This window comes from Arvicanthis niloticus, chromosome 6 (assembly GCF_011762505.2).
Source record: "Arvicanthis niloticus isolate mArvNil1 chromosome 6, mArvNil1.pat.X, whole genome shotgun sequence".
NCBI classification, from domain to species: domain Eukaryota; kingdom Metazoa; phylum Chordata; class Mammalia; order Rodentia; family Muridae; genus Arvicanthis; species Arvicanthis niloticus.
Window position 1 is genome coordinate 32,977,379 of NC_047663.1, and position 72,089 is coordinate 33,049,467.

At 46.9% G+C, this 72,089-nt stretch overlaps 1 protein-coding gene, 1 long non-coding RNA gene and 1 pseudogene across 2 annotated transcripts in view; all 3 read right to left on the minus strand.

The window, feature by feature from the left end:
- Window positions 1-4,693: 4,693 nt before the first annotated feature.
- Window positions 4,694-6,635, minus strand: LOC117710916 (heat shock factor protein 1 pseudogene; annotated as a pseudogene).
- A 30,327-nt stretch (window positions 6,636-36,962) lies between these two features.
- Window positions 36,963-39,471, minus strand: LOC143442521 (uncharacterized). Its single transcript, XR_013110757.1, has 3 exons — window positions 39,307-39,471; window positions 38,753-38,885; window positions 36,963-37,063 (listed from the first exon to the last, which is right to left on the minus strand). It is a non-coding gene; the product is annotated as an uncharacterized LOC143442521 (long non-coding RNA).
- Window positions 39,472-53,511: 14,040 nt separating this feature from the next.
- Window positions 53,512-72,089, minus strand: part of C6H17orf67 (chromosome 6 C17orf67 homolog) — a 21,372-nt gene continuing 2,794 nt past the window's right edge. Inside the window, exons 3-4 of the mRNA XM_034506914.2 lie at window positions 57,059-57,194; window positions 53,512-53,932 (exon numbers count right to left, since the gene is read on the minus strand). Of these exons, the coding sequence (XP_034362805.1) occupies window positions 57,078-57,194 (117 nt within the window). The 3' untranslated portion in view covers window positions 53,512-53,932; window positions 57,059-57,077. The remainder of the gene's footprint in view (window positions 53,933-57,058; window positions 57,195-72,089) is intronic.

Genomic DNA, 72,089 nt, shown 5'->3' on the forward strand with positions numbered 1-72,089 from the left:
AACCTCAAGCCTGCACAAAGGGTTCGACTCCAGCCTCCCTGTCTGATAATGATAACAGAATCATAGCGTGGTGTTTCTGTATCCAGTATCCCATCCGAGGCTTGAGTCGCCCACGTTGCACACAGTGACCTGAGGCTGGAAGAAAGTCAGTCGGTCGTTCAAGGTTAAAAGAGGACAAGGTTAGCATCGTTTGGTGGGAGCGCCCCACAGTTAGCATGTGGCACATGCCTTTAGTTCCAGCACCTGAGAGGCAGAGGCACTAGGATCTCTGTGAGTTCAAGGTTTGTCTGGTCTACATAGTGAGTTTCAATAAATGACAGATGTCTCCAAGCCTGCATAAGTTCTCTTTACAAAGTTCTTTTCCAAGAAAGTAGAGTAAAGGCCATCAGGAAGACCTGATTAAAAGATACACCTGGGGGATATTCAGACACCCTGAGAGGGAACCAGGCTCAGTGCCCTAAGGGATCTGATACAGAAGCTCTTTTTAAAGACAATCCAAACTTCCTCCTGAGAACCTTCAAGATGTCATGACGCCCAGCCTTTCCTTACCAACATTGTCCAGCCAGTCCTGGAGTAGGGTGCCCCCAAGCGCCTTGGGAAGAGGAGACGGAGAAGCACTTTCAATGGCTTCTCTTATGATTGGACTGTGGTCCCCTGGCTCAGCTCCCACAGGGGCCCCTAATGGAGCCTGCCCAATGCCTGTCTCCAATTTAGCCACTAATATATATGTGTGTGACCCTTTCCCTCCTCCCTTCCTTATCTCCCTACCCTCTTTCTTCTCTCTGTCCCTTCTTCCCATGCCCTGTTTTCTACTATTCTAAAGGATTCTTTCTTGAGTTGAACCATGATCAGCCTCCCTGTAATTTCTGGTCATTTGTTCTGCTTCTGACTGTACCAAATACCTACCTGCTTCAGCGATGAGGACAGTGAGCATGGGGTTTCACTGGTGCTAAATGCCTCTTGTGCGGTATGTTATTTATCCTTCTAGCAAACCACCAATCCCCCCAGAAGAATCACAGCCTTTGTGGTGATGCAGTCACTACCGCATCTTTTGCAGCCAACAGGTGGCAAAATGAAAGTCTTGGGCACCAGCCATCTAAGGCAAGAGCTAGTTCCTAGAACCACTGAGAAGAGCCAGCTCCCCTCTGCCTTTCATCTGCAAATCTCTAAATACTAAAGCCAGAGCCCACAAAATGCTTCAACAAGTGAAGTACCTACCTCCGAGCCTTGATGATATGAGTTGGATTTCCAGGATTCACACGGTAGGGAGAGAAAGTCAGCTCTCACAAGTTGTCTGCAGATCTCCATGACACATGTGCACCCAAACACAAACACACGTAGATAGACAGACAGACGACAGACAGGTAGGTAGGTAGGTAGGTAGGTAGGTAGATAGATAGATAGATAGATAGATAGATACATACATACATACATACATGAATGATAGATAGATAGATACATACATACATACATGATAGATAGATAGATAGATAGATAGATAGATAGATAGATAGATAGAAAGACAGATAGATAAATAGCTATCATTTGCACTCTCTCCATCTAATTGGGCCAAAATACATTAGCTTCCTAATCATGTGCCTGTCACATCACTGGTCACCCCATCAAGCTCCCCAAACTGCAGTCAAACCACATCTCCCCTGTCCTATCCCCCTGACAGGACTTTGCAAAGCTGTGTACAAACCTTTCTCCCACTTCCGATCTACCAATCTTCACAAAAATGTCATTCCATCCAGCCCACAGCCTGAATGAGCAGTGAGACACAAGAGCCCCAGGAAGATCCCCTTAGACTCTTTCAGTCACAAGAGAATGAATCCACTGCAAGGAGCATGCCCCGCCCCCCTGCCTAGTTCCATCCACTAGGAAGGTCAACCTTTGGAGAGCTCCTCTAAATCAACTTCCAACCCTCTTACTGCTTCTCATTCCCTGCCCGTGGGTCCTCACTGAGTCCTGGTGTCTGTGGCTTCCATGCCTCCGGCCATCATAAACCCTACTGAAACGTAAATCCATTGTCATCCCAGTAAACAGCCTGGACCCGAAGACCGCCTCCCTCCCTTCCCAGCAGATTAATAAATCAGTTGCAGACGCCCATTGTTCTGGACGCAGTCAGAGTCAATTGCAGGATTTTAAATCTCTCAGCACAGAGCAGCTGGCTGGCTATGAGAGGCCCCACTCTGTCTCTGGGAAAGCCATCTAGAGATGGAAATCAGAAAGGAAAAAAAGGGGGGGGAGATCAAATAACCAATAGTCACCCCCGAGCTCTGGGTGGTATCCCCTAGATCCCACAGGAAGCAGATCGCTAACCCCATGATTCTCATACTGTTAGGACATCAGGGAAGGGATGGAAGGTGTGGTAGTCCTGGGGTTGACCCTCAGGTGGGTGTGGCCCCTCCACACCTTATCCTCTCACCTCACCGAGGGCTAATTTCATCTGCAAATGTTTGACCGTTTCTAGGAGAGCCTTCCCTGTCCCAAGCCACTAAGGTGAATTCCGGTATGTTATCCCAGAATTCCCAAGAAGAATTCATAGAAATCCCTGGATCGTAGACTAATTATCACTCCCTGGACACCCCCTACCCCCACCCCTTGGGCTTTGGTTTTGGGCTGTTGTTTTGCTGTTTCAATCCCTCACTCTCTTGGGAGACGTGGTGTGTCTGCTGCTGCCGCCTGAGTGGCTGCTCGAGTTTTTTCCCCCCTCCCTGTATATGTGGAAAATCATAAAAATATTTGGTGACCAAAAAAAGAATGAGGAAATGCTTTGGTGGTCTGATGCAATAGAAATGCTTTTATGGAGGGGGGCAGGGAAAATGGATGTCTTGTTCTAATCCCCAAACATGCACAAACACAGCATCGATTGGAAAACGCTAGGTGGAAGGCATTTCCCCCACCCCTGGAGACCTGGCCCACCCCACCCCCTCCCTCCAAGCAGACAAAAGCACTGTTGGCATCTGGCAGAGGGTAACTCACTTAGAACCAGACCACAGAGTTTGAGAAGAGCTGAAAGCTGAAATTTTTGTGGGCTATGTTCGAGGCCCCTGCCCTGGTGGCCTAATTCCCTTGACTGAAAGAAGAGGCAGGGATGTTACTGTGGATACTTGTTGATGGTGTTAATAGACAGAGGGCAGGGACAGGGATGAAGAGAGGAGGAGGACCAAAAATAGAATGTCCCCCATAGGCTCATGTATTTGAGCACATGGTCCCCAGTTGGTGGCACTGTTTGTGGAGGATCTGGAACTTTAAGAAGCAGAGCCTTGCTAAGAGAAGGGTTCACCGCTCAGGGTGGGGCTTTGAGAGTTTATAGCCTCACCTCTTCCAGCTTGCTCTCTGCGTCTTGTGTGATCTGTTTCCTGTTCTCCCCACGCCTTATCCCTGCATCCTGGGCATCAAGCCTTCTGGAACTGGAAACTAAAATGAACTTCCTTTCTGAAGCTGTTTCTGGTCATGGGATTGTATCACAGAAAAGTAACTGACACAGGAGGGGAGGAGAAAGAAGGGAAAGGGAAGCCTGCTGCTTAGATTTATGTCAATTGGACACAAAAAGAGCCATTTTGAAAGAAGAAATCTCAGTTGAGAAAATGCCGCCACTGGATTGGCCTGTGGGAAAGCCTGTGGTACATTTTCTTGGTTGATAATTAATGAGAAAAGGCCCAGCTCACTGTGCGTGGTCCCACTCCTGGGCTGGTGGTCCTGGGGGGCTTATAAGAAAGCAAACTGAGCAAGCCAGGAGGAGCAAGCCAGGAAGCAGCGTTCCTCCACAATCTCCCTGTCACCTCCTGCCTCAGGGTTCCTGCCCTGTTTGAGTTCCTGCCCTGACTTCCCTCAGCAATGAAGTATGACCTGAGAGTTGTAAGATAAAATAAACTCTTTGTTCTTCAAGTTGTCTATCATCATGATGCTTTATCTCAGCGACAGGAACCCTAAGACCTGAGGGAAGGAGAAAGAAGAGAGGAAGAGAGGGCATGGAATGAGAGGGAGAGTAATAGAGGGGAGGGGAGAAGGGAGGGGAGGGAAGGGGAGAGGAGGGGAGAGGAGAGAGGTGGTGGGGAAGGGAGGGAAAATAGAGGGGGGTAAGAAAAAACAAGGAAGAGAGGAGAGATGGAGAGAAGATCATAAAAGAGGATAAGATAAAGAAGAAGAGAAAAGAGACCGGAAGGGGAGGGGAGGGGAGGGGAGGGGAGGGGAGGGGAGGGGAGGGGAGGGGAGGGGAGGGGAGGGGAGGGGAGGGGAGGGGAGGGAAGAGGGAGGGAAGAGGGAGGGAAGAGGGAGGGAAGAGGGAGGGAAGAGGGAGGGGAGGGGAGAAGGGGGTTTTCTGCTGTGTTTTGGAGATGAGAAGTCCATCTACATGATCATCTCCTTTGATGACTCTGCTGACTCCCAGGGGCGGGGCAGACGCCGGGAACACATCATACAAATCTCACTAAATCAGAAAAATCAGCCCAGAGACCAAAGGCACCGGTTATCAGTGACAAAGCTACGTGTCAGCTTCATACCGCGTGCCCTGGATACTTTCCGACAGGAAGATACTACAAGTCATGGGCATCCTTTAAATTGTTCTAGTAACCACAGACATTTTACACTGAGAAATTTTATTTCTTCCCCAACGTAATGTTATTTATTTATTTATTTATTTATTTATGAAGGGTTAAAGGGGACTCTCATGTAAAAATCCAAAATACAATTTTATGAACAACCTGCAGGGTCAGTCCAAGTGGCTGTGAAGCTCTGATCAGAGAGTAGACCTGGGGCGGGGGTGAAGGCAGCAGGTATGCATCCCTCAGGACCTTCCTCTTGCTTCAAGGTACTGCCCAGGCCTGAGTTCCATCTGTGCTCCACTGGGGTTGTTGTGGCTTGACCTAGGATCCCCTGGACTGCCCAACTGTTTTGTCTCCCCAGGACTAGCCATGTCCTAGGGATAGGTTGGGGGCCAGGCATTAGCCAGCCTGACAACTCCTGAGACCTCTAGGAGACAGTGGGGTCCTTGGCTTTGTGGGGTTCAGTGCCCATCAGAAGAGAGATGGTAGGATCATCTGTGTAGTCATCTCCCTCAGAAAAGTAGGAGTTCTCCCCCAGCTCAAAGAGCACAGGCAGTTCACTGCTCCCTGTGTCCACAGCATCAGGGTCCAGCAGGAACAGAGGCTGAGCCGTGTAGTGCACCAGCTGCTTTCCTGAGTCGGGGTTACTGTTCTCTGCCTCAATAGGCCTGGGAGGCTCTTGTGGAGAGAGAAGCTCCTGAATGCTGGCCAGGCTGCTGGCCAGGTCAGGCAGGCTCATGTCGACATGGTCACCGAGGGGTTGAACAGCTCCAGCAGGGCGCTGGTGTCCACACTGAAGCCGTGGCTGGTCAGCATGGTCTGTAGGTTGTCCAGGTTGGAGTCCATGGCACCCAGGTGATCACTTAGCTCATTCTTGTCTAGGCAGGCTACTACGCTGAGGCACTTTTCAGGGGTGGAGGGGGTTGGGAGTGCAGGGGCTTGGGCTCCAGCTGTGTCCATAGGGGCTGTGTTTGAGGCAGCAGGGGTAGGCTCGCTCTCTCGGAAGGATGGAGTCAATGAAGGCAGTTGGGGACAAAGGAGTATCCATGGAGGATGGGCGCCCGGGGCTCGTCTCTAGTAGTACCCGAGGGCTGTGAGGTGGGCTGGGGGGCTCTTCCTTGACACGAATCAGGGTGCTGCTGGACAGAGGCCTCTTATCTATGCTCCTGCCTGGGGAGGCCAAAGGGCTGCTGGGGGCCAGCTCAGTGATATCGGAGATTATGGGTCCAGAGCTGGTGACAGCATCAGGGTAAAGGCTAGAGCTGCTGTAGGCTGGAGATTGAGCTGAGTATGGGCCGGGACCATGGACATGCTCCAGGGAGTACTTGGGCACAGAGTGTGCTGAGCTGCTGTCACTCAACATCAGAGGGATCTTTCTCTTCACCCCCAGGATCCGGTTCGACTGACAGTGAGCTCAGGAACTGAATGAGCTTGTTGACAACTTTTTGCTGGTGGGCATGCTTCTGTCGAAGGCTGGCTACCTCCCACCACAGGGCCTCGTTTTCCTGCTTCATGGCCAGGAGCTTGGAGTCCATACACTCCTGTTTCCCCTTCATCAGCTGCACATCTGTCAACAGCCTGGTGACACTGTCCTGGCGTATTTTTATGTCCTCACTCTTCAGGGTGGACACGCTGGTCACTTTCCTCTTGATGTTCTCAAGGAGCTGTTCCTGGCCACGTAGGAAACAAGGATGCTGGAACTCGGTGTCATCTCTCTCAGGCTTGACCAGGCCACCCTGCTCAATGTGGACTACTTTTTGGAAGCCATACATGTTGAGCTGCCGAACGAAGCTTGCCATGTTGTTGTGCTTGAAGTACTTGGGCAGCACCTCCTTGGCAAACTGGCCCTGGTCAAACACGTGGAAGCTGTTCCCACTCGGGCTCCAGCAGATGAGCGCGTCTGTGTCCGGGTCGCTCACGAGGGTCCACAGCTTGGTTAGGAAGGCCGGGACGTTGCTGGGCCCCGCTGCACCGGGGACCACGGCCAGATCCATCTCGGACGAAGCAGGCAGAGGCTGGAGTGGCGTTCTAGAAGATTGGCTGAAGGCTGAGCTAGTGTCATCGCTGCCCCTTCTGTCCGGGCCGCTCCGCACACAGCAAGGCCTCCCATGGCCGCAGCCATCTTGCGATCCGTGCGCTCTCACTAGGGCCGGACCTGTCGTAATATTTTTTTATTAAAGTTAAAATTTTGGAAATTGAATTTGATACTATAAGACACAGTGCAAAATATCCAAACTATTACCTATATTGTATTGAGTTTGGAGATGTAGCATGGTATCAAATGTATGATGGGAAGGGGCCATTTCACGAGATGAATGACATATAGGAGGTTAGCACTGTCAACTTGGAAGGAACTGGAATCACTGTGGAGACAAGCTTCTAGGTACACCTGTGAGGGATTCTTTAACGTTGTTTGACATGTGTGGGATTATTTATTGGGTTAGTTGAGGTTGGAATGGAGCCAAAAATTGGGTGGCACCATTCCCTAAGCTGGAGTCCTGAACTACATAGAAAAGGCCTGAGCACAGGCATCCTTCACTCTCTGCTTCTTCATTGTGGTGCAATTTCATTTGGCCAGCTGCTTCAAGCTCCTGACACTTTGGCTTCTACACCATGACGACTAAACCCTCCAACCATGAACTCCAAAAAGCCCCCTTTCCCTTGAGTCACTTTTAATTTTTTTCTTTCTTTATCTATTAAATTGTTTATTTATTTATTTATTTATTTATTTGTGAATGTATGTATTTTTATGTATATGGGTATTTTGACTGCATGTATGTCTGTGCATCATGTGAATGCCGTGCCCTTAGAGGCCAGAAGAAGCTGCATTTGCAAATGGTTGTGAGCCAAACTATGGTTGGTAGGTATTGAACCCTGGTCCCCTAGAAGAGCAGCTACTGCTCTTAACTGCTGAGCCATCTCTCCAGCCCCTGGAGTTGTTTTGGTTGTGGCATTTTATCACAGCACAGCAGCAGGAAAGTAAACCAGGATGCCATCATAATGAAGCAAAGGACCATTATAGGTCTCTTAGGCAGCCAGGTCAGTCCTGGAAACTTCTAGGCTCTGTGACTGCATCAGCCTCTGGCCACCACAACGCTCGACTTGCCTTCCTATGCCTGTCTCATCTGCTTCAGTCTCAACATGTAATCAATGCAAACAATACTAATAAAAATAATTTGCATTCTTTGTTTTTACACTAACTTGAGACATAGGTTGTGTGTGTGTGTGTGTGTGTGTGTGTGTGTGTGTGTGTGTGAAGCTAGTAGCTATACTACTGGTCAGCACCTGTCTAGAAGAACATAACAGCTTTCATGGTGAGGATGGGGCTGAGAGAGCCTCAGACAGGAGGAGCAAGGTCCTTGCCTGATGTAGAAGAAATCAGCTCAGTGTGAGCTCCCTAGAGTCATGTGGTCCATCAGTGTGAGCTCCCTAGAGTCATGTGGTTCATCAGTGTGAGCTCCCTATAGTCATGTGGTCCATCAGTGTGAGCTCCCTATAGTCATGTGGTCCATCAGTGTGAGCTCCCTATAGTCATGTGGTCCATCAGTGTGAGCTCCCTAGAGTCATGTGGTCCATCAGTGTGCGCTCCCTATAGTCATGTGGTCCATCAGTGTGAGCTCCCTAGAGTCATGTGGTCCATCAGTGTGAGCTCCCTATAGTCATGTGGTCCATCAGTGTGCGCTCCCTATAGTCATGTAATCCATCAGTGTGAGCTCCCTAGAGTCATGTGGTCCATCAGTGTGAGCTCCCTATAGTCATTTGGTCCATCAGTGTGAGCTCCCTATAGTCATGTGGTCCATGCACAAATACCATGTCCACTCCTGAGCTGCATCCCCGCTCCTCCTCTTCCTGTCTTCACCTCTTTCTCCTCCTTCTTAACATGGAATGTCTCATCTGGGCGTTAGTACTGAGTGCAGATCTACAGGAAGCAATTTGCTCCTGCCTGCTGGAGCCTCTCAGACATGCTCTCACATGGTGCTCTGTGAGCCACAGTGCAAAAACTATGATCCCTCCAGTAACCCTGACATTGGAAAGAAGGGAGATTTAAAAAAAATAAATAAAGACCAGATGGGCTGGAGAGGTGACTCTCGGTGGTTAAGAGCATTGTCTGCTTTTCCAAAGGACCCCAATTCCCAGCACCCACATGGCAGCTCACAACTGTGTGTAACTCCAGTTCCAAGGGATCTGATACCCTTCCACCAATGAACATAAAGTCAAGTTAAATAAGTTGTCTAAAAATACAAAATAAAACTAAAGACCAGCAGAACAGAGAGGGGGGGGGAGATAAGAAAAAGTGCTGGTTTGCAGAGCACACCTCCCTCGAGGCTAGTTCTCCCAGAACATCTGAATGTGACATTAGTTAGAAGTAGAGTTTTGAACATCTGATGAGTTAGGACAAGGTCACACTGGGGTTAAGATAAGCCTTGAATGAATGACTGGTGTTCTTGGAAGACAAAGATTGAGATGCAGACACAGAGACACAGAAGTCACAGATGAGAGTACCTTGTGATACTGGAGGCAGAGCTGGAGATGTAGCTCCATTGGTAGAGTGCTTGCCTAGCATCCATGAAGTCCTGGGTTCAATCCCCAATACCCCATAAAAAGGTGGCCCATGCCTGTAATCCCAGCACTTTGAAGGGAAATGCAGAAAGATCAGAAGTTGAACGTCATCCTCGGCTACATACGGAGTTTGAGAGCAGTATGGACTACCTAAGACACTGTCTTAAAACGGTAGAGGGGTGGTGGAGCTGGAGAGATGACTCAGTGGTTAAGAGAAGGTGCTACTCTTATAAAGGACCAAGTTGGGTTCCTAGCACCTCATATCAGCGGAGCTCATTACCTGCAACTCTAAATTCAAAGAATCTGTCTCCCTCTTCTGGCCTCTGAGGGGAACTGCACTCATGTGCACATGCTCTGCTGGACCATTCTCTGGCACCAAGCCAGAGAATGCCAGTACTGCCTGGTAACCTCCAAAAGCAAAGAACTGTGATTATTTTTTAGGTTCATTTATTTATTATTGTATATATATGAGTGTGTTGCCTACATGTCTATAAGTATACCACGTACATGCCTGCTGCCCCCATGGAGACCCAAAGAGGGTGTCGGATCCCTGGAATTGAAGTTACAGATGACCAGTCAGTACTCTCAACTGCTGAGCCATCTCTCCAGCTCCAATGATTAATCTTGATTGTCAACTTGATTGCACAGAGAGATGCACAGGAGATTAATAAAATATACTTCTGGATGTGATCTGAGGATGTCTTCAGAGACAATTAACTAAGTAGGGCAAGCCTAGCCCTAAAGGGGACAGCACCATCCCAGAGCCTTGGAGATCCTGGCAGAATCAGAGAAGGAGAGAGCCCACCAGCACAAGCATGCTCTCTGCTTCCTGGCCAATGTGAGATGTAAACAGCTTGTTCTAACAGTGATTCTCAACCTGTGGGTTGTGATCCCTTTGGGGAGGGGGGGGTCACATATCAGATATTACATTATAATTCCTAACACTAGCAAATTTACAGTTATGACCTAGCAACAAAATAAATTTAAGGTTGTGGGTCACCACAACATGAATAACCGTCATAAAAGGGTCATGGCGTTAAGACAGTTGAGAACCACTGCTCTAACACGTGCTCCAGCCACCATGATGCTCTCCCTTGCCTCAGGACCACAGTGGAGCAAGCTGACCCCAGACACTAGCTACCAAATTAAATCTTTCCTCCTTTGAGCTGCTTTTCTCCCAGCGTGTTATCAAAGCACTGTAAAGTCCAGACTCACAGAAGCATGGAATACATGCTGTATCAGAGCTTCAGGAAGTAACAGCACCTAGAATTTGGACCTCTGCTTCTGCAAGGATCTTAACTCATACCCCCTTCCTACAGCAGTTTCTTAGAGCAGCCCCAAGAAACTACTAGACAATGAAAGCCAGCCAATCCACCTCTCTTATGAAAACCAGACAGATGACTGATCAGACAGAGCTTGCGGCTGACAAGGTGAGGAGCTTGCTGCTGGTTATGCTGGCTGCAGTCCCCACCCCATGCCCCAGCTGCTTGTGAGCTCAGACCCACATCCTTCACCTGCTCCTTCTAATTTGGTAATTACACGTGAGCCTTGTGAAAAAGCTAAACCTTAGAGTGAAGGGTTGGACGTTTCACACAGTGCCCTATGGATGGAAGGGCAATCTGGCTGCAACCTCGGTTACCTCATTCATCACCAGGATTGATCCTGTTTCCTTCCTCCCTCACAGCCCCAAGTACATTCAAACCAAAGGTCAAAAGGGACAACATTCCCCCAAAGAGAGGAGGATTAACATTCAATCAAAGTATAGAGTAGCTGAAACCTCCAAACAAGCCCTCCAGATTGCACTAAGTGTCCTACAAAAGAGACAAGCACTTAGCCTGAGAAGGGCCTGTGAGGGCAAGAGGAAGACCAGAATCAAAGGGAGAGGAGAGTAAACCTCAGTTCCTCAAGTCATCTGGAGGAGTGGCTTGTTTGTTGAGAGAGATCTTGTATAACCCAAGCTAACTTCAAACCATTGATCCTTCTACCTCAACTTCCCTAGCGATGGGATCACAGGTGTGTGCCATCATGTCTGCTCTACTGACAGAATTTTGTTTTGTTTTTAAGAGATCCCAAGTAGCCCAGACTGGCCTTGAACTTGCTATGTGGCCGAGCCTGGCCTTGAACTTCTAATACTCCTGCCTCTACCTCTTGAGTGCTGGGATTGCAGGCATGTGCTGCCCTATCTGGCTTTGATGGAAGTTTTGAAGAAGTAGGTGGCAGATGAGTCACCTCATAGGCTAGTCCCCATGGAAACTGGAGAGATGATGCAATGGATGAAGACACTGGCCATGCAAGCCCAGTGACCTGAGTCTGATCCCCAGAACCCACTTACAGGTGGCAAGAGAAAACCGACTTCACAAAGTTGTTCCCTGACCTCCACACTCACAATCAAACAAAAACCCCACAAACACACATCATGCATACATTCACACACAATGAGTTTTTAAGCTAGAGAGGGGGTTTTATTTTGTGGAGGTGGGGGATGAAGGGGAACTGTGATAGAACAGGCTGAAGGCTGATTCTGAGCAAGAACGTTTTCCCTCTGCAGGTCCATGAGCTGCTGGGCTCACATCCCCCGTGTGGCCCATGCCACACACTATGTCAGCCTGCCCCTGACCTGGATGCTCCAGTTCTCATGTATTTCTAGTAATGTGGATAGTATCAGAGAGATAAGGAGGAGCTGAGAGTAGAGAAAACCATGTATGTTGCATTGATGAGGAAGCAGGGAATACGAGGAGACAGAAAAGCCAAATGGGCAGTGCGGGTGAGAGCAAAGCAGAAAACGGTGTATGTTCTGTGCTTTGGTTATTTCTGCATCCCAAACTCCTTTAAAAGTTAGTGTCTGAAAACAGCAACCGATTCGTCACACGACATACGTTTGCGAGTTAGGAATATGGCAGGGCCCGGCAGACTAGTCCTTCTGTTCAATATGGAACTGGCAGAAGTTGCTCCATGATAGTCTGCTGGCAGGCTGGCTGGTACAGTATCCAGAATGGCTTCCCTTACCACTGGCACCTGGACAGTGGCGGCTGAAAGATACGGCTTAGCTGGGTTGTAAACATAATCTTGCAGGAGTCTATCCGGCATGCCATCTAGGGGAAGCTAGACTCTGTACTTTAATGAGTCAAATCTCTGAAAACGGGGTGTTTCAGTAAACAAGGCAAAAGTTATATGGCCTTGTATGACCTAGCCTGGTAGTGACACAGCATTTTACTGTCATATTATATTGTTCAAAACAGCCACGAGCCAGCTCAGATTCAAGGGGCAGGGATACAGATCTCACGTCTCCATGAGAAGAGGGTCGGTCAATCTATGACCATAGTTTAAAATCACTACTCCTCAGATGCATGAGAGACGGGAAGAATCACTGTCTAGTTCATGATTCTCAAGATAAACACCAGGACTGGGCAGGTAACCCAGTTGTATATTTGACCTTAAGTTTCCCAAAATAAAGGAAGAGAAATACTTTAATTTTTTTTTCCGATATTTTTAAATTTTGTGTATGCGTGTATGTTTGTCCGTATGTGGGTATGAACATATGAGTCCGGGTACAGTGAAAGACAGAAGAGGTCATCTCTTCCTGCTGTTCAAGTTTTGCTTCCCCTGGCCTGCAATCACAACCATCAGATCCTGGGAAGCTAAGGAGGGACAGCTGACTGACTGGAAGAGAGCACAACAAGAAGAGACTCAGGAGGCAGCTTCACTGAAGCAGCTTGTTTAATGGGAGGGTGGGAGTGGGGTGGAGGAAACAAAGGCTGTTTAAACCCTGCGAGGGATTGGTAAGGACTTTCAGGGTGAGTGTACATCATTGGCTGGTGCCAGAGCCCTAGGGATGCCTCATTTGCATAAAGAGGAAGTCCAAGTGCTGTGGAACACGATCTTATAAGGGAAGAGGAAATTTAACCTGGCTATCAGGCTACAGAGCTACTGGAGGGTGTCAGAGATGTGAGGCCATGACACGCAGGCCCCACTCTTGCTCTGGGCCCAGCCCCCATCCCCACATCCCACAGTTCTCTGACTCCACAAAATCCCCTGGAGCTAAAGTTCCAGACAGTTGTGTGCTACCAAAGTGAGTGATAGGAACCAAACTTGGTTCTACAAAAACAGTATACTCTTAACCACGAAGCCTTCTCTCCAGGCCCCCAAAACGAGTTCTTTTGAAATTGCGATGTTTATGGGTATTTTGTTTGCACGTGGATCTGTGCACCATGTACATGGCTGGGACCCATGGAAACCAAAAGAGGCGTCGGATCTCCAGAAGCTGGAGTTACAGACAGCTGTGAGCAGCTGGGTGGGTGCTAGGAATCAAACCTGGGTCCTCTAAGAGAACAGCCAGTGCTCTTAATCTCTAAGCCATCTCACTAGCCCAATTTTTTTTTTTTTAACCTAGATCCTATGTATGGGTTTCTGCTCCCTGTTGTGAGTTGAATTGTGTCTGGAAAAAAAAAATTATGTTGAAGTCCTAATCCTTATGCATTTTTAAATGTGACTATATTTGAAGACAGAATGTTTAAAGGGATAATGAAGTGAAAATGACATCATTAGGTTAGGTTGGGCCCTAATCCAGTATGAACGGTGTTCTTACATGAGGTGAAAATCAGGACAAGGCACAGAGGGGAAAGTGTGTGACAACACAGAGAGGACAAGGAGATGGGCCTCAGGTGAAGCCAGCCAGGTTTGGGCTTCAGGCTCCAAAACTGTGAGAGAGAAAAAAAAAAAAATCTGTTGTTTAAATCTCCCAGTCTAAGAGTGTGGTGGCACAGGCCTTTAGTGCCTGCCCTCTGGTGGCGGACTCGGTAGGGTTTGTGAGTTCAAATCCAGCCTGGTCTCACTGTATTCTCAGTGAGTTCAAAAAAAAAAAAAAAAAAAAAAAAAAAAAAACACCACAAACCTTTAGCGGGGTTTCATGGGGACATAAATAAATAAATAAATAAATAAATAAATAAATCTCCCAGTCTGAGGTAATTTGTGATGACAACCTTAAAACTTACTGCAAGCTCTGGCTAAGCGTCTATGACCAGCAAAGGTGTCCTGGTGTTAATACAAGCTGTGGGCAGTCTGGGCCTGCAGCATGACTACTGGTCAGAGCAGGTGTAGAGTCCAGGTTATTCCAGTGTGCTGCAAAACATTTGGACATCCTTGGCACAAGCTGGCACCTTGTGTACCAGAAGCAGAAGATAGTAAGTGGGTGGCTCATTGCCCCTGCCTCCGCCTCTGGCAATGGGAAGCATTTACCTCAACCTCTGCTAAGACAACCATTGAAGTGGAAACTTAAGGGTTCTTTGAGAAGTCAGTTGTGTTGGAAGGCATTTTGCTGGGACAAATGTGTATGTAAAGGAGTGCTTTCCTGAAGTGGACACAGCTGAAAGACTAAGGCAGACTTGTGAAGGGACATTTAGCCTTTCTACAGGAAGCAGATACAGGAGAAAGGATGTTCTGCTAAAGCAAGCACGTGAAAAGACACATGATGAAGGATTCTCCGATGACACATATGTATTGGTCCACCTTACATTTCATACTTGAGCTGCGTTTGTCAGGACTCCATAGAGAGAAATGAACCAAAAAATTTCTGGTGGTGTGCTGCAGTTTATTGCTGCTACCACAGACTCCAGCTGATTGGCAGAGTGATGTCAGCTGAGACAGATGCAGATGCTGATGTAAGACCCATGGAGGACTTGTGATGTTTGGAGGGAGTATATAAGACTACAGACAGTGGCGGTGGGTGTTAGGCTTGCTTATCGAGCTATCTGTACAACCCTTGTGGGTCTCACGTCTTCACTGATCTTTGCTTTCCTGAGAGAGACACAGACAAGAACTCCTGGCGTCCCTCTGGCTCCCTCCTCCTGACTTGATCTGACGCTGAGGCCTGGCTTTCTCTGCTAGGTCGTGCCACTGCTACTGATTCATGTTTGCTATCCAGACTCTACTGAACTGGACTGCTAGAGTATCCGTGAGGTGTTTGCAAGTGGATTGAGCTGCCGCTGCCTGCTAATCTGTAGACTGAACTGCCAATTTCCAGACAACACAGACAGAAGTCACACCAAAGAACCATTTCTAAACAGATCTACTGCCCCCATATCCTTTCTTTTCCATTTCTTCTGGTGGGTGGTGGGCTACAAGGGAGGTTAAAGCTTTTAAGAACCATCATTAAAAATAGGTGTTTGAAAAAAATTAAAGTTATAGATGATACTTTTTTTCTTTGCAAAGATAAATATTGTCCCGGTCCAAGTTTCTTATAAACAAAGCCCATAAGTGCAAATAAATCCATATATGCACATATGCATACCTGCACATAAATATGATTGCATGAATGCCCTCACAGGCACACATACACACGTATTATTTCTGGATCTCTTCCCAACATACTCTTTTCCTTATTCCATCACCAATATCCACACAACACGCCAGGAATCAGGAAACCTGGACTTGGTCGCAACTCTGCTACTTTTCATTCTTTCTAGCTTTCTATTCATTTAATTTAAAGTCAAAGGGCTACTACCCTGGAGATGAGCTCGAACGTGACTCCTTAGTCCCAGCCCCATGAAGATGCCACAGCCTGGCGGCATGAGGGTGGCATAGCAGTCTGCTGTTCGTCAACCATGAGCAGCTAGCTGGTCTCTTCTAGCCTCTATTTCCTCTCCACTGTGCCATGTACTTTAGCAATCTCCGGGCTTCCGCTCACAATCTAAATTGGAGAACTGTTCTTCATCCTGTCAACCCCCATCCCAACCGTCCTTGATTTTGCCCCTCCCCCTCCACCATCACACCCCCATCATAAAGAATGTCTCCTCCTTGCCCTCCTGGGCCTTCCCTATGTCTTCTCAATGCTTTGCTCTCTCTATTCCCAGCCTCCCCCACATGGCTTTCCTGAGTCCCCCTGTTTACACTTTTCCTGCTCCGTTCCAGGTTATCTATTACCCTGGCCTCAGCCAATGACCGTGACTCGACTCCATTTCCACTCCTGCCATGATCCTAATAGAACCCTGGGTCCTTTCCGCCAGCATCTCCTCCCTAGCCAGGGCAGCCATTGCTCTCACACCCTCTTTGTTTGCTGACTTTTGTCATTTCCTCCCCTGACTCCCACAAGACCTCTCTTCTCTGCTTGCGGACTTCCCCATCTCTCCTGCTGTCCCTACAAACCCCTTGCCTCCCGTCCTTATTTCCACCTAAACTTTCCAACCTTAGGGCTTTGCAATCAACCCGACAAAGTATCTTCTCTCCTGGCAGCTCTGGACACCAGAATTAAACAGAAAGAAGTCCTCTGGCTACACAGACAGGTGCCAAGCCCCATGAAAGAAATTCCCTGGCACAGCTGGCTCTGGACAGAGATCACCTATCCATAACAGTAACAGTGTGTAACAGTGTGACAGCTGTTCTATCCCCCAGGGTCCTTCCCCACCTCACCTCCCCCAACCTCCTGAATACCCCAGCCTGGGAAGCTGCCCATCCCACCCTCACAGGATGGCCTCTGCCTCCTCCTTTGCAGAGAAAATAGAGGCAACCAGGAAAGGACGCCCTCACCTTCCTGCCTCCCCACCTACAGCTCCTGCCCCAGAGAAAGGCGCTCCTCCACCTGCTAGAGCCAACCCCACCTCCTGTGCCAGATTCCTCCCCAACCTCATCTCCCTAAATCCTTGTCCTTTGCCCTTGTGATGGGTACCTTTCTCTTGGCACATGTATATGGAGAAGGAGGACAAGACTTTCAGGCTCTGCACTTTGAAGCAACTTATACCGCATTCCTTTCCTGGCTCAGATCTCAAACCAAGAGCTGGTCTATGATTTCCTTCTCATCTGCCATGTATAGATTTTAAAAGTGAAAATCTTTTAGTATTTCTATTTGTTTGTTTTAGTGTGTGCATATATGAGTGTGTGTGCGCGTGTGCACACACACAAGCATAAGCAGATGTAAAACTTTGGGGGATCAGCTCTTGCCTTCCACCTTGCTGGGCCTTCAGCTCTCATCAATGCTCCTGTGTCAAGAACCCCAGGCTAGCTGTCCCCTGAGCTTCCAACAATCCTCCTGTCGCCACCTCCCATAGGAATGACAGGATTACAGGTGCTTGAACCCAGATCCAGCTTAAGGTAGGTTCCAGGGATCAAATACAGACTGTTGAGGCTTATATGGCCCAAAGCCTTTTCCCGTGAGTTGTGTCTTTAACCCTAAAGTTTCTTTCTTACAGTGAATAAAAGGACACGTGCTCATTGTCAATTCACAATAGACAAACACTACAACATTTGGGGAAAACAACAAAACAAACCAATTTAGCCAGCAGAAGGACTCCGTGGATAAAGCCACCAGCACAAGCCTGACAACTTGAGTTTGACCCAGAGAACCAACGCCAGAAGCTTGTCCTCTGACCTCCACATGCATGTTGTGGCACACATAAATAAATTAAATATATGCAAAAAAATGTAAAGGCAGGTAAGGTGGTGCACACCTTTAACCCCAGCATTCAGGGGGCAGAGGTAGGTGGATCTTAGTGAGTTCACGGCCAGGTTGGTCTACAAAGTGAGTTCCAGGACAGCTGGGGCTGTTACACAGATAAATACTGGAGGAAGGTAAGGAGGATGGGAGGGAGAGAGGGAGGGGAAGAGGGAGAGGGAGAGGGAGAGGGAGAGAGGGGGGGAGGGCAGGGGAGGGGGAATGGGGGGAGAAGAAGAAGAGGAGGAGGAAGAGGAGGAGGAGGAGGAGGAAGAGGAAGATGAGGAGGAGGAGTCAAAATTTCTCCTGCCTCAGAGAGAAGAGGATGCTGCCACACAGGTTTGTGGGCACCTGCCACTCAGAGACTCACATACTCAGTCCTGCTCTGCATAGACAGGCTTGCATACTTGATGAATGGCCTGGAACCTGCTTTTCTCAGCACGCAGCGGGTGTGGTGTCTTTCCGTGGCAACCAGTGTGGATAGGCATCATCAGAGGTGGCTCCCCGCAGACTAGTGTGTGGTCTCCAGAGCAGGGATGTTTAGCCCTGCCCCCATCTTGGCCAGCTGTTCAAGGTGAGGGCTTGGAACTGAGGTATAGAAGGTGCAGTCAAGTCCAAGAGACCAGGACCTGTGAGATGTGTCCCCTGCCCTCGTGGTCTCTTTCCACTTGAATGGCTTCCCAGCTCCACTTTTTCCTGAATTACTACTTCACTCTCCCTTCTCACGGGATCGGCCTCTTGGTCCCTCAGCAGCACATTCAAGTCCACCAGCCCAGCCATCTTTGCTCCCCAAGGAGCACGGTACTCACAGCTGTCTGAGACAGGCTGGCCTCTGTGCAAAGACTCTCCAGTGTCCAGAGCCAGTGGACAGTTAAATCATGTTCTCATGACTTCCCCTCTTCACTGATGCCCATAAGTACGTTGTCTAATGCTCTCCCCCATGTGCTCCTTCCATCTCCTTCCAGGCCACGGTCTTCTACAGGCCCTCAAACCAGCCTCTCCTGTACCTGAAAGTAACCCAGCCACCACCCAGCCCATCCCACCCACAATCCTTCCCAGCATTCCTCTACTCACCTCAGGGCTGCTGTCCTCCCTACCTGATAAAAGATTCTAAGTAAAACCCAGCATTTCCCTTATTGCAGGGTGTGTGTCATAGGCACTTCAGCTCCTGTTCCACCCAGGGAAAGAAGACACAAATACAACACACACACACGGCTACCAGTTCCACAGCATTCTGAGAAACACCCTGACACAAGGTCCTGGACAAAACCAGTATCCATGCTGGGACACACTGGTGTCTACATATGGATACAATATTCATGTAGATCTATAGAGAATGTGACTGTAGCAGCCACTCTATGGCCAACAACCATATGCAGCTGTGCTGAAGACATCAGCCTTGGCATCTAACCAATAATAGGGACTTCCTTGCTCCAAACCTCTGTTCTCTCATCTGAAAAATGGGTATAAAGATACAAAGTCTGTAGAGAAGCAGTAGCCTAGAAGCAGATAGAATGAGGTTGTAGGGAGAAGGGTTGACAGTGTCTATGGGTATCAATGAGAAAGGAAACCATGGAAACAAGGCCTAACAATGGGGTGACTAAAAGATGGTGATACATAAATATGTGTATTACATATATGTATGTATATGTATGTGTATGTATGTATACATGTATATGTATACTAAGTCTTTTACTCTTTTTTCTGTCTTACCTTTCACCCCTGCCAAAGCTTACCAGGGTCAAGTCTCCTTTCTACCATAGTCTTTGGAGTGGGTGTCACCAGTGCCTACAATAGCAGCACCCCAGCTGAGTCACCTGCTCCACATTTGTCAAAGCTTCAATGGCACATCTGCATAGTGGATTGAGGGAACTGTGCCTAATTGTCTCCAAACTGGCTAAAAGCAAGAGGAAGAAGCTGGATGGGGCTTGCAAGGAACAAGAAGGGGAAATCTGTAAGTGAGAGACTACTTGGATATCTTTAGTAGTGCAAGCAATGCACTGGTCTGCCCTCCCTCCCTGCCCCCAGCAATCTTAGAGCTCTATTGGAGAAACGAGCAGATGCTGTGCCCATCCATGCCCAAGTCAGAGTGACAGTGTTATGGTTTGAATGTAAAGTGTCCCCCACCCTCAAAAAAAAAAATGCTACTGCAGTTTTTAGGATCAGAGCCCAGGCCCTGGCAGCCTTAGCAAGCTATGCTCAGCCATGCTTCCTCAATAGATCACTTAAACAAACAAGTAATGGTGACAAGGAGGTTTGTTCACTGTGGTCACACTAAAAAAGAGGAACAAAGAGTCCCAATGATGCTTCCATCATAGCAAGTCCAGATACAGGGTCCTGACATGAAGTTGAGGTTTAAATAGGAGGCAGAGGTATGCATAAGTAAGCAGTCCTGGTCCAAGGTGTGGTCCTACCAATCACTGACACACTGTTGTCCTGACTCTGGTGTCTCCTGCCAAATGATCTCACGAGTTGTCAGAACTGTATGAAATCTCTTGTAGGGACCTGATCCCCCTCCAGCTAGGACCAGGCTTCATTCAGTCATCCTTCTCCCAGCCTGAGATCCCTGGAGAAATGCCAGTCTCCTGGAGTCCGTTGTTTCAGTCTGATGGGGAAGAACACTATCTGTGTATTTAGATATTTGGAATGAAAATACTTAGAATATCTTCACTCCTACTAAGATCATTACAAAAGGGCTTGTAAACAGCAGACTAGGTCTCCAGGGAGATCCAATCATTGAGAGGTGATTGGGTGATGAGGCCTTGGCCTCATCAATTGATGGCTCCACCAATGAATATACCATATGATGACATCACAGTGATGGGTTGTTGAAGTAATTATTTAAAACAGCCGCTGGTAAAGCCGACTATCTAAGCTGCAGCGGCTCTGCCTTGCTCAGCCGCCTTGTTCAGTGGCCAGAGGCCACGTGCAAGCCGCAGCTAGAAATGGCCAGCCAGAAACACTAGCCCTGCCACCCACGAGACACCAGCGTGGGAGATGGCTCTGCCAATCTTCCATGCTGTCTCTGCAAGGCTGTGCCTTGCCCAGACCATACCGCCATCCATGCGGGCCCAGTAAGAAAATGAGACTCTAATGCTTAAAGATTAATCAAAGGCTTTATAAATTTAGTAATGCTCAATAACAATATGCCCATACAAAGAGAGTTGTTTCCCAATTAGCTAACTTAAATAAAAGTTGTTACCCACGACTGCTCTTCATACCTGCATGGCTCTCCATCGCTCTCTAGCTCCTCCTCTTCCTCTCCTTACTCTTCCTCTTTCTCTCCTTACTCCTCCCACCTTAGCTCCTCCTACAATGGGCAATGTGGGAGGTAGGGCCCAGCTGGAGGAAGCAGATCACTGGAGCTGTATCATCTCCCAGGACTCTTTACTTCCTGGCCACCATGAAGCAAACATCCCAGATCTACCACATACTCACCACCATGATGAGTCTGCCTCTCTTGGACCTAAGCAATAGAACCACTGACCTTCTGAAACCGTGAGCCAAAAATCAATCTTCCCCTTTGAACTTGTTCCTCTCAAGTATTTGTCAGAGTAATGAAACACCTAAAATAGACACACTCCACTCCCAACACAGAGGAGAGATAGTCAGTAATCTCAATGCTCCCCAGTATCCCATGCACCCTGAATCTCACTACCTGCTGCCCTGAAGCCAAGCACACAGGAGTTTTCTTGGGAAGCAGAAGGCAGGTTAACCTTTGCAGGTCCAGGTGAAGTCTGTGCCCCTTACCAGACTGGGTAGTGGCAGAGAAGGTGCTTTCTACCCGAATGAGTCTGACAGCCATGCACAGATCTGTTGCTCTGAACTGAGCCTCCTCCTCTGTGACAAAAAAAAAAAAAAAAAAACCCTTGACAAGACCCACCATGGTGTGAAGAAAACACAGAGCACAAGCTGAAAGTAGGTAGGCTTCACAAGAACTCAATGAAGAAGTTTCTTCAAGTAGGGGCAGGGTGAGGCTCCCAGAGATTAGCAACAGTGCCGTGACCAGAGCTGAAGGGCTGGATGAGAGCAGAGGCTGAAAGAGCCCAACACTAAAAGCCGATGGTGCACAGTTTGGGTAAGAAGTGCCCCCATTCCTAGCCAAGCACAGTAGCACATAACTGTAATCATAGAACTTAGAAGATAGATGGAAGAAGCTATGGAATTTGAGGTCCTCATCAACTACCTAGTAAGTTCTAGGCTAGTCTGGCTGGTGAACATAAGACCGTGTCTGAAAAAAAAAAAAAATAGTATCCCAACCTCTCAGCTTGCCCTGTGATGTCCTGCCACACTGTCTCCGCTTGGACAAACTCAACATGAAGGCAAGGGTATGTGGTCCATAGGGACCAGCGTCTGCATGGAAAGAAAGACCAGGCATGGCCTAGGAGGAGGAGAGCATTGTGCTCTAGCTCAGGTCACTCCAGCATCACAGTGCAAAGAAGCAAACGCCTGCCATAGTGAGCACCCGGCACTTTCTGGTTCTTGTCCTTGGCATTATCAATTGTATCACCTGTCAGTCATAAACCCAGCCTCTGCTCTGCTCTTTAGGACCTAGTCTTCCCTTCCAAAGGACAAACACCATCCTTTCATCTTCTTAGGGCGGAAACCACTGAGGAAGATGACAGTATTCAGCCTCATTCTAGTGAGCGCATATTTCCTTGGATCTCACATCCCAGTATGTTAGGGTGCCGGGGCACCTGAAGCAACCACACCTCTCTCATCAGCTTTGCCCAGCCTACTGAAAATGACCCATGAAGCTTCCGCTATTTGTCCCTTGGAGTCAGGCCATTGAGTGAATTGACATTGGCTGAGCACCTATAGTACCCAGTACCAATCTACACCACACCCAATGTAGCTTGACAGTTGCTTGAAGATTAAAGGTGAGGTTCGATGGTAGATCACTTGCATGGCAGGTACGAAGCCCCAGACTCCATCCTACCACTAGAAAATGGAGAAGAAGAAAAAAAGAAAATTTTTTTTCAACTAAGTTTGGAAACAGGCCAATGGGGAAGGCTCAGCACAGAGACATTCCATCATCTCCCAGGGAAGGTATGACAGATGGAAAAACAGGGGTCATGAGAGATAAGGGGTTTCCCAGGGACTGTCCTAGTGATGACTTTTGAACCCAACCTAAAGCCAGTAACAGCCCACTGCACGCCCTACTGACCTCTCCCATTAGAAGCTACCATTGTTTTGAAGAGGCATAGACAACGCATCTAATAGTCTTATATTTCTAGTGATTATTGCTTATTTGTCAGGGACAGAGTACATGGGTATGGGACCGGTGCCCTCCTTAACTGGCAGCTACAGGAATCATTCAAAAAGAAGGGAGATGGCAGAAACCAGAAGTACACATCCACACAAGGAGACCAGGCTGAATTCATCTTGTCTTTTTATTGAAACTACCAGTGTCAGGGACTTGAGTGGGGGCCTCAGGAACCCCAACACTATCCCTAAGATAGCTACCAGTTTAAACAGTCCCACACATCCTGGCCTCCAGAGCTGAAAGATGACCCTGCTTCACCTGTAAGGCCTTGGGACAGTCTTGGAGCTCAGAAGACTGGGCTCTGGGAAGTCAATGTTGAGATGCTTTGGAAATGAACTTTGATGCAAACTAGACTGGCCTTTGAATCCTGAGGAGAACCTTTTCTATGTGACAGTGAGAATTTAATCTTCCAGTCCTCGGTTTCCCCGTCTGTGAAGCAAGGATCTGTGAACTCCTGACACCGGGTGCACTGAGGTCATGTGTTTGAGCAGGGAAGGGACACAGCACCGAGGGAACCACAGCTGTGGTCTCCTGCCAGCTCCGGCTAGGGATAGCTGGGCACACCAAGTTCTTCAGACAGAATCAAGGCTGGCTCTTGTCTGTGGCCTCGGAGCTCCGGCACCCTCTGGCCAGGGTTTCCTGTTGTCCTCCTTTACTCCTTTCAAAAGAGGAAGAGTCTTCCTCTGGAGACCTTTGTCCTGAGCCCAGCCCTGGAATGCTGGAGGCCATTCACTTCGTGCTGAGTATGTTGAACCACTTTCTGGGTTTAAGAAAATATATTATTGTTTACCTAACAGTTCCTCAGTGAGAAATGGGTGTCTGTTCCTTTAAACAGAGGCAGGGTGTGCAGACAGAAAGGCTCCGGACTTGTTTGCAGCTGGGAAGAGGGAGAGAGAGGGCATCCTGTTGTTAACCAAGAAGGAGAGACAGACAGACAGGCAGACAGACAGACAAGGAAAATGTCATCAAAGACCTGAACAGGGAAACTTAACTCATTTTCCCTCTCCACAGAGAATTATCTTTTTCCAAAAGTAATTCTTTTGTTGTTGTTGTTGTTGTTGTTGTTGTTGTTGTTGTTTTTTAATGTGTTCTGCCAGTCTCACCTCAAATACTTTGCTTAAGAAAAACATGCTTTCTTCACTTAGGCTCTGCAGGACTAGCATTTCCACCTCACCGTGTCAATCCTGGAAATTCGGGTCGTAGTTGCTAGGAGTTGCTCCTAAGTGCAGAACTGGAGAACAGGTGTGTGAAAAGGGCATCTAATTAGCTGAATGACCCTATAGTCATTACCCACAGCGTCTGCAGGCACCTGCCTGTTTTTTTGGTACAAAAGCAGAGATGGAAACTTAGGAGAGCTAAGAGTGGGTCAGGCAGGCACACAACTGACTAGCGGAGGACTCAGGCTTCACCGTGAACCTTTAGGTCTCTCCTCCCAGCATCCCACCCTTGTAGACCCAGCAGCAAGGGTGAGGCTGGTGGCAAGAAGAAAATGGGGAGCAGCTGGATGTCTTGCCAGCTTCTGAGTGCCAGCAGCTGGATGTCTTGCCAGCTTCTGAGTGCCTCTGGTTGTCTTTGGCATCCCTTTGGTTCTTTAAGGTACTCTATTTCAACAACTGTCATTCTCAGTGATGTTTCTTAGCATTGAAGAAGCATCTATCAATTGCCAGTTCAATGCAGCTCTTCCAAACCTCCCTGCATAAGCTAATCTCTACATACTCCTCCCATCCACCCATCTATCTCCTCATCTTAATCATAGCTGGGCATGCTTTGCCTTGCCTCCAGGAGTCTCTCCACTCCTCTAACTCATCACTAACCCACATGTAAATCTGAGACTCCCAACAGCTGATCCAGCTTCACCAGGAAGCTGATGGGCAACTCCAGACTTTTGCCCTACTCCAGAATTGCTAGGTGAGAATAATGCCTTCTAATACTGTCTGTGAGTCAGGCAGTGGTGGCACAAGCCTTTAATCCCAGTACTTGGGAGGCAGAAGCAGGGAGATCTCTGAGAGCCTGAGGCTAGCCTTGTGGTCTACAGAGCTAGTTCCAGGACAGCCAGGACTACACAGAGAAACCATGTCTGGTGGCAGGGGGTGGGGATCTGAGTTTGCACAGTAAAGTATGAGAAGCATGTGTTCAGGATCACCCTCTATCAAGAACAAGCCTCTTTCAGGTGAGTCAGGCTTACTCATCCTTAATTTATATGTCATTTCCACTGAAAGGGGTCACTTGATCCTCTGACAAAAAACAGCCAGTTATTTTCTTTTGTAATATAACTTGCAGTATGTAATTACATACCAGTTCACATCTGTCTCCATGAAAACTCGGGCCATGTTTTACTAGCTAACCCATAATACAGTAGGAGCTTCATAAATGCATGTTGACTAAATAAACATATTGGCACCTGGAGAGAGAAGTGCACAGACAGACTGCACGGGACACTTAGTCTCTCTGGGTAGCATCACGCTGTCTAAAAATATTGACTGAGTATCCCTATACATCCCAAGCTGAGGCTTTATGTATAAAAAGGATTGCTTGTTACAAAGTGGAGTTCAAAACTTGAAAGAGTAAGTCTACTGTCTTGTTCGATGGACATGGTCGGGGGCTGAATGAAACCAGCCAAGTAATTCCTGGTGGTAGCACTAAGAAACCCTCAGAAGTAGGGAAAGGAAATTAATATATCTAGCTCCCGCTTCTGGGCTAGATGCCTACATAGTCAGCAAGTGTCAAGGGGGAGATTTCGAGCACATGAGAGTAACATCTGGATTATTTCTCTAAAATTCATGACTTCTGCCTTGTTTTGAAATAAAAGCAGCGATGCACACAATTTGGGGCTGGAGAGATGATGGACGGGCCGTTAAAAGCATGCACTGCTCTCGCAGGGAACCTGAATTCAGTTCCCAGCACCCACATCAAGCAGTTTACAATCAGCTCCAGCTCCAGCTCCAGCTCCAGCTCCAGCTCCAGCTCCAGCTCCAGCTCCAGCTCCAGCTCCAGCTCCAGCTCCAGCTCCAGCTCCAGCTCCAGCTCCAGCTCCAGCTCCAGCTCCAGCTCCAGCTCCAGCTCCAGCTCCAGCTCCAGCTCCAGCTCCAGCTCCAGCTCCAGCTCCAGCTCCAGCGGATCTGACAGCTCCCCAGGCCTCCATGAGCGCCGCACATACATGCACATGCCCACAAAGACACATGTGCACATACAGCAAAAATAAACCTTAGAACAAGACAAGGTGGTGCACACCTTTAGTCCCAGCACTTGGAAGGCTGGGGGATCTCCAAGTTCAAGGCCAACCTGGTCTACAGAGTGAGTTCAGGTCCAGCACAGCCAGGATTACAAAGAGAAGCCCTGTCATAAAAAACTAAAAATGCATAAATAAGTAAATAAAAACTAAAAAAAAATAAGCCTTAAAACAATGCACATGGTTTAAAAATAAAACAGCACAGACATCTCTCGTCCCTCCCTCTCCACCCTTAATTCTATTCCTCAGAATTAACCATGCTGTAACTCATACCCATATTTTTCTAGAAAACTATTTCAGATCTCTAAATGTCCTTTCATACAACTGCTTCTTGACTTATTCGTGTTGTATATTGCTTATTTAATTATTTTCAATTTTTGTGACGTTTACTTGTGTGTGTGAATGCACGTGTGCGTGAGCATGTGTGTCGTGATCTTGTGTGTAGAGATCAGAGGGCAACTACTTTTTTTCTGTTCTCTTTAGTGGAGGAGGGGCACGTTACACAAATATGCATATGGTGGTCAGAAGACAGAATTATGGAGTCGCTCTCTCTTTCCACCTTTACGTGGGTTCCAGGGATCCAACACAGGTCACCAGGCTTACGTTAGTGACAGCAAGCTCCTTTACCCACTGAGTCACCTTGCCAACCCCTATTCTTTCTTATGACACCAAGAAGCAAGTGTACCCAGACTTCCTCCCCACATCCTCCTCCAGAGTCCAGCCTGACAGTGTAGTCTTCACCCCTTACCAAGGAAATCTCTCTGTGCAACAGAGGGAGACGTCTACAGAAAGCCCCAACCAGTCAATATGAAGTGAAGAGCTGTAGAGTCCAGTCCAAATGAAGACATTTGCAAAACACTTCCACACCTAAGGCTCAGGGAACATTAAGGAAGAGAGAGAAAGAGGAAAGCTTGTTAGAGCCAGAGGGCCAGGGACGTGGCTGTGAGACCATGTCTTCCTATAATGCCCAAAGCTGTATCCATAAAGGCTCACCAACATGACTGCCCAAGCGTGAGCTGGACAAGGATGGCAAACCATGCCAAGCCACACTGGGAAAAGCCCTGGAGGTCTCAACCCTACACAAAGAACTAAAGGCAACTGTGTAAAGCCGAGAGCGAGAGCAGCAGCCTTTCCCAGAGGAGAGCACACCAACTGGCTGTCCAGTGGCAAACGGTCAGCCCTGAAACCATACACACAAGTAACATTATGCGGACTCAGCAGGTTATGTTTGGGAGTATACGTGCCTATACAAATACAAATTCGTGTAATAAGAACTGATGAAAAAAGACATCATGGGTTTAAAGGAGAACGGGGGGGGGCATATGGTGTGGTTTGGAGTGAGGAAAAAGTAGAAATATTATGATTAAAGAACAACCTCAGAATTACAGAACAAAAAAGAGAAGTGAATTTAGCTGTTCCGGGTCAGTTCTATCTCCTGTAATCTACTTGATCTGAATAATTATCGTTACAAATTCAAGCAACACAGTAAAAATGCATCATTCCTTCTTAAATCACTACATTATAAAAGTTTTGGGTCTCTCTATTTTTTTTTTCTAAACTCACCTCCCCCACACCCATCTAGCAATTTCAGACATCTCTTTATTTACAGTGCCAATGGTAAAGATGTTCACATTCTGACATTTAACTACTATGATCGCCTTCAATTCATTACATGCCTAAAACTTAAAGATACATAGCATTTATAGTATTGGGTTAATAGTATTTGTAAATAGTGTATAACAATACTCCCTTTGTCATAGGCTTTATTATTTTCTTTGAGTTTCCAATTGCTTACATGTATATAATATATACATACCTTTGTTGTAACTTCTGTCTCCACTGTAACCTTTCCATCATACAGGGTGTTCCACTGGGATTTTGGGTTTCTCCAGGAGGCATCTTCCCACACTGCCCTGCCCCTCACCTGAGTTCCACAGCATCTTTCACCATGGTGGCTTTCTAGTGTCTCCCGAAAATCTCCTAATGTGTTCTCTTCGGTTAGATCATAGTATTTTAAAGCTGTGTCTTAGTTAGGGTTTCTATATCTATTTGCTATGATAAATACCGTACCCAAAAGCAACTTGGGAAACAAAGAGGTTTTTTTAACTTCATCTTACAGCTTAGAGTCCAGTGTACAGAGAAGTCAGGGTAGGAACTCAAGGCAGGAACTGATGCAGAAGCCATGCAAGAATACTTTTTGCTGGCTTGCTTGCTAATGGTTTGCTCTTCTGGGATCACCTGCCCAGGGGTGGCACTACCTACAGTGAACTGGGCTCTCTCACATCAGTCTTCAATTAAGAAATTGCACCACAGGCCTGCCAACAGGCCAGTCTGTTGGGGGTGCTTTCTCAGTTGAGGTGCTCCCAAAATGGCTCTAGCATGTGTCAAGTGACATAAAGCTGGCCAGTACAGGCTGTTACTCTACCTTTCTTTGTATGTATGTGTACAGAAATACAGTGGATGCATGTGTCTGCACATGAGTGTGGAGGCCAAAAGTGACCCTCGGGCATCGGTTCTTAAGAGCCATCCATCTTGTTCTTTGTTTTTTTTTTTTTTTTTTTTTTTTTTGGGGGGGGGTTCTCATTTGAGACAAGGTCTCTCACTGGGCTGGAGCTTGCTGGTAAGGATACACTAGGTGGCCAGTGAGATCCAGGGATCTGTCTCAGCTCCCCAACACTGATATTACAAACACAGACCACTGCACTCAGTTTTTCCTATGGTTCCGGGAATCGAACTCAGGTCCACAGGCTTGCATGGCAGCCACTTTAAGGACTCTGCTCTCTGCCCAGTTCCTTCTCCAGCTTTTTTACTGCAACATGTTCTTAACTTCCAATAGCTTTCGGAGCTACCTCTCAGCTATGCCTGATCATTTTTCTAAATGGAGAATAGTCAGTTAAGAATCTTGTTTTCTCAGAACTCTGAAGTCCCGTGCTTTGTGTCCTGTTTTAGCATCCGATGCTGCTCATAAGGAATAAGACTTCTTCTCCCTCATAGATGCTGTACCCTTGCTTTCTCTTCTTCTCTCCCTTCCTTTCATCCTAGGCTTCCTTGCTTCGGATCTTTTCATTCAGAAAAAAATTCATAGTGATTCATCGCTCAGACTACACACTCACACCCTTCAGCTCCGGAACGCTCTAAACATTCTCATGTTTATACATCCTCGCCCGCTGTGTCCTTTATCACCTTTCTGAAGCTCTGCCTCCTGGATGACCCCTTTCTGTCTCGTGCTTCATTTCTCATCTCTTCTATCTCTTTGCCTATGATCTACAATACCTCCTTGTCCTTATCCTCCAGATAGACATTTTATTTTTTTCATGTTATTTTTATTTTTAATTAAATCATTTCTTTTTTTTTTTTTTAAAGAAAAATTTGTCTTCGTTTCATGTGTATGTGTTTGCAGAGTAAGTTCAAGGCCAGCCTGGGCAACTTAGTGAGATCTTGTCTCAAAGTGAAAGAGGCCCGGGGATTTCATTTAGGTGCTTAATGTGCAAAATATCTTGTGTTTAATCCCCAGAGTCACAAAAAAGAATGAATGAATGAATGAATGAATGAATGAGAAAGAACAAGAATGCTCCAATATAACCAATCTCTATAGCAGTCTCTATATTCAGTCTCTATAACAGGAGATGGATCCTCCTGGGTCTGCACTCTATGATCTTTATCTACACCAAGGCAAGCTGAAGGAGGTGAGTAGAGGCTGAAATCGGCCCCCTCTGCCTCCAGTGCATGTGTCCTGGCCTGGCCCGGGGTTTACTAAGCCAGCTTCGGCTGTGTTTCAGCCTCTCCTTGCCCTCTCACCTGAGCTCTCGCATGGCGTACAACTTGCTCACACATCCACATCCATGTTTCCCTGGAATAAGACTTAGCTACTACACCAGTCCCCATTGTCATCCGGCAAGATTCGCAGGAAACCAAGTCCTACATCCTCCCTAATCTGAGCACATATCCCACAACACCACACTCTCCTCCCAGCTTGGTTTCTTTATTTGTGTGATCCATGCGACTCCCCAAGAAATTTGAGTTTATAACCGTTATCTTGAACAATATTTTTCTTAATGTTGGTTTATCCAAGTAATTACCTTCACGGTCTATTTCTGAATGGCATTTTTCTTTCCCGCCCAACCCCCCCTTTCTGAGCAATCTTGGTTAATCTATTTGTGTTCCCTCGACCCTCCTCTAAAAATACATACAATGTAACAAAAAAAAAAATTTTTAAGGTAATCTCTGGAATGCGCAAAAAGCGTTCTGACCACAAAGTTATATTGAGATGTTTAATTAACAGAAAATTGCTGTATAATAAACCTATCAAACAGTAAGTGTGTACCCTGCATATATGCACTGGAAATTCCTGAGAGACCTCAGTCTGTAGACATATTCACCTCACCCAGGCTCTCAACCGACTCTTTATGCCTTTGCTGTAACCAAGCCTGGGAGACTTGAAGGTTCAGTCTTAGCTTCTGCATCCAGCACTTCCAGGGAGATCTCCAGGCAGTTAGAACTTCCCCTAGCTCATCCGGAGACTTAGACGTTCATTCTTCCCTCCCATTGCTACCAGCCTACTCTTAAGGAATGTATGTGCTTACTTTCTACGTTTCAGGATGTCAGTGGGGCTCCAGGTCGCTATCTTGGGTTGTCTCGGTCAGGTAATACTGCATAAGTAAGCAAACACAAACATCACAGTACGCTGTAACAGTAATCATTTCTGAGGGTCTCGTGGGTGGCAGTGACTTCAGGATACAGGTCCATGAGTCACCTGGAGCAGCTTAGCTCCACAGTTCTCATCACACTGAGCCCACTCTCTGGTTTTCCCATAGCGATGGCACACATATAAGGAGGAAGGAAGTTCAATGGCACAAGCCATTCCATTTCTGTTCATAAAGAAGCCTGGAGTCAAAGGTAGGGGAACGTGCTTGTCTCTGGAGATGGGTGAGAGGGGAGAGGAGGAGTATTTACAAAACTTCCTCGCTTGTCTGACCTTTTGTCCACAAATACCTGATTCTCTCCGATATGTAAAATACACTCAGCATATCTCTGAGACATACCAAATGTCTAATCCAAAACCAGCCTGAATCTACAATTCCAGAGTCTCGCCGTCTACAAACACCAGAGCTGGCCGGGCTCTTCTTCATTTGATAAGGCCCTAAGAATCAACAAGACATGTTGTCTTTTGTCCTCATACCCCTAAGGTACAATGGAGCATCGTGTACTGAGCCATTGCAGAAACACTCCCATTCAAGGTGGGAAAGAAGTGGAGGCATGCAGTACTCATTCATCCCCACAGTTTCAACACCAAGCTGGGAGTGTTCTCAGAGTCAGCCTAAAATGGATTAGAAAATGTTCTTTGAGCTGGTCACTGTTCTTCACTCTCAGTCTCCCCTGGTCCTTTCTTTGGAGTGCTTGGCTCTTCCTTCTTGGGTATCTTCCTTGCCTATTCTGCTCTGCCATTTGGGAACTGCTCCTCTGAGAGTAAGCAGATCACAACTCAACTGTCTGCTTCCAGCCAGACGTGTTGTTTACATCTCCAGCTGCCTCGTTTTCCTTTTGAACCATCTGGTGGAAGAGTTCTTTCGGATACTTTGTTAACATTCTGTGAGGTTCATTCCCGTTGACTCCAGGTACCAAAGCCATGTCCACAATTCTTTTGAAAACAAATCACTTTTTCTTTCCCTGCAAAATCACACCCGTCATTTTGTCCCGGAGGCTTTGTGTCTGGCTGAAAAGGTACACCGTAGTCTAGTTGGCCACTGAGAACAGCCACTTAGTGAAAATCTGAGCCAAAAGACTTCAACTAAGGAAAATCAGTACAACTGAGCCAAAAAGTTGCCTGCGTTTCCTGGTGGCCAGTGAAAGCAATGAAGAGATTTCTGCTAATTTGTTAGACAAAATATCTCCTTTTTTTTTTCTAGAGACCATCAAATACAATAAGCAGAGGGGAATTCAGATTGCAGGGGGGGGGTGTGTGAAGCATGCTTCTTACAGTGAAGACAACTTCTCACAGGCCAGAGAACTAAGTAATAACCTTGGAGTAAAAAAGAAAAAGAGGGCATGTCAGCTCTTGTGTGCCTCAAACAGGAAGACTGGCAATCCTAAAGGCAGCTTCCTGCCACCTGGGAGAGAGAGGGAATCAGGGTGAAGAAGAAGAAAAGATGATTAAAGCCACATCCAAGGATGAGAAACTCAAGATTTAGCCAGCTGTATTTTATTTTGTTTTTCAAGTTGCAAAAAGCTGAAGAGAGTACAAACCAGTGAGCTCACTTCAGAGGCGGGGAAGGAAGATGTGCACTGTTCAGCTGGCCACTTTGCTTTCAGAGCTCTGGAGACCCTGGGCTGGCATCTGGTGTGATCACCAAGGGATAGTGTTGCCCCTCTTGTCTAAATGTGTTGGGGAACTCCCACAGAGGCTTTGGGAAAGTGGTTCGCTTCACCCCCTGGGCTGGCTGAGCGAGAAGCTGACTTGTTTCCCTTCTTGTGAAGGGCTACCGAAGTACCCAAAATATGTGAGGTCAATATGGGGGCCACCAGGATGTATAGGCGCTTGCTGCCAAGCCTCATGACTTAAGTTTGCTTCCCAGAACCCACATGGTGAAAAGAGAAAACTGATTCTTGTATGATGTCCTCTGGCATCCACACACACAACACAAAATCAATAAGTAAAAGACAGTGTTTCTAAGTGTACGTGTGTGTGTGTGTGTGTGTGTGTGTGTGTGTGTGTGTGTTTCACTTCTTCAGGGATTGTGAGAAAGTGGGCTGTCCTCTCCAGTCAGAGCTAATTGACCACAACCCTACCAGCTTCTGTCCACCTCCATCAGGTTGACACTGAAGTGGGGGCTCAAAGGAGGGAAGACAAGACGGGAAGGCTGGAGTTACAAAAGTGCTTTAGGGCCCATGTCACCAATACAAGAGGCACTCGTGTCTGTTCCCTAGTGTCCTGTCTGGTTCATGGCTGTAGCCCAGAGCTGAAGCCAAAATTCAACCAAACTCTTTCCGGATTCCCAGCTAGGTCTCTCTGTCCCAGGGGACACTCTTCACTTACTAAAAGTGTGTTGTGATCTCAGTTAAGGGGAGACAGAAAACCCATTGCTAAACCCAAAATGCCAGCATGTCTGGGCCAGTCCTGGGTAACACTCCCAGTCTCTGGTCCATTCATGCATCTTCCCATTCACAATGCTCTTACCTGACTCCTGCAGCAAGAGGGCTCTCAGGAAGTGATGATTCACTCACTCATAGTGGCGGGCATAGAGAACAGAATTTTAAAAAAAAATGCTTTCTATCTGCCCGTGACACCATTCAGTAGAGGGGTAGAAGAAATCAGGGTGTCTAATTTGAGACCCCCTTCTGGCAGAGGCATGCCGAAGGGTGGCGTGAAGAATGGACTCAGCCAGCTCATCAGCAAAGCAATCATAGTACACAATCAGTGTGATGCTTGGCACTGGCTCTAGGAGGGTTACGGTTGAGGATATAGTGCAAGGCTCCCCTCCAACCTGCCCTAACCTAAGAGCCCATCCCTAGGACAGTGTGGCCCCTCAGGCAGCCTCCCTGCTGGGGATAGAAGGTCCTTGGCAAGCAAGGAAATCATCAAAGGCTCAGCAGCAGGGATGCACAGCCATTAGACAGGGAAGACAAATTCCCTCTAAAACCAGCCTTTAAAGGCAGCTCATTTACCTTCAAGGGCCCCGGGAAAGCCCCAGATAGGTGCCATCCAGGAAACAGGGATACTTTGAGATCAGCAGGGTATAATGCGGCATGAGAGCTGCAGGTCAGACCCCAGAAACAACTTCCTGACTCAGAGGGCTTATTGGACCATGAAAGAGGACTCCTAGGGAGACTGCGAAATCGCTATCTCTCTGGGCTTTTAGATGCCTGTTTATATGGGGTAGTGGCTTCCTAGCCAGCCCAGAGGTAGGCTAGAGGACAAGAGGACTTCTCAAGTCCCCCCCCCCCAACCCCCAACCACCATCACTCTAAGAATCTATTTTGGCCTAAGAGCCCAGGTTTCCCCTGTCTGAGTGGAAAATCGAGTCTAGAAAATGGCATATTATCTTAGTGCCTTAAAAAAGCACAAAACTATCCACTTCCTCTTTCATTCATTCATTTATTCATTCGGCGTACACAGTAAACACTCATTGCATGAATTATTTAGATCTGCCTACTTCAGAATAGTGGGAATGCTTTGATGTTTTTGTAATTTTATTTTATTACCTCGAGAGGGATAGTGTAAGTAGAAGGTGGAAGATCTGCATCAGAAATATTCTCAGCCTGGAAGCCATTTTAATGTCTTAACTCTGCGGGGCTTCTCCAACTTTGAAACAGCTGTGGGATATAAAATCGAATCCATACTTCTAAAGTATCAAGTGGTGACTGAGGGTCGGGGGAGGCAGAGCTGGAAGCAGGGGAGGGGACCAGGCAAGGATGGAGTGAATAGTGTTTTTTTTAATGTTGTCTCACACACAGCACACACACACAAACACACATACACACACGCACATGCACACGTACACACATGATCACACATACACACACGCATGTGAGCACACACATATACACGCAGACACACATGCTCGCCCATGCACTGGAGCATAGTGGCATCAACAGGAGCTGACCCGGTACCTGCATTCCATGGAAGGAGCAACAGGAAGTGAGGAAAGAGCATCATAAAAAGCCCAGACTTTGAGCTGACCAGAACTGACCTCAAGGTCACATGACCTGTTCTCAGATCACCTTGGGGAGGTGCATGTAACCTCTCTGGGCTTTGCTCTTGCTGTATGTGGTGTACGAGACAACAGAGGCACACTCCAGAGATATACTACAGGTACATTCACAGGGCTTAGCACACAGGTCTGGCACATGTGAAGAGCCGTTGGGATAAGTTTACTGTTACAGAAGTATTGACTAGTCCTGAGACTAGAAAGGCTTTTTTCTATCATGCTGGAGAGAGCATGCTGGCCACACATGAACACCCCTGACACCTTATGCTTGCTCTTACGCTCAACAAATATTTATCAGGCACCTGTCCTGTGACAAGTCCCCTTCTAGTTCACTAGGAATGCCGTGTGGAGTAGACACAAATATGACCATGCTAGCACAGGAGGGAAGCAACAAGCAGCCACATGAAGACTGGCAAAGATGCAACTTCAAGAAGGGCTAGGCCAGGGCTCCCAGAGTGGTGGCGTATAACTTTAATCCCTGCACTTGGGAGGCAGAAGCAGGCAGATCTCCGTGAGTTCAAGGATACCTTGGTCTATATAATAGGTTCCAGACAACCAAAGATATATAATAAGACCTTGTCTCAAAAAAAAAAAAAAAAAAAAAAAAAAAAAAAAAAAAAGCCAGGCGGTGGTGCCGCACGCCTTTAATCCCAGCACTTGGGAGGCAGAGGCAGGTGGATTTCTGAGTTCGAGGCCAGCCTGGTCTACAGAGTGAGTTCCAGGACAGCCAGGACTACACAGAGAAACTCTGTCTCAGAGAGAGAGAGAGAGAGAGAGAGAGAGAGACTAGGCCAAGAATGAGGACCTGCAACTGTTGGGCTCCCCACTGTGAGACAGCTCTATAGACAATCCAATAAATCCTATTTTACGTGTGTGTGTGTGTGTGTGTGTGTGTGTGTGTGTGTGTGTGTATAATTCTTTTGGTTCTGTTTCTCTAGAGAAGCCTGCCTAATACAAAAGAACTGTATGTGTGGGAAAAAAACCAACTTTGGCTCCTACAAACAGTTGAACGGCAGACCTATTAGCAACAGTTCATCGTAGAAGAAACCCTGGGCATAGGTGCTGAAGGCCTAGGTTCAAGTTCTAGTTCTGCCTACTATTGAACAGCCCAGAGTTCCTCAGGATTGAGACTGAGTTCAGCCGTCCCTAGGTCCCAGCACCTAGCATCCAAGAAGGTTGACACAGTTAACACGGCCATGGAACCATAGAGAATACCAATAAGGTCAATAAGCACTGTTCAGTGCTTTGCTGCTTTAAAGTCCTTTCACTTGCCTTTTGTTTTGTCCCCCATGATGTCCCTGTGATGTGAATTTGGGACAGGCTACATGATTCATGGGGCCTGATCTGAAAAGAAATGTAGATGCTCATTTCAGTGTTTATACAGTAGAGCATTAAATCGAATCTGGGTCACTCTGAACACGAGGTCCTGTGTGAGCATGCAAGTTGCCTGGGTGTGAGCCAGTCCTGAGTAAGTCTGCTGTGCAAATGAGAAGCTGAGGCAAAAAAGAAATGACTCTGCTGCTGTCACCCTGTCAGGAGCTGAGACAGTGACACCCCACAGTAAACCCTACCCGAGTCCAGCTCCAAAGCTTCCCACTGACAATCAAGATAGCCTGGCTTCTGCTCTAGGGGACTCTTCCTCCCAAGACAGCTCTAAGCGACTATTTCAACAGCCACGTGGAAAGAGACAAGGTAAACACAAGTCCTGGGATCTTGCCTTCTGTGGGATTTTTTTATCAGTTCCATTGCCCTCCAAACAAGCTGCAAAGTCTCCGAAGGACACACAGAGTCCTTTGGTGTCTGAGCCCTCATTAAAATTCCCAAGCTGCACTGCCTACTTCTGCCCCTCCCTCAAAGTGCTTCCCAAGACCATATGCTTGCTTGTCTCTTCCCAACCAGACCATGATCTTTCTGGCTTCCAGGCCTTTGCTTCTTTTACATATATGTGGTAGATGAAAAGATGGAAAGATACATACATATACATATAAGGATATATATACTTAGACATACATATTCCCTCCTTCCATCCATCTGTAGCCTATTCATCTACCCATTTATCCCACCAAACTTTATGCTCCCATTTATCCTTCAATCCATGCACCCATTCATCTCTTCACTCATCTATAGAGTTCACTCATCTGCCTATCCTTCCATTCATCCACCTATCTGTCTCAGTTAGGGTTTTACTGCTGTGAACAGACACCATGACCAAGGCAAGTCTTAGAAGGACAACATTTAATTGGGGCTGGAGGTTCAGTCCATTATCATCAAGGTGGAGACATGGCAGCATCCAGGCAGGCCTGGTGCAGGAGGAGCTGAGAATTCAACATCCTGTACCAAAAGCAAACAGGAAAAAATTGACTCCTCAGGAAGCTAGAAGGAGGGTCTCAAAGCCCACCCCAACAGTGACACTTCCTCCAACAAGGCCATACCTATTCCGCCACACCTTCTAATAGTGCCACTCCCTGGGCCAAGCATATTCGAACCACCACACCCCCCATTTTATTTTATCCATCAATCAATCTATCTTTCAACCTACCCATTCATTCACCTACTTGTTTATCCATCTATCTTTATTTATGTCCATCTTACCCACCTCTCCTAGACATTAATGGTCTAATGGAAAGGCAGCTAATGTCAACCATTGCTTAACCACTAGCATCATAGCTTGACCCAAGACCTTGTCCTTGCAATTGGTATCGATTCTCACTTTCCTCCTCCTGATTCTATTTCTATCAGTGTTTCCATAAATGCCATCCCACAACAGGTAGTAGGGACACAACTCCAGAATCCTTTACTAACGTTCTACAAGAAACACAAATCCAGGAGGATCACGTGACATTGGTGACCTCCCTATAGAGCTGGAATGTTGAGGGGAAGGTGGTATCCCAGACTCCACAGCTTTCCATTGTTTTGCTGGTTTTCCCCCGTTACCCACCTCTTAGCAAAATCCAACTTACTAACATGGGACCCTCTCCATGGCACAGCCCTCTGGGGCTGTAATCTCATCCTTACTCCCTGCTGTGTCACGTCCCCCCAGGATCCGGCGGCTATAATGTCCCTCCACAGCTCCTCTTGGATATTTGCCAGACTGAAAGCCAAGACCTCGGAGATCACAAACACTGGCACCTGGTAGGATTTCTAATAATCTCCCAGTGTCTTCAGGTCAGCAGAACCTCAAATGCACTTTAACCGAGCATTCTTTGCTCCTCTGCCACCACCTAATGATGCATCATCGAAAAGAACAACAGGTTTCAGAAGGAAACCTGGTCCTGGCTCCTTCCCCCTTGAACCCTCAAGCAGGCTGTCTCATAAGTGGCCATGGGCTTCCAAGACTCTCTCTCTCTCTCTCTCTCTCTCTCTCTCGGGCTCTCTTAGACAACATCTTGTTTTGAATCGGGGAAAGTGTATTTTGCCAGAACTCTGTGTTCAGATTCAATATTGATGTCGGAAGCCACGGGATGTGAGTGGTTTCTACAGTGAGGGAGGGGAGGCATGTTCTCCGATCTCGTACCTAAAGCACTCCCTCAGCAAATGGCTTTGGAGGCAACTGCTCTATATCATGTGACTTTCCTTCATTAGCTGGGAGTGACACACTGAGCCACAGGAACACCAGGGGATGCTTACTCAGCAAATCGGTACTCTGGTCCCTAGACTCAGGGGCTGAGGGAACCCAGGAGACAGGCTGGTCCTTTCTTGAGAAAGCTGGAGACAGAGTCTTGTTTCCATGCAACACATCTGCCCCGACTTAAACTTTGACTGGCTACCAGTATCCTTTCTGAGCTATTTGCACTGTGAACATAGCACCTAAAAAGATTTATTTTAAAAAAAAAATTAAAAAGAGGTGACTGTCATTTTTAGAAAGGCGAGACACTCAACACATCCTACTCTGAGTAGATTTCTTTGACCGAGTGGGATGTTGCCTGGATGGTAAATATACCCTCAGACTGTAAGTAAACAGTCCACGGCACGGAACTGGGGCATAAAAGAGGACATTTTACACAACGTGGCCACACACACCTTGTTATTTCCCAGAAATTAGAGGGTCTCCCAGTGACCCTGTAAATTCATCGCCCAAGTATTATTCCACAGCTTCAACAGCAGACTCATTCTGATAGAGTTTCACAATCCTCAGTCGATAAGACCCTAGAAGCTGGGGGTGGAAGAAGGGGCCAGTCAGCGCACCCAAAAAAACAGAAACCAAAGTCTAGGCCTCTGGGCTTCTGATGGAAACTTTGTTAGCAGTAAGTATCTGTTGTCTGGAGGGGATTCGCAAAAAAGACCAGAAGAAGGTGAATTTCACGATGGGGTGGCCTTTTTACTAAAGTGATAATACTTTATAGGGTTGGCTGAAAGAGAGGCTCACACACACTGTGAGAGCTGAATCAGGCAGGTTACAAGGGGTCCTGGATGGATCTTTCTGCCTACAGAATGGATCAGAGAGGTTTTGAAACTAAAGGAAGATTTCACAGCCACACTTAGCAACTCCCCACCCCCCTTTACAGCCCAAGATTAAAGCCAAGCCCTAGGGAAGCGCTCTCCCACTGAGCTACCGACACTCCCCACTCCTTTACCCGCCTTTCACTCCGCGGCAGCGGCAGAGAACTACAAATCACCATCTTCTAAGTAGGTGCAGTCAATTCCCTTTCGACCAGGTCCTTCCACCATTGATGGTGAGTGAGAGCTTTCCAGCCAAGAGCCCAGTTCTTGAGCACTTGATGCATTCGGAGGGCAGGAGAGGGGCGGGAGGGTTGGGGGTGGGGGAGGGGAATACATCGCATTACGTTTACCACTCAGAAGCCAAAGGTGGGAAATAAGGCTCAGTGCAAAGAGCAGAGTCTTGCCCAGAGTCCGCTGCTGGGAAGGAGCGAGTGGGGAGCGGCAAGCAAGCGTGGGCTGACGTGACTCACTTGGACTCTCATCTGTAAACAGCAGCCTTGCGGGTTTGTTCGGGAGTTGTTTTGTTGTGTTTTGGCCCAGATCAGCCTGTTTTACTGCAGCGTTTCCAACTCCCATCATGTTTTTTTTTTTTAATCTATCCAAAAAACATAACTGAACCTTTACCGTTTTATATCACTATTGTATATATGTCTTATATAAGACAGACTCTCATGCAGCCCAAAATGGCCTTGAACTTCTGACCTTCTTCACAAGCATGATCCACATGCTTTTTTTCTGCCATGCTGGAGATTGAACCCAGGCCTTCAAAGATGTGAGGCAGGGCCTATACCAACTGTGCAACATCACAACCCCTGTCTAGACATCTTCTGTTATAATGTATTTTATTTAATTTTATTTTACTTCATTTCATGTATATGGGTGGTGTGTGTGTGTGTGTGTGTGCACGCACACATGCGTGCTCATGCGTGTGTACCACAGAGACTAAGAGAGCACCAGATCCTCTGAAAGAGCAGCCAGTACTCTTTAACCAATGGGCCATCTCTCCATCACCCCTCCCCCTCTAAACTTCTAATTAACACCTTTTCAATGGTCAGCTGTTGTCTTTACATGGTGGGCTTCACATTTCCTTTTTAATCCTTGAGCCAGCATCTCCTCCCACCCTGTCTGCTTGCAGAAACTAGTATCTATTTTGAAATAGGTGGTCCACAGAGTTCTTTGATAGAGAACTTGGGTGTGGTCGTTATGACAACCAGCAGGATAAAGAAAAGCAGTCGTGAACGCAATATTCATTGTAACAGGTTGTCAATGTTCTGGGCCTGTGCATTTTGAACGGATGCTGGAGCTAGAATTCAACTCCAGATCCCGAGATGTCTCTCTCCGCACCCTTCCCACTGCATCAGAGAAGATGCTTCACAAGGTAGTTTGACTAGATTAAATCAAGCAGAGAGAGAAGAGCCAGACAGCCTGGGTTACAAGTCTCACCTCTGACATGTACTAGCCGGATGGTCTTGGTCAAGTGACTTAACTCCTGGATCTCTCAGTTCCGCATCCCTAGCCAGGAGTGGGGGGGGGGGGGAGTTTATGGAGGGGGGGGCTGCGGGGGAGCGGAACTGAAACTAAACAGGATCAGAGTGGGCTCCTGTTGAGGTTCTGTCTTTTGCTGTTTATAGTAATGCCAAGTGCTAGCCCACAAGATCTGGAGTTTCCATCTAGCTTCTGGGAACCTGCCTCCAGTTAATTCTGATTGGTAAATAAAGATGCCAACAGCCAATGGTTGGGGAGAAGAGAGATGGGCGGGGTTTAGGTTCCTTTCCCCCCCCCCCCCCGCCCCCATCCCCAGGGACCATAATGAAGAGGGGAAAGAAAGCTGCCTTGGAAGAACATGCAGGAGGGAGGAGGAGAGCCACCATGTAAAAAGGCCAAGAGAACGAGCCCCACAGGGCTGCTCAATTGGGTCAAAAGCAGCCAAGATGGAACATAGAAATTAGTAAGTAGTAACTCAAGAGTTATCAGTAGGAAAGTGGATTCTAACAGCACGGAGGTTAGGCAGTTACCCAGCTATTGTGCTGCTTAAGGTATAGTAAAATATAAGGCTGTGTATGTCTTTCTTTCGAGAATATAAATGGTCAAAGGCAGAGAGGAACCCTGCGCCGGTATTTATTAATTATTTAACTACAGGCTCCCACTCTACCACACTCTGCACATCCTTGAATGGGCCCACTGCTTTCCCACTCATTGGTTTGCTCATCAGTTGGGGAAAAGAGTTCAGTCGTATTAGTCACGGCTGCTTGCAGAGACCACTGACTCCCTCCTATGTCCCAATGTCCCCTGGAGTCTCCGAAGCATAACCAGCTGGACTGCTTGGACTTAGGACAGCTGGTGAAGATGACTGGTCAGTTTCATTGAGGTCCAGACTGACCAATTCATCCCAGATGGCTGGGGCTTTCCCAGTTCTCACGGGAAGTTCTATACTCCAGGAATACAAATGGAGGCAAACCAAGATGGCAGGACCACCCCAGTGGCCAATTGCTTTTTAACATTCTATTCATCTTTCCAGGCTTTGCCACTCATTACCACCTTCATAGATTTTGCCATTGTTGGTATGGAGCTCTTTGTGCAGATCCATCTACTTCCAAAGACCTTTCATAACATCATGTCAGTGGGCAGCATAAGCCAGGTCAACTGAGAAGATAAATATGCCCATAAAAGAAAGCTAGAGGGATGGGGAGATGGCTCAGTCATAAAGTGCTTACTGCACAAACATAAAGGCCTCCAGAGTTAAGAAGCTGGTCACAGACGAGTTTGTCTGAAATCTCAGTTTCAGGGAAGGGGGAAAAGGAGGAATCAGCAACTTCCAGAGGCCTGCCTATCTATCACAAATTCAGTTGGAGAGCTTGCCTCAAAAATTATAAGGTGGGGCTGGAGAGATGGTGCCGCAGTTAAAAGCACTGACTGCTCTTTCAGAAGTCCTGAGTTCAATTCCCAGCAACCACATGGTGGCTCACAACCCTCTGTAATGGGATCTGATGCTGTCTTCTGGTGTGTCTGAAGACAACTATGGTATACTCATACACACAAAATAAATAAATCTTAAAAAAAAAAAAAAAAAAAAAAAAAGTAAGGTGGAGGAGAAAGTGAAGCCACCCAGGAGGCTTCTAGGAGCAAGGCCCACCTTCCCAGCTGAAGAAATGTATGAGCAAGAAGTTAGTAAAATAGAGGCAAAAGAATCTAAGGAGTGGTGTTAGGCTTCGATCCCTTTGTGATTCCTGTGATTGATAAAAGTGCAGATGTAGCAACTAGTGGACAGCCCAGTTAACACCAGGATGGTAGTCAAACAAGGAAACAGTGTATCATGTTTAGAATGGTAGTCAAAAAAGGAAACAGTGTATCATGTTTAGAATGGTAGTCAAAGAAGGAAACAGTGACAGTGTATCACGTTTAGAAGCCTCAGTACAACCCTCAACAATGGCTGTTCAGCAGAGAAACCCATATCCCTCCCGGAGAGCCTGTTTTACTAATGACATAAAATGGGGTCATATGCACTTTATATGAAACTTTTTGCTTAATAAACCTTTATAATGTGTGTGTGTGTGTGTGAGAGAGAGAGAGACAGAGAGAGAGAGAGAGAGAGAGAGAGAGAGAGAGAGAGAGAGAGAGAGAGAGAGAGAGAGAGAGATGGTGGCTTTATGTTTAACCCCAGCACTTGAGAAGCCTGGACAGGCCCTCTGTGAGTTAAAGGCCAGTCTGGTCCATGTGGAGAATTTCAGGAACGCTATTGCTACATAATAAGATGCTGTCTCAAAAAAGGTAGAGAACAGTTGAGACACCTGATGCTGACCTCTGACCTCCATACACATGTGTATGCATACACTCCCACATGTTGTTTACATAAGTATGTAGAAAGGGGGGGATGGGGCTGAACTAAGTCTCACAAGCCTGGAGCAAGCTACTTCCTCTTTGCCTGGCTAGCTCCTGTTTATTCCTTGCCATTCAGCTTAGATAGCACTCCTCTGAGACGCTAAGATACAGGCCTTCATCCTCGTGTAAACCCCATTGCACCCTGAACCCCTCTCTTTCCCTCTCAACATTCAGTACAAGGTTCATCAGGCAGGCTCAACTAGGCTGCAGTTTCCCTGGAGACAAACAGTCACGAACATCCACACACCTACTGCACTACCCAAGGGTCTAGCTAACAGTGTCACATGAATATTGGGAACCAGAGCTACTCTCAAGCAGTCACCAACCCCACGTCCAGCATCACACGTTCAACCCCAAATGACTCCTTCTCATTCGCTCCAAGATCAAGGCCTCCTCCCTATCTGCCTTCTCGGAGAAGGCAATAGCATGCCTTCTGGCCACAGAGAACATGGTATCTGGTGACACTACTGGGAACACTGACAAAAATGTGGCCCTAGTGGGCTCACCGGGCTCTCAGGAAGGACTAGATATCAGTCAAGCTGCCTCACACACAGGAAGAACATGAGCTGGTGCCGGCGGAGCAGGACAGCCCGAGCCTTTGGTCTTGGCTTTCCCCTCCTTGAGTATTTATTTATATCCATCCGGAGAGGCCTGCTGGCCTTGTCAACTATGAGTGTGTGTCTACCCAAAGGAAGCTATGCCCTGAATATGTTCAGTACCAAACCTTAGATGGGCATTCTCTGCCATTTCAAAAAGACACATAACGTCAAAGGCTCAGGGGGAATGTTCAATATTACCTTTGTCTCCAACTGAGGGCTGAGCACCTGGTTTTATGTATTGTTTGGGTTTGGGTGTAGTTTGCAGTCCCTAGAGTTGAATCTAGAGTCTCTCCTATCCCAGGGAAGCATTGTGCCAGGGAAGTCCCTGCACTACCACCCCCTTTCTGGGTTTTCAAGACAGGGTTTTTCTGGCTGTCTTGGAACTCATTATGTAGAGATCCACCTGCCTCTGCTCCCAAGTGTTGGGTGGGGATTAAAAGCACATGCTACCACAGCCTAGCTACCAGCCCTTTTCTTTTTTAATTTTTTTTATTTTTTTAAAGATTTATTTATTATATACACAGTGTTCTGTAGGTGTGCCTAATATGGCAGAAGAGGGCATCAGATCCCATTACAGATGGTCATGAGCCACCATGTGGTTGCTGGGAACTGAACTCAGGACCTCTGGAAGAACAACCAGTGAGTGCTCTTAACCTCTGAGCCATCTCTCCAGCCCTTAATTTTTCATTTTTAAATTAAGGTCTTGCTAAGTTGCTCAGACTAGCCTTGAACTTGGGATCCTCCTGCCTCGGCTTCTTGAGTAGTTAGAATTACAGACCCGCACCAACAGGCCTGGTTTGCATTCTTGGTTTTTACTGAAACATCTACTTCGGAAATGAAAAAGAGGAAGGTAGCAGACGCTCGATGGATGTAAAGGGACAAGCCATTCAAAGACTGCAGATTCTGTGTCCAGTGTCCCTGTGGCCATCTTTTCAGGCTAGGCCTGAGTCCCCGCTCTGATTTATCCTTTCTCTCCAGAGAGCTGCAGAAAAGCTGCAATCATCACCCTAGCCTTTGGAGCCTGGTCTTTGTGGGAAGAGCAAGGAAAGGTACACATGATTTCCAGCCACACAAGTGAGCATGTATGTGTTCCATGTAGTAAGGTCCGTAGCTCCCCACCCCAGTGCTTGCCAAATTCCATCCGTTACTCCCACCCAGACTCCACCCACCCCCCCCAGTCTGTAAAGTGAACGTGATGGTGAGGATTGAAATCCTTGGGCAGATCTCCTGGTATCCATATGAAATAAGAGAAGCAGGGAAAGTCCATTGGACATGGAATTCATTCATTCAGTGTTCATTGTCCATCAGTTCCAATAGAGGAGTTAAGGCTATTGTCCTTTAATCTTTTCATATATATTTCTGTCGTCATTATTGTTGTGGTTGTTGATGTTCCCTACAAACGATGAAAATGTATCAGAGATTCATTGAACCTGAGATACGAAGCAGAAGGTGGCCACCTGACCAGGCTTCCGGGTGCTCACTGTATGATTTAAGTTCAGAGAAAGCTCATCACCCACCCGACGGCAGGCAGGTGCAAGCTGGATCCTTGTGGAAGGAACTAGAAAAGGTGTGATGGAGGATGATAGATAAGGAGGGGCAAGGTGACTGCTTATCCCTGTCCCACCTGGCCAGTGGTTGGACTTGATGAAAATCAACACAGAGCAGATTCAGTCTGTGTACCAAGAGGGTAGCTCCCGCCCTGAAGTCTTATTTCCAGAGGCCATTCTTGACAACGGAAAAACTAATCGCTGAAGCGACATCAGATCAAAGTGGATAGCTTTCTTTTTATGCCCCGTGATTTGGCTAATTAGCCAGACTGGAGATAAAACCGAATCTGTCACTGTACGGAGACAGCAGAAAGCGAAAGGCGAGGGGAAGCTCGAGGCAGGACTTCTTATCCGCCCCGCCGCCCCTTCCAAGAGTCTCCTCGGGTGGAATCCTGCAGTCTGTCTCCTGGGAGCGGTTCACTCTCCAGAAAATATGACACTATTTCCTGCCCTTGTTTGTTAACACACCCCGTCACCATCCGCCTCGGTTTCATGTAACTGCCAAGCGGCATTAACACCCTCCTCCTCGCCGAGGCAGAAAATAGAAAAGGAAGAATTCAACAGACAACCCCTTCCCCCGTGTCATCCTTGGAGGCACCAAGATAACCAGGCCAGAAACCACAATTGGAGCTATGCGCCCTCCGCCCAGGAACGCTGAAGACAGGGCGGTTTAACCACCTTCTGAGTTTTCCTGCAAAGAGAACTGTGTTATTAGGCTGTTTAGGCTCTCTCTTCCTTGCTACAGAGAAAGTTTTGCTGTTGTTGTTGTTATTGTTGTTGTTGCTGCTGCTGCTGCGGTGGTGGGTTTTGTTTTGTGTTTTGTTTGTTTGTTTTGTTTTGTTTTTTGTCCAAATACAAAGCAAAGGGGAGATTGTCAGTTGGAGTCTGCAGCTATCAGGTGAGCCGCCCGCCGGCGCCTGCAGCGGAGACACACTGACCCCTAGTGGCCGGCCGAGCCCTTACAGCCCCGGGCCCACCCTTGCTCAGTAAACTAGCCCTTGTCACAGGCAATCCCTGGGGGGCCTAAGTGGGTGTAGCCCGTGCTGTGTCCCCACCACCTGCCCCAGCATACTCACGCACGCGTGCACTTACACACCTTTCCCCTTTTTCCTTCTGAAGAATAGAAGTAATTTCTACTCCTTTAGTTCATTCCAGAAAACAATTTCCTAGGCACCTTAGGCTCCTAGGCTCAGCAGGTTTCTAAATTCTGGGGGAGTTGATGAGAAAGAGAGGTAGTGCTTCCGTATAACCCGGGGCTGGGGAGATGGTTCGGTGGATAAGAGTACTTCCTGCTCAGGCAGGAGGATCTGAGTTCCAATCCCTTAGCACCCACGTAAAACCCAGAGAGTGCTGAAGAAACAACCCAATGGTTAAAGCATCGAATGTCTAAACATGAGGGCCTAAGTTCTGATAACATAGAACCCACAGAAACGCCAAGTGGGAGCCTCTGTGTTACTGGGATCTCCAGAGCAAGCTGGCTAGCCTGGGGGTGAGCTCTGAGGTCACGTGAGAAATCCTGCCTCAATTGATATAGTGGAGAGACACCAAGGACGTTTTCCAACATCAACCACAGGCTTCCCACATGCACCCACATGTGCAAACACTCATGTACACACACACACACGTATACATTAAAAAGATAAAAACAAGATCCAGGTGCACCTGTAAACCCAGCAAGGGGGTACAGGTGTATACACACACACAGAGAGGGGGGGGGGGTTAAATTATCCTTGTGCAATCTGTATGCAGTTAGAACTATACCACCAATTTCACAGATGAGCAAACTAAGACCTAGAAAGGCTTGATAATTTAGAGAGAGTGAGTCCAACAGGAAACCCAGGCAGCCTGTCTCTCACTTCACTTGCCTCTATAGTTTGTGGGTAGATACCAACAAGAAAGAGATCATGGCAGGGTGTGGCAGGGCTCCAGATTCCCAAGCTTTTCTCTGAGTGTCTCCTTCACGCCTCAGGATTAAGGGCCGTAACAATGCCAGTTGAAGCCACAGAAAGAAGTGGTGTTCAGGAGGCAGTGCAGTAGGCTCCTTGGCTTCACAGAACATCACTCATTTTCACAGCCCCTGGCCTGGGATGCAGAGTGTTCCATCAAACCTGAGCTGGACAGAGTTTGAAGGAAGGTTCTAGCAAAATGGAGGCACAAGAGGAGGAATGAGAGCTCTGTGAACCATAATGCTGAGGGGGAACATACCTCATGCTCTCAGGGTCGGGGGTTCAAGCACACCCTCACTCTCCTTCATCTTGGAGCTGGTACAAGGGGGAGGGGGAATGAGGTAAACCTCAGCTCAGCCCTCCCTACTGCACACTGCTCTGAGTCACATCTGAAACAGAGAGCCACTCTCCTTAGTTTAATTCATTTTTTTTTCATTTCATAGAAGTCTTATTACACAGAAGTAAATATAATCACTTGGGGTTTTTTTTTTTTTAATGTTTTCATCATTTATTGTGTGTCTCCGTGGAGTAGGGGAGAGGCATGCATGCACTGTGTGACCCACATCTGGAAGTCAAAAGACAATATGCTAGAGTCTGTTCTTTCCTTCCACCATGTGGGTCCCAGGAATTGAACTCGGGTCGTAAGCCTTGCTGCAAAGTACCTTGGCCCACTGAGCCAACTCAGAAGCCCACCAGCCTTGGTTTTTTTACTTAGGAAAACGGAAGTCTCTACCAAATTGGCTCAGTCAGTGCCTCAAGGTTCCCAGGTAACGAGCAGAGTAAGCTGCTTCTCACTCTGTGACTGTCAGCCAGGCCCCTCACATGGTGGAAACCCAGCTACCTGCCCCCCACACCCCCCTCCAGCAGTTCTGCAATTTTGTTCCTGTCTGCAGACCTTTACCCCAGCCGTTCCCTCAGCCGGGAGTACCCTTCCTGTACATGGATCTTCACGAGGTTGGCTCCTTCCTGTCATTCCGGTGTCAGCTCAAGTGTCACCTCCTCCCAAAAGCCTTCCCTGTGCAGCCAACCCAAAATAGCCTTCCAGTTACCCTCTGTTGCATCACGGCAGTATCGCTTCCCAGCAGTTATTAATCTTGGTAGTGTCCAGTCATCCTTGGTGGTTTCAGCTCGTGTGTAATAAGGGTGTCCGTTACACAGCAAAAGCCTGCCATGGGCCATGCAAGGGTCCTAACGCTTCACCCACTGGAGCCCATGTCAGTAGGTTCTGCCATTATCCCCATTGAATAGAAAAGGAAACCAAGGCAGGGAACATTCTATAACGTATCCAAAATTCTGCCCTTAGTAAGCCTTGTTCTTTCTTTTACATTTATTTATTTTATGTGCATATGTACACTGTATCTGTCTTCAGACACACCAGAGGAGGGCATTGGATCCCATTACAGATGGTTGTGAGCCACCATGTGGTTGCTGGGACTTGAACTCAGGACTTGAACTCTGAAAGAGCAGTCAGTGCTCCTAACCACTGAGCCATCTCTCCAGCCCCAAGTAAGCCTTGCTCTCAGCATGACAAAAACATTAGCCTGTCAACGGCAAAAGACAATTGGAATTTTTAACAAGCACAAGACTTGGAGATTCCTCCCCCCCCCCCCAAAGATACAAAATTGGCCAATAAATAAATGAAAAGATGCTCAAAATTATTATTAGTTATTAGAGAAATGGAGATCAAAATCCCCCAATTAACTCCCTTTCACACTCACTAAGAGTGTTTAATTATTTTAGGCGGAAAATAGTAAGCCACTGGCAAGGTCGTAGAGAAGTCTCCATGCTCTGTGCTGCTGGTGGGAGAGAGAAACAAGGCAGCTGCCCCAGAGAAGAGCACTTCAAAAAGTTCAATACAGGACTGAAGAGATGGCTCAGTCTGTAAGGTGTTTGCCTTGCACGTCAGAGGACATGAGTTCAACCCCTAAAATCACTAAGGAATGCTTTGGGGGGTTTTTGTTGTTGTTGTTATTGTTGTTGGTTGGTTGGTTTTTGTTTGTTTGTTTTGTTTTGTTTTTTAAGAGCGGGTTGTAATGTGGTGGTGCACTGACTTGTAATCACGGGTAGACAGGGAGAAACTGGTGGATCCATAGATCTCACTGGCCACACACTCTAGCCTAATGGGGGACCCTGACTCAAAGCAAGGTGGATGGAGTGCCTAAGGAATCAGACACCAAAGGCAGTCCTATGACCACAACACATTGTGCACACACAGGTGTGTAGCTGTGTGTGTGCACATACATGTTTGCACACGCACAATTTACACAAATAGCAACAAAGCTCAATGGAAATCACATATGACCCAGCAATTCCCACTCTAGATAAAGACCAAAAGAAATTGAAAACAGTTACCCAAACAAACAGATGTACCTGAGTGTTTATACCACTGAGGAGGAGGACTAAAAAGTGGGAGGAACCCAAATGCCCATCAACTAATGAACATGTAATGGGATATATATATATATATATATATATATATATATATATATATATATGCAATGGAATATTAGTTGGCCAAAAAAAAAAAAAAAAAAGAATAGTGATACATGCTACAGCAATGATATCCTTGAAATTATGTGCTTCTATGTGTAAGAAGTCAGTCAAAAACTGTATAGGAGTCAATGTATATGAAATATTCAGAATAGGCCAACCCATACATAACAAGCAGCTAGGTGTTGCTGAGGACTGGAAATAAGGAAAAATCGAGCTTAAGGGACATAGGGTCTTCTCAGGGTGTTGAAATGGTAGGAAGGAGACAGTGGTGCTGGTTGCACATGTGAATGTAGGAAACACCACTGAGTTCTGCAGGTTACAAGAGGGCTACAGAGATGTCTCAGCAGAGAAAAGTCTTTGACAACCTGTGTTCAATACACAGAAGCCACATTGTGGAAGGAGAGAACCAACTCCAGCAAGCTGTCCTCTGACTTCTAGGTTCACAGCATGACATAAGTGCAAAACATGGATACATGCATGGATGCATGGATGGATGCATAGATACATAGATACATAGATACATAGATAGATAGATAGATAGATAGATAGATAGATAGATAGATAGATAGATAACCCAGCCTTTGGATGCAGGGAAGATGCCTGAACAGTCAGACCCTTGCTGCAGAAGCATGAGGACCTAAGTTCAGATCCCTAGCAGCCATGTAAAAGAAGGCAGACATGGCAACATGTACCTGTCCTCCCAGCTCTGGAAGGCAGAGACTTGAAGCTTGATGGCCAGCCAGACTAGCCCATCAGTGAGCTGCAGGTTCAGCAGAAGACGCTTCCTCGAAATAGACAATGGTGCGCACACACACACACACACACAATCTACATTGGGTGTTTTGTTCATCACATCCCTGGACCTAGGGCCGTGTCAGGTGCATAACATAAGACGTGAATAATGGAACAAGCATCCATACCTCCCAGCACACTCAGGCCCTTTTGTGAAGTTCCAGGAAGCTCTGGGTCCATGATTCCCAAACTCCAAATGCTCCTGTAAATCCCACTGATTCAGATAGTTGGTGAGGCTTGGGAGTTTGCCTGTTGGGAGTTTGCACGTGTAACTCAATGTCCGTTCTTCCCCAGGGCCACACTTTAAGAACATGGTTGCATGCATTGCATTCAGCCACAAAAGAGGCATGTCAGAGAAAGGAGACATCTGGGGGAAAAGCAGAGCCCGCATACCAAGAGAAATACAGAGAGCAAGAACGAGTGGGGGAAGGGAATGAACCACACTGAATCAGTTTCATAGTGAGAGATCTCAAGCAGGGATCTATATGTATATATCAAATTCTGTATGTTGCAAAGGGAAGTTACAGACTCAGTAAGGGGCAAGATAACCAGATGCAGACTCCAAGGACCTACCTGCCCCGAGTGACCCTCTTCCTCCAGATAGGCATTGACTTCTAAAGTTGCACTGCTAGCTGTCAATCAAGTCTTACAGTCCACGCTGGTGGTGCTGTTTTGTGAAAGGGCCTCGTGCAATTCAAGCTAAGCTTCAAACTCACTGTATAGATGAGGGTGACCTTGAACTTCAGGTCCTCCCACCTCTAGTTCCTGTGGGAACTACAGGCATGCCACCACACGCAGTTTTACGGAGGGATAGTCGCCATACCCATGGCTTTGTGCATGCTACCTGGTCAACTCTACTAGTCACCTCTGAGTCACCTCTCCAACCCAGTACAGAAGTCTTCTGGGAATATATCAACATCCAATAATACCATGTTTCTTCATTACCAGGGTAAAGGTTTGCAATTCAAGACTGAGCTGGGGTAGACAGGCCAGGGAAAGGAGTCACAATTGATCGAACTGATATTTACTGTGTGCCTCCTCCCCCTGTAACAAAGCGTTGGGACCCTTTCCAGAAACGTCTGTCAATTCCTGACCTGTAGTGCAGCACTCTGAATGCATACGTGTCTCTCCCAGTATGTAGTAAGTCCATCTGAGCAGGGACCGTATTTATCTTTAAGCATCTAAATGAACAAACTCACATCCAGGCTAGAGGCTATGCTGGGTAAATGAAATATGAAAGGCAGTTTCTCACAGAAGTCCAAGTGTCTATCCACTTTTTTCTTTTTTTCTTACATTTAGTGTGTGTGTGTGTGTGTGTGTGTGTGTGTGTGTGTGTGCGCGCTCACGTTTATGTGGACAGCATTAGCATACTGTAGCCTATATGTGGAGGTCAGAGGACAACTTGTGGGAGTCAGCTCTCTCCTCCCATCATGTGGGTCCCTGGGATGGAACTGAAGTTTGGCATCAAGTTCCTTTACCCTCTGAGCTCTCTTACTGGCCCGTGTGCATCCTTCCTGGCCACAAACCCAAGCCATCTGAGCCAAGAGTCTGTGCCTGTTTCAGCAAGTACATTTGTGTTGATCAGTAATAAATCAGGGACCAAAACCTTTCTCATTCACGTGACTCGAATGCTACACACCACCTCCTATGGTACAGACGCCCAGTGAAGCTGTTTCTTTCCACTCCGCCACAGACCCTTCCCTGGAAGGTTGCCTCTAATATAAGAAATATGTAAAAGGTCAATGTTATTCATAGATATAAAGCAAGGGTCTTGCCATGTAGCCCAGGCTAGCCTCAAACTCTCCATGTAGCCAGGGCTATTCTTGAACTTGCCCTCCTCCTGCCTAACCACCTGAATGCCAGAATTACAAGCAATCGGCACCTCACGCAGCCTACTTCAAACACATGAGTCCATGAGGGCCAAGCCTGTTCAAACCACCACAAGAACTTTCTATGTAAGGTTTCAGTGGCCTTTGTCTGAGGTCTACTAGATTTCTTCATGACAGTTACTATCAGGTGATCATGTGGGGAAACCCTGCCTCACAAGCTACCAGCTTTATTTACTGTTTTGTCTTTGTAGGGCTGACACAAGTGACTCCATTTTTGTCCAGCTGGCTTTCTTTCACATCGCTATGCTGGGCTTCAGTAACTCTCTTCCTAACGAGCCCACCCCTGACACCACTCAAGGAGACTCCCCCGCCCAACTTCAGCTTTGATTGTTTACTCTCTAATTCTGGGACCGAGGTACAGCTGAGAGCTATGGGGTATAGAAAAGCACCCCGCTTTCCACAAGAAATGTCTTCTTTGCTGGAGGACTAGGTATGCATTTAAAGTTGCATTATTGTCCTATTGGGGTAACCTTGGGCAAATATTTTGTTGGGGTGGGGGTGGGGGAACCAGATAGTAGCCCTTGTGCAAACCTGCTGTGTTCATGAATATCCTTCATCATTTCCATTCATTTTCAAACTGCATTGCATGTTTATTTATTTCGTGTGCATACCTACCCTATCTGTGCATATGAGTGGGTGTGCACATGCAGCAGCAGGCTTGTGCAAGTTGGGGGATCCTTTACGGGAGTCAATTCTTTTCCCCATGTTGGTCCTGGGAATCAAATTCAGGTCATCAGACTGAACGGCAGGCACACTTACCCACCATCTCACCGGGCCCATTAACAGACTGAAGAACAGTGTAGGGGCTAGAGAGATGGCTCAGTAATTAGGAACACTTCCAGATCTTGCAGAGGACCCAGGTTCAGTTCTCAACATACACACTTACATACACACACATGCACACGCACATGCACACGCACACACACATATACTCACACACACATATATGCATGCACGGTGGCTCATAACCATCTATTAACCCCAGTTCCAGAAGATCAATATCCTCTGTCTGGTCTCCCCGAGCACATGGTATACACACAGTCAAACACTCATATACATACATAAACTAAAGATAAATTAGTCTTAAAAATAAAAATGTAAAGGTTAGTACGCTTTCTGGAACTGGGTTTACAAAGATGAGCAAGAGAAGGCAATCTCCAGTACTCTCCTCATAGGAAAAGAGGCACACAGAAAGACTAAGCACCGGCCTTTATTAGTTCAGCAAAGAAAGAAAAAAGTGGATGACCCAAGTGATGCACTTCCCTCTCTGAACAAGATATGCCCAGGGTCCCCAGGACAGATGTCCTGTCCTATGTCTGTTCTGAAGCCCCCAGCTCCATCCCTCTACGGAAGGACCGGAGTTCTACCCACACTTGCAAACTGGCAGGAAGGCCTTTCAGGAGCCCTGGGCTTCAAGCTGTTAGTTTTCACGATGTAGGCAGGTTAGTAAAATGGAGCAGAATACATATGCATCATTTCCCCCAAGGCAACTTCTGGCCCGTTCACTAAGGGCCACATGTTCTTGAGGCCAGAAGACTTTGTTTTTAAGATCAAATAGAAGATAAGCTTCTCTCTGTCCCAGCAGTCTCTGGATCACTGCCTATCAGCATGCTTGCTGGAGAAGAAAAGAATGAGAAAACAAGGTTAGAATAATGGTGACAGTGCTGGTGCTGGTGGTGGTGCTGGTGGTGATGATGGTGGTGGTGATGATGGTGATGGTGGTGATGGTGGTAGTGGAAGAAAGAAGCCACTAGCTGTTATCAAAAAAAAAAAAAAAATCCCTCTGTGTGCACCAGTTTTTAAAAATTTGTTTTGTTTATATATGTATATGTGTATCTGTATGTGTACACATGTCTACAGATGCAGGTGTGCCAGGAGGCCAGAAGAGGACATCAGATTTTTCTGGAGCTAGAGTTATATGGGAGACTGTAAGCCTCTTGACATGAGTACTGGAAACCAAACTCGAGCACTCTGGAAGAGCAACAAGCACTCTTGACCTGAGAGACATCTCCAACTTCTTAGATCCTTAGGACAGCAAAGGGAGAGGCTGACACTCTCCACATCTTACAGGAGAAACAGAAAGCAGTCAGGCTGGCTTTTCCATTCAGTCAGTCACTGGTAGACTCAGGAGCTGCAAGCTGTTGACTCCAAATTCCAGGCTGAGCCACCTCGGTCCCTACTGCTTCCCTGTCTCTATGGACATGGGAGCTGTCTGAAATGACACCTTTGTGGAATCCCATGATTCTGTGTAAGAAGCCACTCGATGCCAGGTGGTGGTGGCGGCGCACACCTTTAATCCCAGCACTTGGCAGGCAGAGGCAGGCGGATCTCTCTGAGTTCTAAGCCAGCCTGGTCTACAGAGTGAGTTCCAGGACAGCCAGGGCTACACAGAGAAACGCTGTCTCAAAAAAAAAAAAAAACAAAAACAAACAAAAAAAAAACAAAAAAAAAAAAACAAGAACAGGAAGAGGAGGGGGAGAGAGAAGGGGGAAGGATGAAGAGGAGGAGGAGGAGATGAAGAAGAAGGAGGAGGAGAAGGAGAAGGAGAAAAAGAAGTCATCATTATTCACTGAGGACCAGGCCCAAAGACAACATCATCTCAATGTTTAGAGGCAGAAAGAGAAACTGAGAAGTAGCCTGCTACAGAGTTAAGGCACAGGGCAGTCAACCCACTCTATTTAGAGTCTGAGCCCCTAAGCACCCCACAATCCTGTTTCCTTCATTTAATTTGTGTGTGTGTGTTCGTGTGTGCGTGCGTGTGTGTGCGTGCACACAGGCGCTTCTGCGCGTGCAGTGTGTGCATCTCACAGTACAGATGTAGATGACAAAGCACAAGAGCACATCTTGTGGGACTCCTCTCCTACCCTGTGGGTGCCAGGGTTCGAACTCAAATCATGAAACTTAACGGCAAGTGTCTTTGCCAGCTGAGCCATCTCATCTTCCCCCACAGTTCTGTTTTCTAGAAGAAACCAAGTAGATAGAGTTTTCTGTGATGGAAGACAAGGTCCTTGATGCAGGAGGAAATGGCAGCCTGGGAGTCAGGGGCATATCCATCCTGGCAGAAATAAACATCCTACAGAGACATCTGTGGAGCTGAAGACACAGCTCAGTGCACTGCCCAGCAGGCATGAAGCCCTGTATTTGGTCCCCAGCAGTGCATAAAACCGACTATGGTAGCACATCCCCCATAATCCCAGTACTTGGGAGCTGTGGGAAGAAGGATCAGAAGTTCAAGGTCATCCTAGTCTACATACAAGTTCTTCAAGACTGGGGAGGACTGTCCCTCCCTTCAGCTATCAACCCTTAGAAACTGGAATTTCTCTAGGAGTGTCCATGCTGGGAGAAGAAAGGACTGAAGCCCAGTGCCTGGGACAGGAAGAATTGGTCTGCTAGAAAGAGATTTCACAAGGTTTTGTCACTTTGTCACCTTGTGGCAGAGTCGGGAGCTTAGACACAGATGATTGACAGACTACATTTGACCAAGACCACTTATCGATGCATCCCTCTGTTTAACCTAAATCTTAAGTCAGGACCCTAAAAGTGGACACAGGAGTCACAGGACCTCTGTTCCTTTTCCCAGTGTGCTCCCGTGGAATAAGCCTCCTTTTTCTGGCTTTCTCTATTAACTGTGTCTTTGATTGGCCTATGGAAAACAAGCAGCTCATGCAAGCTGCCAAGGCCCAAACTCTGAACAGAACAACTCTAGTTAAAACCAGGCACATCAGAGGAAGCTGACTCGGAATAGGGCTCTAGGGTCAGAAAGGGTAGAAGAGGGGAGTTAGCCCAACCCTCATCCTCCAGAGTAGAACTCTTGCCCTCTGCAAGGCTGCCTCCCAGGGACATCTTGGACAGGACCAAGCAACGGTTTGCATTCATTCCATGCCAGCCCTTTCTGTGCCTGGGTGCTCCATAATACCCAGTCAGCTCCTCCATAAGATGGGGTCAAAGTTCACGCCATCAATGATACCAGGGTAATAAGACAATGGGTGGCAGAACTTATGGGAGAATGCCCTATAAACTTCGTGATATTCCGAAGGGAGCATCCCTGTACCATTACAGTAGCACAAACTATGCAGCACTGAAGATAAAAAAAGCTTGCTCATAACCACACATAATAAACCGTCCAGTTATGTTCTGTCCTTCTTGGTCTGTAAAGACCTCAGAGAGGACTAGGCATGGTGGTACGTGCCTTTAAACACTCAGGAGACAAAGGCTGGTGGAGCTCTTTGAATTCAAAACCAGCCTTTTCCACCACACAACATGCTCCAGGCTACAAAAAAGCATGGGGGGGGGGTGGAAAGGGAGGGAGAAAGGAAAAAAACCTGCAGAGAAGCAGAGATGGGGCTGGGAGAGGGAGAGAGATGGCTCAACTGATAAGAACACTGGCTGCCCTTCTAGAGAACTCAGTTTCAATCCCAGCACCCACATGGTGGCCCACAACTGCTGTAACTCCAGTCTTAGGGGATCTGATGCCCTCTTCTGGCCTCTGTAGGAACTGCATGCATGTGGTGCACAGACAGATCTTTCCTAGCTGGTAAATAGAATGTTATGCCCTCCTAATTTGAGATCTCTTGGTGACTAGTAGGCTCCCTGGTTTCCTCCTTGCCTGGCTCCCTTGATACCCCCCTAAACAACACACAACTGACACACTGGCCTCTGAGCACACTGTCCCCAAAAAAATCTCCCTACCATGAACTTACGTCCAATAGTCACCCTCTCCAACAGAAGGCCTAGGACATACCGAGCTGGCCCCAGGTCCTTTACACGGGATGGACAATGTTCCTGTCGCAGTGGGGCTTGCAGTGAGGATTCAGCCAGTGCTCCAGAAACTGTTCCTCAGCGCGGTGCTCCAGGGCCAGGAGGTGGTGCGCATACTCCTGAAGAGACAAACACACAGCGATGGGAGACTCCTGGAACCCATCACATAGACCAGGCTAGCCTTAAGCTCACAGAGATCTGTCTGCCTATGCCTCCCGAGTGGCTGGGATCAAAGTTGTGTGACACAGACCCAGCTTGCCCACTTCTTACCCTGAGTCTTTCGCACAGTCCTGTAGGAAGCCAGCCAGCAAGGAAGCCAGATGGGGCAGCCTGCAGGGGTCAACCTCACTCGGAAAGGACCCTGGATGCTATAACCACGAGGTGTGAATCACTCCAAAGTGTGTGTGAAACAGAACCACAAAAATATTTTTAAGTAACTCTTAAGAAAACAGTAGCTGTTAACCAGAAAAGTAGCATTTCACCATGGAAGAGAGTGGATATGTTTAGTAAGATAGTATTTGTGATGAGATTAAATACTTTTAATACATGTCTCTATCAAAAGTACTTTAAGCCTTCATAGAGCACTGAAAAGCCTTTAGCAGAGAGCCCAATTTGAACTTGAGGTGTTGATGTTTTGAGAATGTCATCTAGGAACTCTACAGCCAGCACTAAACACAATTATTAAAAAAAAAAAAAAAAAAAAAAAAAAAGGTGGGTTGGCAATGGTGGCACATGCCTTTAATCCCCACACGAGGCAGAGGCAGAGGCAGAGGCAGAGGCAGAGGCAGAGGCAGAGGCAGAGGCAGAGGCAGAGGCAGAGGCAGAGGCAGAGGCAGAGGCAGAGGCAGAGGCAGAGGCAGAGGCAGAGGCAGAGGCAGAGGCAGAGGCAGAGGCAGAGGCAGAGGCAGAGGCAGAGGCAGAGGCAGAGGCAGAGGCAGGTGGATCTCTGTGAGTTCAAGGTCAGCCTGGTCTACAAAGTAAGTTCCAGGACAGCCAGGACTGTTACACAGAGAAACCCTGTCTCAAAAAAAAGAAAGAAAGAAAAAGAGAGAGAGAAAGGGAGAGGGAGAGGGAGAGAGGGAGAGGGAGAGGGAGAGGGAGAGGGAGAGGGAGAGGGAGAGAGAGAGGGAGAGGGAGAGGGAGAGGGAGAGGGAGAGGGAGAGGGAGAGGGAGAGGGAGAGGGAGAGGGAGAGGGAGAGGGAGAGGGAGAGGGAGAGAGAGAGAAGGGGGATGAATCTAAGAAATAGCTCAGTTGGCAAAATACATGCCATACAAGATTAGGACTCGAGTTCAGGTCCCAGCCACTGAATTAAAGAAAAATGGGCATGATGGTGCATACCCATAATTCCAGCACTGGTGGGTCAGGGACAGAAGGATCCTGGGGCTTGCTGGGCAGCCAGTCTCTCAGAAGAAGTGAGCTCTGGGTTTAGTGAGAGCCCCTGTCTTAAAAACATAAGGTAGAGAACAGTTTAGGACCTATGGCTTCCACTTACATGTACACAGACCTGTACATGCATACTTGCACAGGAAAACATTCGCACACATATACCATGCATGTGCACACACCTGTACATGTACACATGCACTGGAAAACATTCACACATATACACCATACAGATACACCATACATGTGTACACACCTGCAAACACATCTGCCCAGGAAAACATTCATGTGCGTACATCATATAAATGAACATACACTCATATCAAAGTCAGACGTGGTGGCTATGTGCTGTATGCAATCCCAGCACATGTGGCAAGCTGAGACAGGAGAATCGCCATACATTCAAGGCCAGCCAAGCAATGTGATGAATTCCAGGCCAGCCTAGGCTTAATGTGAGACCCTGCCTCAAGAAAAGAAAGAAAGAAAGAAAGAAAGAAAGAAAGAAAGAAAGAAAGAAAGGGAGAGAGAAACAAAGAAAGAAATGAAGTATTCTATGGAAAAAGATGTTTAACACTCGACAAGGGCCTAAAGCACACATACAGGTAAAGCATTACCACCCACTTTGTAACATCTACTGCTTTGGAACTGGAAAAACTTACATTAAGTGAGGTTGCAACCCAGGCCCAGAAAGACAGACAGCATGTGTTCTCTTGCATATGCAGACCCATATTCTAGCCTCTGGAAACACTGCACACATGGTGCACATACATATATGCAAGCAAAACACTCCTACACATAAAATAAAAACAATTCCATAAAATAATTTTAAGTAGAGAAAGGGCTACAGAGAAAGACAGTGTCTCAAAAACAAACAAATTCCAAGTTCAGATGGTTCTCTGCCTTGGCTTCTGAATAGCCAGGACTATGGCACATGCTATCCGGCCCTGGGTAAGTTTTATTTGTGGGTTTGTTTTTTTAGGACAAGAGCCACAGTACACTTGAGTGTGTGGTTTAGCGCCTAGTACACAGTAGGCCCTCGGTACAGCTGGCTGAAGAGATATATAAAGGAAGATATGAAGAGACTGCTTTTTGTCTTAGTAAATCCTCCTTGGAAGGTCCCTCGCTGTCTGTGTCAATTGTCTTTGCTATAATAGCCAAATGTACATAAAAGCAAAAGCCAGTGTCTATTTCACAGCAGCTGAAGTCATCACTGAAGAAAAGCCACCAAAATAGACACACACTGAGAACAAGAAAGAAGCCAGCACCGGTTTCCATGACACTTCAGTATTTATTTTAAATGTTGGGGAAATGAATATGCCACAAAGGCCTGAAAGCAGTCATTAGTCAAAGATGAAAAGCCTAACTGCAAATCAGCTAAAAACCACAAATTCAACAATTGCATTGGCCGAGTCAGAAATGACCCAGTCCTAATGACCCTCTCAAATGTTCCTGGACTAAGAAAGGAGAGGGAGATGGAAAACAGGTTTTCATTTCTTTAGAGTCCCTTCTCCGGGGAGGGAAGAAATTAAACAAAAACAAAAACTCGTATTTGTGTTCCATGTCAAACGCTCATTGTAAATGATTTAAAGTGAATCTTTTTCCCAGTAATTGGAATGGAAACTACACTTAGACCCTCCCTGGAGTGGCTTGATAATGAAATGAGATACCCAGCAGAGCCTGACCTGACCCAAGAATGACATAGCAAACAGCCTATCAAGCCATGGACACTTTCCAAGATGTCTCCATCCTTTCTTGTGACATTCGGGAGAATTGATTTTGCTCATTAGTCAAAGGTAATCACACAGGCTCAGCCTGGAGGATGGCTCAGAAGTTAACTGTCCTGGATTCCCCCAAAGGCTCCACATCCCAGGAAAGCCAATACATGCTGACATCTCAGTTATTCTGAACCATCTTTGAGATCATGGGAACAAAGGGGTAATGGAGTTCCTGGGACAGTTGTCATGGTGCTAAACACGAAAGCATATTTACAAAGGCGACCTACCATAAAGCCGGAGTAAATTCTCTACACCCAGTAAGAACACACCTGAAAGGAAGACAAGCCAAAACAGCCCAGCTTCCTAGAAAGGCAAATCCCCAGGGTACAGGAGCACTTATAAACAGAGATGATCACAAAGGACATCGCTGAAGCCTGAATGTTATCGTTCTTAAAGAATTTGCCTGGTTCTCCCAGACAATTGGCAAACAAATTCTTCCCCAAGATTTGGAAAGATAAGAGAAGCTTAATTTGTTTCATTGAGGCAACTGGAGAGATTTCCTTAAGATACACTCTAGGTTCCAGAGTGAAGTTATAGCCCGCTGAGTGCACACCCCCCACCCATCCTCCCCAGGAAGCACGAACACAGTTAGCATTTACTAAATGGTTCTGGAGACTCAGAAGTGAAACAAACTATCCATCTCCTAAAGCAATTTAGAACAGTCTTAACAGGACAATAAATGTCAAAATTGGGGGCTGGGGTGGCTCAGTGGTTAAGAACAGATACTGTCCTTGCAAAGGACCCAAGTTCAGTTCCCAGAAATGACAGATATTCACATGTATACACATGCACACACATGTATACATACACACAGAGACAAGCACACAAATGCATAATTAAAAATTAAAAAAGAATCTTTTTAAATAAACAAAAATTTAAGTATTAAATATAAAGTTCACCAAAGCACCAGCTTCAACACTCAGTGAGATGGTAGGGTTGACAGTTAACCTATTATCTCTCTGGACCTTTTTCTAGAAATCCACTTTCCCACGGGTGTGTTTAGTGAAGTATACAGCTTTGTAGATGAGTAAGACAGTCTCTCTAGCCACAGGAGATAACTTCTCAGCGCCCCCTAGTGGATATCTGAAAACGCAACTGGTGCTGAATTTCCATGTTTTAGACCATGTCTTTCCTATACACACAGACCTATAATGAAGTTTAATTTACAAATTGGGCCAAGCAGAAAGTCAATGGCAATAATTAATTATAAAATAGAATAATTTAAATGTTATGCTACAGAACTGGAGAGGTAACTTTGTCAGTAAAGCCTTTACCTCCACTTGGGGAAGGGCCTGCCTCAGGAGAGGCTGGGTAGGTCTGTCTAGGGAAAAAGTTACTGAACTTATCCATGATAATAAAAAAGAAAGCTGGCAGAGCAGATAGTTCCATTAGTAAAGTCCTTGCCTTGCAAACATGAGATCCTGAGTTCAATCCCCAGAACCTACATTTAAAAACCCAGGTATAATGGTGTGTACATTTAACCCCAGTGCAGGGGACACTAAGTCAGGCAGAATTCTGGGCTCACTGGCCAGCCTGTCTAACCTACCTGAGGAGCTCCAGGCCCATAAGAGACGCTGTCTCAAAATACAAGGTAGATAGCGCCTGGAAAATGATATTCAAGGTTAACTCTGGCCTACACACACACACACACACACACACACACACTCACGTGCATGCACACACACACACAAATGTAAAAGCATAAATGTAAACACACACATAGACACACACAAAAATAAAACAATATACTATAATAAAAGCTTTGTAAATGCAGTCTATCACACACAGGTATGCATACAGACAGACAGACACGCAGACACACAGACACATACACACTCAGCTCTCAACATAGCTTATTGGATTGTTCTTTCCCTTGTTCTTATGGGAACACGAGATAATGTAATTAATGCCTGTGGAGTAGGATGTAGTAAGGGGAAGGGCAGAGGCTGTACATGAGACCTGCTGAAAGAGAAACACAATACTGTAATGGACCCAACAATGGAGACAGAGACTGAGTCGCTGTTCTATTTCTATGGAGAGACACCATGACCAAGGTAACTCTTATGAAAGAAAGCGTTTAACTGGGGGCTGGCTTACAGGTTCGGGTTAGTCCATAATAATCATGGTGGGAAACAGGCAGGCACAGCACTGGAGCAATAGCTGAGAGCTTTACATCCTGATCCCTAGGTGTCAGTCAGAAAGAGAAAGAAAGAGACTGAGAGGGAGAGAGACTGAGCCTGGCGTGGGCCTTTGAAATCTGAAAGCCCAGGGAGAGGGGGAGGGGAGTCCCAGAGGGGAAATCAGGAAAGGGGATAACATTATAACATTTGAAATGTAAATAAATAAAATATTCAATAAAAAGAAGCTTTCTAAAGAAAAAAATCTGAAAGCCCACCTTCAGTGACACACCTTTAAAAGGGCACACTTACACCAAGGCCACAATTCCTAATCCTTCCAAACAGTTCATCTGGGGACCAAGCATGCCATTGTATGAGCCTATGTGGGCATTCTCATTCAGACCACCACAGAGCCTAAGTGGCTGGCAGGTGACATGTAGGAGTGTGGATACACTAGGCATGGCCACTTTGGGCAAGATGAAGCAAGACATCGCAAGACCTCATCACCCCACCAGAACAGCACAGAATTTTAACTTACACATCGGTCCCTGCTAAAATTGCCCATTTAATATTTGTAGACTAAGGATGACCAGGAGTCATGGAAAAAGCAGAAGTGCAAATAAGGAAGGGTGAGCACACAGGAAGGGTAGATAGGAAAGAAAAACACTGTGACAGTCAGAAGGAAGAGGAGGGTGCCAGGCAGAGCTGAGGGGAAAGGGCCTTCCAGGGAGATGAGGTCACTTGTGGGGAAAAAAATGCCCTAATCTCGTTTGAAAAGCTCTGAGACATTCTAGGTGACCGAGCATCAGTTACCTGGGAAGTGTGGCAGGGAACCCAGAGATGGCTTAGGGCCAGCATGTCCCCAGACCAGAGCACACTGCCTCTTTTCTATAAGCAGAAGGGAGGCAGAAGGCTGTCTTAGTTAGGGTCACTACTACTGTGATGAAACACCACAACCTAAGCAAACTGAGGAGGAGAGGTTTACTGGCTCCCAGTTCCACGGAACAGTTCATTATCAAAAGCAAAGAGGGCAGGAACTCAAACACGGCAGGAACCTGGAGGCAGGAGCTGATGCAGAGGCCATAGAAGGATCCTGCTTACTCACTTGCTCCTCATGGCTTGCTCAGTCTGCTTTCTTTTAGAACCCAAGAACACCAGCCTGAGGTGGCCTCACCCACAATGGCCTAGGCCCTTCACCATCAATCACTAATTAAGAAAATGACCTGAAGGCTTGCCTACAGCCTGATCTTTCAGAGGGGTCTTCCCAGTTGAGGTGCCCTCCTTTCTGATGACTCTGGCTTGTCAGGCTTTAAGAACTTATTTACTTGCTGAGTTGTGGGGTTTTTTTTGAGGGTGTGTGTGTGTGTGTGTGTGTGTGTGTGTGTGTGTGTGTGTTTAAGGAATCACCCATAGAGATCACTATTCGGGAGCACTCACTTCAGTCTCACAATGACCCTCATAGGCAGTGATTATCTCCTCGTTTTCTAGCTGCAAAAACTGAGACTCGGGGAGTTTTAAGCAATTTGGCCAACGACAAGATGAGATGCAGAAAAGCTGTTGCCCACCGTGATTTAATAGTATTAAATTTAAATAGTATGTCCCACCCAAAAAAATTCATATTCACTTATACAAGGGTATCCCTTTGTTTCTGAAAGTGGATCTTTACCAGCGTTACCAATTAAAGATGACATCATACTGGATTCAGGTGGGTCCTATCCAGTGGCCGTTGTCCATTGAAGAGGAAAATGTGAGAAACTAGGACGCCACCTCAGTGGCAAGGCACTTGCTTAGCACACATAGGTTCAATCCTTGCCTGGTGGCTTGTTTTCATTAACAACTTAATGTACAATCACCTGGGAAGGGAATCTCAGCGAGGCATTGTGGGTAGGCTTCTCTCTGAGGGACTGTCCTGATTAGTTGAGATAAGAGCACCGGCCCACTGGGGTGGGGTGGGGGTGTCTTTCTCTGGGTTTGAGTCTTGGGCTGCGGTAAGTGGAGATGAGCTGAGAGCATGCAATGCTCTCACTCGTTCTCTCTTGTCAGTGGCTATGACTGTTTCAGGTTCCCGCTACCTTAACTCCCCCACAGGAACGGCATGCAACCCGGAACTGTGAGCTTAAATAAACCCTTTCTCCCCTAAGTTGCATCTGTCAGAGTATTTTATTACAGACCAGAAACAAAACTAGAACGTTCCAACAACTGAAAAAAAAAAAAAAAAAAAAAAAAGGAAATGTAGACACAATAAAGGCCACGTGCTGCCGTCACAGGTTAAGAAACAGTAAGGACCACCAGACACCACTAGGAGGCAGGCGAGGGACGGGTAATAGCCACTTTTTCAGAGCTTCCAGAAGGAACTATGCCGATGCTTGATTTCAAACCCCAGCCTCCTGAGCTGTAAGATAATAAAGTGCTATTTTACCACAGTCCATTACAGCAGCCCTAAGAAATAGACACAATCAAGCCACAGAGAGGACGGAGGTGAAGACAAACTTTTGCTCCAAATCTTATCACCCAGAAACACCATCACTTTTGCCCACACACACACACACACACACACACACACACACACACACACAAATAAACAGAAATGAATATAGATAGGCCAAGGTTTTCTTCAAAACTTCGTCTCCATTTTGAAAGTTGCTCGTGCAAAACTTTATATAAGGTTTTTGTCAAGAGTACGGAGAGTGGCTACCATGATGCATCACATCAGAGGGGACAGGTGCTTGCTGTACAACTTTGGTGACCAGATTCTTATCCTTGGACGCCACTGAAAAGTGAAAGAGGAGAACCAGTTCCACAAAGTTGTCCTCTGACTGCCACATGCACACTGTGGTATGTGCACCCACACTTATCACGCACATGCACAAAACTAATAATTTTTTTGAAAGTATAGGATGCTGGATGTACTGGCTGTTTTTGTGTGTCCACTTGACACAAGCTGGAGTTATCACAGAGAAAGGAGCCTCTGTCCAAGAAATGACTTCATGAGATCCAGCTGTAAGGCGTTTTCTCAATGAGTGACCAAAGGAGGAGGTGCCCCCCTTATAAGTGGTGCCATCCCTGGGCTGGTGGTCCTGGGTTTTATAAGAAGGCAGGCTGAGCAAGCCAGTAAGCAGCACCCCTCCATGGCCTCTGCATCAGCTCCTGCCTCCATGTTTCTGCCCTTTCTGAATTCCAGACGTGACTTCCTTTGGTGATGAGCAGCAATGTGGAAGTGTAAGCTGAATAAACCCTTTCCACCCCAACTTGCTTCTTGGTCATGATATTTTGTGTAGGAATAGAAACCCTGACTGTGGTGGCGCCCACCTTTAATTCCAGCACTCAGAAGGCAGAAGGTGTATTTCTGGGTTTGAAATCAGTCTGACCTACTTAGCAAGTTCCAAGCCAGCCAGAGCTACATAGTGAAACCCTGTCAGAGAGAGAGAGAGAGAGAGAGAGAGAGAGAGAGAGAGAGAGAGAGAGAGAGAAAACACCTTGGTACAATTTGGCAGTACCTAGTGTAATTGAAAGCACATGAAAATCTGAGAAATTTCATTTTTTTTTTTTGACTGAACCTGAAAAACACACAAGTGTACTACAGGTTTTATTTTATTATCCTATGTGTATGATTATTTGCCTGCATGTATGTCCATGCCCCGTGTGCACGCCTGGTGCCCTCAGAGGCCAGAAGAGGGCATGGCAATGGATCCCCTAAGATTGGAGTTACAGACTGCAAACAAGTGCTCTTAACCTCTGAGCCGTTTCTCCAGCGCCACGTTTCATCACATAGGGACAATGCCTAAATGCTCACTGTTCAGAACAAGAGCAAGTAAACTGTAATACAGTTCTAGCATGTGCCATCTGATAATAACGAGCTGGAATACGTTGTGATAAGTGGAAATAACCACATTTGCAGGAAAAGCCTAAGCAGAACCTAGTTCCCACCCCTGCAAGCAGGTGGGCTGGGCCAGGACTGTCCTTCCCCTGACCTGGTGGAGACACACTATGGTGACCGGCAAGGCTGGAGCAGAGGCAGGACAATAATGATGAAGGTTCCACAGGTCCTCACGGAAGTAAAGGCTGGAACAAGAGGACTCAATGGGGAGGCAGGAATGCCATCTGCAGGGTTATCGCTTGTCCTACTTGTAGCTATCACCAGGACAGTGGAGGATGAGGAGCCAGGCTCTAGAATTGGGGTGGTGTCATACACCCCAAGGTTGAAGGCAGGAGCAGTGGCCTTCAACATTGTGAGTGAAAAGCAAGAATTCCTTTTGGAGCCATTATATCAGAGATGCCTATTAGATATTCAAGCACAATTAGGGAAGTGGACAGTTGGATAAACCAGTCCAGAGCTCCTGAGAGAGGTCAGGCAGGGGACAGAAGCCTGCTGCCATCTCACTGGTGTAGAAGAGTCAAGCCACAGGACTAGAGAAACGGGGAAGGCAGAGCCTAGGATGCTCTGACATTTAAACAATATCAAATACTAAGAATATGGCAGAGGAAACCCAGCTACAGAGCTATAAACAGAAAGAGAAATAGGCAGGAGGTGGGCATTTGGAATGAAGGTCCTAAGACACTAAGCAACCAGACTGCCAGAGCCAAACAGAGAAGCCAGGTGTGTTGGGAAAGACAAAATAAAAGACTAAACAGGGCTATAAGCCCTCTCCTATGGAAATAGAGATGAAGCCAGGCCTTCTCCAGCACAGGACTTCCTAACTCTAAGGTGTCCAGGGATTGCTGGGTGGGTCATGTACAGACATGGAGCACATTTAGGGGTGTATGAGGAGCAGCCTGGGTTCTGCCTGTCTGGTGAACTCAGATGAAGCCTGAGCAGCTCTCTAGGGACCACGTTGAGAGACAGTGATTGAGCTCCAGCCATAAAGATCAAGGCAAGCACCCTCACAGCTGAGGGGTTCTTGGGGGCAGTGGGCAGAATCATTTTCCGTGTTGGTTACTCTCACATCACTGTGACCTCAGTACCTAACAGAAACCACCTAGGAAAGATTTTGGCTGGATTTAGGCTAGACAGACAGCCCAGTGGTTAGGAGTTTTTACCACTCTCTCAGAAAACCAGAGTCAGTTCCAGGTACCCATGTCAAGTGGCTCTCAACTACCAGTTACTGCAGCTCCAGGGGAATTCTATTACCTCTGGCCTCTTCAGGCACCAGCATTCACGTGCACATAACCTTGCACAGGTACAGGCTGTGATGGTTTGTATATGCTTGGCCCAGGGAGTAGCCCCATTAGGAGGTGTGGCTTTTTTGAAGTAGATGTGTCACTGTGGGCGTGTGGGCTTAAGATCTCATCCTAGCTGCCTGGAAGTGAGTCTTCCACCAGCAGCCTTCAGATGAAGATGTAAAACTCTCAGCTCCTCCCGTACCATGCCTGCCTAGTTGCTGCCATGCTCCCATCTTTATGATGATGAACTGAACCTCTGAACCTGTAAGCCAGCCCCAATTAAATGTTGTCCTTTGTAAGACTTGCCTTGGTCATGGTGTCTGTTCACAGCAGTAAAACCCTCACTAATACACAGACAAAGACAAACCACTGAAAATATAGATAAAATCTTTTTTTAAAAGACATAGGGGCCGAGTAGTGGTGGTGCACGCCTTTAATCCCAGTGCTTGGGAGGCAGAGGCAGGTGGATTTCTGAGTTCGAGGCCAGCTTGGTCTACAGAGTGAGTTCCAGGACAGCCAGGGCTACACAGAGAAACCCTGTCTCGAAAAAACGAAAACAAAACAACAACAGCAACAAAAGACATAGGGAAGACTTGTTTTGGCTCATGGTTTTAGAGTTTATAAAGTCCATCTCAGCAAGGAAGACATCGCTGGTATCAGTTCAAAGCAGCTGGAGTGTGTGACAATTCATGTCATGATGAACAGAGGAACAGAGAAAGTAGGGCAGGAACCAGGGGCCAGGTATAACTTTCAGAGGTGTACTCCTTTTTGTTTCTGGGGTGTTTGCCTTATTTTTTTCCACCACCAGCCAGGCCTCAGTGCCAACTGAGGAACAAATATTTAAAACAAGAGCCTGTGAGGACATTTTGACTTCAAGCTGCTTCCTGTCCTGCTCTCTCTTCTCATAGAGCCGTTGTCATACAGGTGTCTCCAAACGGGGTTGGGTTATTTGGTTGGTCTAGGCCTCTGTGAGCTCCACGGGGCTTCATTAGGCCCACAAGTCCTCTGACACAATAGAGTCAACTCTATCGGTGACAACGCAGTCAAATCTACCTGTCTCCGTGTGGCATGTCCCTAAATGAACTGCCAGCCCTTGTGGAGCTCCCATCCCATTTCCAAATCTCCAAAGATCCGGAGACAAGTTAATGATAAACGACTATCCTAGCCAGTTTCTCTCTGACAGCAGCTTCTAGATTCTAGGGGTGACTTTTCTCTCTTGACAGCCACGATCACCCCCACGGTGTGCCACCTGCCAGTCATCATTCCTTCCAGAAAATCACCAACACAGATGGTTTTGTGTGGTTTGGTTTTGTGTGGTTGGGGGCTGCGGAGGAAACAGCACGCTGCAAAACTAGCTGCAAACCCAAAGCCAAGTGTATTCAAATCCATGCACCCGCTGTTTCCTAGGCCAGGGAATTCCATCCCTATGCCTTCCTCAGGCACCATCCGCCTGCCTCTTTCTCTGGCCTCTCTCTGTCTTTCCCACACAGTGGTCCTCATCCTTTTGCATCCTGGCTGCCTCCATACATTTAAAGTTCCCCCACCATACCCAGGGCCTTCTCTCTCCTTAATATCTCTTCCTTTTCCCTCCAGGCCCCAACTTTCTCTATCAAGGGTCCTGTTCCCCTCTTTCCCCCAGGCAGATGCCAGCCTGTGCATCGCTAGCACGTTGCCAGGTGCAGGAAACACACAGGAGCTGCTTCAGTCAAGACCCCTGTGTGCATGGGTAGTTTGAACCTGTCTCCGACAAGCCTGCAATTCTGCACAAGCCACCCTGTGCCATGTTTAAGCCAAGGGTCACAATGACAAATGCCTCACCATAGGTCTTCATGAGGAGAGACTACAAATCTCCACAAGTGTCTTCATTTGGAGCTAACACACCTCCCTAAAGCACTTCTTCCAGGGCCTCTCCATTCTAAACCAGTTTTCTTCTATCCAGTCACATCGCAAGAAAGAACATAAGACAACCCCACTAGTTTAGTTAGGTAAGTTGGCAGTAAGCACACAGGTCTCCAGGCTTGATTTCCAGGGGCATATGCATATGCCTTCCCCTAGAAGCTGTCAACTGTACTCATTTTCCCAAATCCACCTGTTTGTCTCCTGGGACAAGGAGACATAATATGTGTCCAACAATGTCCTTGGCTATTTCCCATGTACAGCATCTGAAGGCTAGCATCTAAGAAGCTCTGTATTCTGAATCTCTAATTCATAGACCTACTCATTTCAGCACCCTGCCGAAACCCCTGGGTGGTTCCACAGTGTGTGCAACACTAAAACCCAACCATGTTGCAATGACGTCCAGGGGACATCCAATTTGACCCTGAGAGAGCCTTCCACGGACATCATTCCAAGTAGCCCAAGGGAGTCCAGTCAAGGCCCAAATAGGAACATGGAGAAAGGATATCAGGTATTCTGACACAAAATATTCTGCAATGCCTTTTTCAAAACAGATAGGTTTAAGCCAGACATGGTGGTACACGTCTTTAATCCCAGAACTCAGGAAACAGAGGCAGGTGGATCTCTGTGAGTTCAAGGTCAGCCTGGTCTAAAGAGTGAGTTCCAGGATAGCCAAGGCTATGTTGAGAGACCCTGCCTCAAAAAAAGAAGATCGAGAAAGAGAGAAAGGGGAAGACGGAAGGAAGCCATGACTCTTCGGGAGCCAAGGTCCGGTGGATGATACCCACTCACTGTGCAGCTCTGACCACCAGCCTCTGACCCTGCCTGGCTATGGGACCTCACTGATATCCCATGACACCCTGACAAGCACAGGGTCACCATGCTTTGCACTGAAATCCAGCTGCATGTGTTCTCAGGGGTTGAGCCAAGCCATGGCCTCAAGCCAGGAAGAGGCACAGTGTCAGAAAGGAGTGTACTCAGAAGCTTCTAAGAGGCGAGAGGACCACACAATGCAGAGTTCAGAGCCAAGTGCTGCACAGTTGCAGGAGGCAGAAAGCTGAGCTTCAGTGGTCCAAACACCTGCACATAGAGGCCCACAGAGTCCTCAGTAAGGGCCAACACCATTTTCCCACAGAGTTCAAGGCAAGCCAGGTGCAGGTGCTGTCAGAGAAAACCTCAGAGATCGGGATGATAGCTTAGTGATAGAATGCTTGCCTTACTCATGCAAGGTCCTCCATTCAATCCCCAGTACAGGAAAGAGAGTTGAGGGTAACGGTGTACAGTAATGTAAGAAAACTTCCCCTATACACACTTAGAGAGTTAAGAGAGTCAAGCTATCTGTAGGGCTCAGCAGGTAAAGGTGCTTGCTGCCAAGCCTGACAACCTGAGTTCAAGCCTGGGCCACACATGATAGAAAGAGAGACTCAGCTCCTACAAGTGCTCCTCTGCCTCCATATGCACACACGCACCACCAAATAAATAAATATAAAATAAAGAAAGAATGACAGAAGAAACAAAGTGAATTGAAAAATTCCAATCTAGTTCAACCTGAGCCAACAGCATTTACCATCATATATATATATATATATATATATATATATATATATATATATATGTATATTTAATTTTCAATGTTGGGCATCAAATCTAGGACCTGGTTACATTCCAGGCAAGCATTCTACCACTGAGAAACATTTCCAACACGATAAAAGTCTGTTAGGGGCTAGAGGGATGGCTCAGCAGTTAAGAGCACTGACTGCTCTTCTAGAGGTCCTGAGTTCAATTCCCAGCAACCTCGTGGTGGCTCACAACCATCTGTAATGGAATCTGATGCCCTCTTCTGGTGTGTCTGAAGACAGCAACAGTATACTCATATACATAAAATAAATAAATCTTTTTAAAATTATATAAAGAAAGAGTCTTTTAAATATCAAATTATGCACATCAAGTTTCCAGTGAGAGAAGGTAAACATGGTTCCAGGTTCCTGTGGGCCTCAACCTAAGAATCTGACTTAAAGTAGTCACCCCCAGCTGAGGGGTCCAACAAAGAGACCAACCTGAACCACAGAGATACAGTCAGACAGAAATTTCCAGATTCCCCCAGATTAACTGGTGTATTGTGATGAACTTTCACCTGGATGAGGCAGAAATACCATGAATAACCAAACTGCTTCCGGCTGGCCACAGCAGGAGCCAAGGTAGGCCCCAAAACAAAAACTGGCCCAGCCTGCCAAGGTCTCACACCCTGTACTAAACACCCAAAAGAAAGGCAGGAAAGGGGGCTGTGTAATTACTTACCTTTTTGTCGTGATAAAATATACAACTTGAAGGAGGGTCATTTTTCCTTCACTGTTTGAGGGTACCAGTCTGTCATGGTAGAGGGGGTGTGGCAGTGGGACCGTGAGGCTACTGGCCATATTGCTGCCATACTCAGGAAGGAAAAAGAAATGACCCAGCCCCAGCGGATACATCTATAACACAATTCCTGCACCTGAGGCCTGGGGATCAGAAGAGACACTTGGAAGACTTTTAGAGACAGAGGAACTGAGAGTTTGCTGTGAAACTGTGTCCCCCAGAAATGTCAGAGAGGCTACATCCATGAAGTCTAGTCAACATGGCCGCGCAAACAAAACTGGAACAAGGAAGACACCAATGGGCATGCTAACATGGAAGAGGGAGAGC